The 72,089-nt window shown below is 39.8% G+C and overlaps 1 protein-coding gene and 1 long non-coding RNA gene across 2 annotated transcripts; one reads left to right on the top strand and one right to left on the bottom strand.

Moving 5' to 3' along the window:
* Positions 1-13,839: 13,839 nt before the first annotated feature.
* On the top strand, positions 13,840-17,014 carry LOC131167594 (uncharacterized). Its single transcript, XM_058126390.1, has 2 exons — positions 13,840-13,894; positions 16,452-17,014. The coding sequence occupies exons 1-2, from the start codon at positions 13,840-13,842 to the stop codon at positions 17,012-17,014; spliced, it is 618 nt and encodes a 205-aa protein (XP_057982373.1).
* A 35,733-nt stretch (positions 17,015-52,747) lies between these two features.
* LOC131168082 (uncharacterized) lies at positions 52,748-57,531 on the bottom strand. The gene is made up of 4 exons (XR_009140219.1): positions 57,044-57,531; positions 53,337-53,411; positions 53,080-53,199; positions 52,748-52,995 (listed from the first exon to the last, which is right to left on the bottom strand). It is a non-coding gene; the product is annotated as an uncharacterized LOC131168082 (long non-coding RNA).
* Positions 57,532-72,089: the final 14,558 nt, after the last annotated feature.

Here is a 72,089-nt window from a genome sequence, read left to right as displayed (position 1 = left end):
ATTTCTTACAACTGTAGGAAAGCCAAATACTTAATAAAAAGTCTTACCCTAAATTTGGGATGAAGTCCAAGTTAACCCCACCAACGATCCACTCCAATAGACTTGGAGAGAACTTTCCCAGGAATGTCGTGGTGGCCTCGGATTGTCGAACCGGCAAGAATCTGACCCATAATCTTAAAGAGAAGGAGGAAGGGATGAACAAGAGAGAGAGAGAGAGAGGAGATCTTTGGCGTAATTTGTGCGGAAAAAATCAAGTTTAGGCTATTTATACACCTGCACTCATCGACGAGCCACGTCACTTCATCAACGAGGCCATGAAGGAAGTTCGTCGATGAATGGCTATTCCTCGTCGACAAAATTCAATGCTGGAAATAGCCTCTCGGTAATTTCTTGTTGACAAGACACATGTCCCTGTCGATGATCCCCTCAAGCATGTTTATCAACAACCGTGTTGTGTTCTTCAACGAGACCCCTATTGAAATTCCAATTACAAGTTCCTTTCTTTCTCCTTTTATTATTTAATTAATATAATTCCTTCGAGTTTCTACATTCTCCCCTCCTTATAAAAAATTCCTCCTTGAAATTTACAATCCATATGCTTCACCATCTCCTAAAGATAAACAGTATACTTATCTTATTACTAACCCTCAGTTATGGCAGAGGAATATCGTGGTTACATTCAAAGTTCTAGGATATTACATATATAAAATAAAATTCCCCCAAAACTAAAATATTACTTACTAACTAAACTAATACATACACTGATTAATCTACAAAAGAAACATTACATAACTATTTACACTTTACCTGGTTATAACTGAACCTCTTGGAACAATTGTGGGTATTTCTGCCTTATCGGTTCCTCGAACTCTCAAGAAGCTTCTTCTATTACGTGATTTCTCCACAGGAATTTCACTAGAGAAATATTCTTATTACGTAATTCCTGTTCTTTCCTGTCTAGAATCTGTACTGGTACCTCCTCATAAACTAGTGAATCACTAAGCTCTAATTCACCATAACTAAGTACATAAGAAGGGCCTGGGACATATTTCCTCAACATGGAGACATGGAATACGGTGTGTATTATGACATAGGTGGCAAAGCTAACCTATAGGCAACCGGCCCCACTTTCTCTAGAATTTCAAAGGGGGCAATAAACCTAGGGCTAAGTTTACCTTTCCTCCAAAATCTCATAACCTCTTTTAACATAGCTATTTTCAAAAACACATGAGCACCGATATCAAACTCTAATTTCCTGCAATGGTTATTGGCATAACTCTTCTGTTAGCTCTGAGCTGCACTGATTCTATCTCTGATGAGTCGAACCTCATCATATGCTTGCTGTACTAATTTTGGTCCCACAACTCACCGCTCACCTATCTCGTATCATAAAGTGCCTCAAATGGTGTCATGCCAATGCTGGCCTGATAACTATTATTGTACGTAAACTCCACTAGTGGCATAAACTGAGTCCAACTACCCCAAAAGTCTAGCACGCATGCTTGAAGCATATCTTCTAATATCTGAATCATCCTTTTAGTCTGCCCATCTGACTGAGGATGGAACGTCGTGCTGAAAATGTGAAATTCGAGTCTCGATCTGACACTATAGACACTGGCACTCCGTGAGAATGGACTATCTCCTAAATATAAATCTCTGCTAGGTGGTTAAGGGAGTAGCTGGTCTTAATAGGAAGGAAATGGACGGTCTTAGTCAAATGATCTACAATCAATTCGGTTGCCCGAGCCTAATTTGAATGTGATCATTCGATCGCCCAGGTAGTTGAAATGTTCTCTGACATAGGTTCGAGTGCCCGAGGAAGATACGCTCAAATCAGGTTTGGCTGCTCGAACACAAAGTCAATATTTTGTCTTGTTTGGTCGCCCTAGCCATTTTATACAGCTTCGGTTCAATCGCCCAAACCCTCTCAAAATTCTCAATTAAGTCAATTTTTAGCCAATTTTAATTCCCTTGATATGAAGAGTGATGTTGGGGACTTTGTGTACTAAAAGTAGGTACCTAAGGTCCAACTAAGGTCTGTTATGAGCATACCTACCTACTATGCATGATGCAAATTATTACAAGCCACAGGGTGTATAGTCCATAATAAATATTACATCTCAGAATGAAGAAATGAAATAATAAATACAAATACAACACAAAATTCTTCATTCTTTGGCATGAACATGGCACGCCATCATGTTATGTCTTTTAGTCCGAATACACGTGCACAATGAACCTATATGCAAGCCTTAGTACAACCATCAGTACCAAGAGTATTTGTCATGATCAAAACTGGGAGTAACCTATCAGGTCAACATATATATATATATAGATATATATATATATATACAAATTATTATATAGTATCAGATCCCTAATGGATCGGATCAGATTACAGAGTACGATACCGTAGCTATTATAGTTCATAGTGCAACCACACATCTCAGATAAAGTGTGGAATTTACAAGTAGTCGATTATGCATTGGGAGAGATGAAGACTCCCTGGTAGTCCAGGTTGAGGCAGCCAATCTAACGATAAAGGTTTTCAGTTGACTTATGCTGGTATGCCAGCTAGTGTTAAGCCCAGCCAACGGGCCGCACAACCCTGTTATGAGGGGTTAAATCATGACAAACAGTTATCCATTCAAGGAAGTTTTCATAGTTATATACATATATATAGTAGCTAAAAGTATGAGTAAGTATAAAGTTAATAAACATTTTTATTTTAAGTGACATAAGTGTGAGTTATGATGTATCTTATCTTTATATGTTATCTCAGTTACAGCCTGATTAATAAATATATTGCTCACGTAAACTCATTTGCCACACACTAATAATAACATATTTTGTCTTACTGAGAGTTGTCTCGTCCCAATATTTATAAACATTTCAGGTGATCCAGTTAGACGAGCAGACCAGGCTTGGAGATAGAGGAGACCCTTGTACTGCCCTTTCTGTAGGGTAAGTGATTTTGGGAAATGAATTTTTGAGCAGTTCCTAGGGGATCTAGTGAATGATTTTGGAGAGATGTGTATGTATGTTTGGAAACTACTGAAACTCTGGTAATGTAATTATGGTGATGTAATTTATGTCTTTCGTTGCATAGGTGTTTTGTTTCTATAAACAGGAATTCTCGATGTCCACTTTGGGATCGAGACATTATAGTAGATTTTATAAAGGGATATCAGAGTAATATAATTTTATAGTCTATATATAGAAAAAAAAATGGTATGAATTTTTGGGCCATTATAGTTTAGTTCTAGCATGGTATACCTGATTCTTTGCCAAATAAATGGCACTCTGACTATCACAATGCAGCACCACTCCATCTTGCTGTAATCCTAACTCTTTGACCAAACCGGTAAGCTATAAGGCTTCCTTTCCAGTTTCGGCAATTGTCATATATTCCGCCTTAGTTGTGGACAACGCTACCAAATATTGAACCATGGATCTCCAACATATAGGTCCTCCTATAAGGGTAAATACATAACCCATTGTAGACCTTCTGTTATCCATATCTCTTGCATAGTCAGCATCAACAAACCCCATGACTGAAGGACAACCCTGTTGCTTGCCGAACATAATGCCATATTCCGATGTACCCGTAAGTATCTGAAAATCCATTTGATGGCTTCCCAATGTTGTCTTCCTGGATTAGAGAGAAACTTACTCACCATGCTCACAGCATGTGCCAAATCTGGCCTCATACATACCATGGCATACATTAAACTCCCCACTGTACTAGTGTAGGGGACCTTTGACATGTTCTGAATTTCTTCATCCGAACTTGGGCAATCTATAGTAGACAATTTAAAATGACTTTCTAAAGGTGTACACACGGTTTTGCATCAGCCATGCTAAACATCTCCAATACCTTATGCACATAACCGCCCTGAGATAGCCATAACCTCCCTGCAGTTCTGTTCGGGTGAATCTCAATTCCAAGTATTTTCTTGGCTGAACCAAGATCCTTCATGTCAAAGTCCTTATGCAAAAGTTCCTTTAACTAATTCACCTTAGTTAAATCTTTTGTAGCTATCAACATGTTATCAAGGTACAATAACAAGAAAATAAGAGAACCATCATCAAGTTTATTCACATATACAAAACAATCACACCTTTTGTAGTCAATCTTGATCATGTAGGAATCAAATCTTTTATACGATTGCCTTGGAGACTGTTTTAACCGGTAGAGAGACTTCTTCAATTTACAAACTAAGTTTTCTTTCCCTAGTTCAATGAATCCCTTTTGCTATACCATATAAATTTTTTCCTCCAAGTCACCATGAAAAAACGTCGTTTTCACATCTATTTGTTCCAAATAAAGATCATAATAGGCTACCAACCCCAATACAATCCTAGTAAAAGTATATCGGACCACGGGTGAAAAGATCTCATCATAGCCTATCCCCTTCTTCCGTGAGTATCCTTTTGCCATCAATCGTGCCTTGAATTTCTCTCATTCTTTTTCTAAAATTGCCTCCTTCTTCCTATATACCCATTTGCAACCTGTCGGTCTCTTCTCATCTGAAAACTCCACTAAATCCCATGTTTGATTTTTATGTAGTGATTTCATCTCCTCAGTCATTGCTCCCATCCACCTACCTTTCTTCTGGTCGTGCAGTACCTCTTGAAAATGTAGTTGGATTGTTGCAACTAGTAAGTGAAATTAGAATAGCTTCCTAAGAGGGGGGTGAATTGGATTTGTAAAATTATATTATTTTTGATACTTTGTTTTATATCAACAATCAAAAAAAGTAAACACAAACTCAAGTAAACCACAACCAATCAACAAAAATAATTAATATATTAATTTTTGTATCAATACCCCTGTATCAAAGTGTAAAACACGCTGGATTTATGTAAGCCCTGTGTTATTCCAAACTCACACTTCTTCTTTGTGTTTAGTTTTTAAACAAACTTTCAGATTAATAAGTTTAGGATGATCAACCAACGTAGTTCCTTTCGATTTTCGCAATCAATGTTGATCAAGCCAAAACAAATTGTCCTCCAGTCTATTTAACAACCATACACTCAGAATTTAACAATTTAAAGCATACACATAGGTTGTAAGTATTGCTAAAAAATAAAGAGTAAGGAAGAGAGAAAGACACAAAGATTTTACGAGGTTCAGCTTATACCCAACCTACGTCCTTGCCTTTGGCAAACCACCAAAGGATTCACTAGTTCAGTTTCGTTGACGAGTGGAGCAATGCCGATTACAACCACTCCTTCCTTTAAGCTAGAGTCTGCCTCTCCAAACGATATTTTCTCATTCGGTCCAACGATTCTACAACCTTGAATCATCTATAAACAAGAACCAAGATAGAGAAAATTTTGTGTACAAAAGACACTCTCACAGTAGAGTAGGTTAGTACAACATTCAGCACAAGAATACTTCAAAGTAAATCAAATATAAAAGGATTGAAGCTCAATACTGAATTTAGATTGCCAAATATCTTCCAAGTATTGAAAGATTCAGACTTTGAAGGCTCTACTTCGGAGTTTGAATCAGCAGTAACTCAGTAGTTGAAGTAGGATGAACACAAGAGAGTTTGAGAGCTTTTTGGGAATTTTGATTGCTGAAAAATTTCTTGGTGTAAAAATCTTTGAAGTTTGGGGCTATTTATAGAAATTTAAAAGTAATTCCTTGCCCCTTAAGTTTACTTGAAGTAATCCCCAAGTTTTTCAAAAAATTAGTGCCCAAAAAATCCATTGAAAAAATCTTCTCGTCGGAATTTTTTAAACAAACGTTCAAGTGGCAGTCGCCTACCACGACCTGGCACTCGCCTGTCATAAAAGAAATTTAAAACACAGAACACTAGCAGTCGCCTGCCAAAACCCAGGTCGCTTTGCATGACAACCCAGGCGCCTGGCTGTGCTCAGGCAGTCGCCTGGCACCCTACTACCTCTTTGAAAATTATTCATTTAATTTGGGCAGTCGCCTGGCATGTGGAGGCAGTTGCCTGGCCCTACTATTTTTAAAAAAAAAAAATTATTTTTTTAAACCCTTCTTTTCTTTGATTTGAAAAACATACTTTAGGATTTTACCAAAACTTTATTTCTAAGTTTCTTTTGATTTTATAAGAGCTTCAATTCAGTTTATATTTGAAGTGTACTTGAAGTACTTACATACAAACATCCTTAAAAACATATTCTTTTGATCTTCAAGTAAGTCCTTGTTCTTCTATCATCTTTGAGCTTCTAATCATCTTTATTTCTTGATTTTTTGAACAATACAATACTTTATCATCCTTTTGAGCTTTGAACTTTCCCTAAGCTTTGCCACTATCTTTAAGCTTTGCCTTCTTCCTGAAAAAATTTCTCTTGAAATAAACCATATTAAACATATCATGATTTTTTATCATCAAAATAAGAATTGTAAGTCTTGTTAGGCCAACAGTAAGAAAAGCATAAGATACTAACTCTTCAAACTCATACCTTGGCAGAGGCTTGATAGTGCGTTTGGATCTCCATATAAGAAGATCGTCAACTTACTGGTTTCCCAAGCTAGAGCTCCCTACAACCATAGGACCATGATCATTTACGTTGTCCTAAGCTTCCAACTCCACCTACATAACATGTTCATCACTATCCCAGCTTTCTGGCTTCTGTTTCCGTTCATCACTATCTTGAGTACGTTTCACCATGGCCTTCTCTTCAAAGACTACATCCCTGTTGATCACCACCTTGTTTGCCACTGGATCCCACAGCTTGTACCCCTTTACACCTTTCTAATATCCCAAAAAAAAAAAATTCAATGACGAGACTTCGAGTCAAGCTTAGACCTCTCCTCACTAGACACGTGAACATATGTTGGACACTAGAATACTTTCAATTTGGAGTAGTCTACTACACTTCCAATCCATACCTCTTCTACCACTTTACCCTCTAGTGACGCCCTTGGTGATCAATTTATCAGAAAACAAGTCATATTAACTTCCTCGGCCTAGAATTTTTTTGGTAGCCCTACATTAAGCCTGAGACACCGAGCACTTTTAGTTAGAGTCCGGTTCATCCTTTTAGCCACACCATTTTGTTAAGGTGTCCAACAAATGGTAAAATGTCTCTTAATGCCCTACTACTCAAAAAACTCAATAAACCGAGAATTAGCGTACTCGGTCCCATTATCCGACCTCAAGTATTTGATTCTCCTCCCTGTTTCGTTTTCCACTTCAGCCTTCCAAATCTTGAACTTGGCAAATGTGTCAAACTTATGCCGCATGAAGTATACCCAGACTTTCCATGAGTAATCATTAATAAAACTCATATAGTACACATGTCCACCCTTTGATGCAACTCTAACCGGGCCCCAAACATCGGAATGCACCTAATCAAGAATATTTTTTGTTTTGTGAACAACTAACTTGAATTTTGCTCTATTTTGTGTTCCAAGTACACAATTTTTGCAAAAATTAAGCTAACATGATTTCAAACCCTTCAAAAGTTTCCTCTTGTGTAATTCTTTCATACTATGTTCCCCCATATGCCCAAGACGCATATGCCACAACACAATCTCATCAGATTCAGCATCTACGACTGCAACTCCACCTAAAACTGTATTTCCCTGCAATGTGTAGATATTTCCATCTAACTTTTGCCCTTTCATCACGATCAGATTTCCTTTCCAAACTTTTATAACTCCACCTTCAGACTTGTAATTGAACCATTACAATCCAAAGTGTTAGACCAAGTGGTTAAGGGTCTTTCATTCTAACTGTATTTTGATGACAACAACCCATTAGCAGTTCTTTAATGCTACTAACCTTTTTCTCTAGTCTAGTTTAGTTGCACATAACGGCTTCAAAGCAAGTAAGTTTCAAACTAGCCAAAAGCAATATGTGATATGACCAGAGGTCAGCCACTCAAACCAAAGCACTCATGGACTCTACATAGCATGCACATGTTCTAAAGTTGAGTGTGAGAGTTTGAGAAATTGTTTCTGTAATCCTTTGTATATGGAGTGAATCAATAGAACAAGAAAGAAATGGGCATATCACATACACATCACTAGAACACAAGCACAGTCCCACACACATACAACAAGACAAGTAAAACTGCATAAGATGTCTAAAAACCCTCAAACATGTTTTATTAAACTTAAGACATCTTAAAGTAGACTAGGGATCACTTCTCAAAAAGGATAAGGACCTTTTCACTTTGAACTTAAAGCATTTTTTAAAGTAGTGAAAGAGGCCTTGTCAACGAACACAAGGCTTCGTCGATGAGTACAACATAGACCCTCATCAACGAACACAGGGTACTCGTCGACGAGAATATACCGAGAGTACCTAAAAGTTCATAACACCCCTCGTCGATGATTACAGGGGATTTGGCGACGAGGTCTATGCAAATTTTGTCAACGAACACATGGTTCTCGTTGACGAAAAGAAATCGAGACCTTTCTGAATTTAGAATTAGCAACTCGTTGACGGACATAGGGCTTCGTCTACGAATTCACTGAAGAGCTCGTCGATGAAAGCAAGACCTCATCGATGAATTTCGGGCTGCAGATGTAACGACCTGCTATTTAACTGGGTATTTTTTATATATATACTATGATATTCTACATGCTCTGGTACCAAACTGTAACGACCTGTTTAATAAACTGGTTTTTTTTTTTTTATACTATGATGCTCTACATGCTCTGATACCATACTAGGATAAACCCAACCATAAACCTAAGCAGCAAAAAGTAGAAACTGAATAAACATATCCATATGTAAATATCTACAATACCATACCATACTATACCAGAGTGCTACATGTTTCCCAAAATACCCTTAACCATGTTGGAATATACAAAAACACTCCCAAAACATACTCACTCTCTGACAGGGCACCACTGAAGCCCCTCTATTTGCGAGCCTGATCTGCTCGCCTACCTGGTTCACCTGAAAAATGAGTCAACACTGGGATGAACCAATGCTTAGTAAGACGAAATATGCTATTACTAGTGTGTGGCAAATAAGCTATAATATTATATAAAAATATTTCCATATAAACACGTATAATTGAATATGTAAATACAGTATAAGTAATAAAATTCACCCCCTTTTCATGTTGCTTAACATAACAATATCGTAGGTTACTATTCAAAATACTTCTATTATACATAAGTATGTTCCTTGTTTCTGTAAATCTGTACATACGTAATAGTAACTGAAAACTTTCCCTGTGGATAACTGTGTGTCATGATTTAACCCCTCATGACAGGGTTGTGCGGCCCGTAGGCGGGATTTACCCTGGCTGGCCAACCAAGAATAAATCACTATACTCCATCAGTTTGATCTGCCCACCTCAACCCATATCTGATGGGGAGCCTGTCCACGTCAAGGGCCTAGGTGATCGACTTACTACCACGTATTATCTAAATAGGTGGTTGCACTCATAACATAACATAATATCTGTAGCAACGGTACCGTGCTCTGTTGTATGGTCCAACAGGGTCTGATACTATATAACATATCTCTATATACAACTATTTGATTTACCATGATTCTAAAATAACCATAATAACCATGATATTGCATTAACTGTACTGTGTTTCATACATCATAATACTGGAATTCGTATAATCATGATACTGAGATTCGTATAATCATGGTACTAAAATTCATATAATCATGGTTCTAAAATCCGTAAAATTATGGTACTAAAATTCGTATAATCACAGTACTAAAATCCGTAAAATCATGAAACTAAATTTCGTAAAACATATTCCCGTACTATATTCATATTCTCAAGCCACACCATACTTTAATACATAATTTTCATCATTTAATAAACTGTATAATATTTTAAAAATACCTAGCATAGCATATTTCCCTTACCTAACTACTGGAAAGCCCCAAAATATTTTGGCCTAATCCCCGTAGGATTTCCTAATCAATACCCTGAAACTGAAAACTCACAGTACTAAACTTCAGTATTTCTACGTGTACATCATTTCTTATAACTCTAATAAGATCAAATTTGGCTTAAAAAGCCTTACCTCAACTTAGGGATGATTTCCTACTTCGTTTCACCAACGATCCGCTCTGGCAGACTTGCAGAGAACTTTGTCAGGAGCGTCCTGGTGACTTCAGATCGTCGGTTCGACGACTGTTGGGGCCGGAATCGAAGAGAGAAAGGAGAGGATCTATGGGAGAGAGAGAGAGAAGAGAGTGAGGAGCGTTGAAATGTGAAAAATCGGATTTTTAGTTATTTATAAGGCCAGATTCGTCGACGAGACACGTCACCTCATCGATGAGTCCTTCAATAAATTCGTCGACGAAACCCTGTATTCGTCGAAGAAATTCAGAGTAACCCAAACTGTCTCTCGGTATTTTCTCGTCTATCAAAGCCTGTGTTCGTCGATGAAATCCTGAAGACCTTCATCGACGAAACCTTGTGTTCATCAACGAAGCTTGGCAATTTTCCTGAACTTATGATTATCCCCCAAAATGCAATGTCGTTGACAAAGTCTACTGCCTCCTTCTGTTTTTGTTTCTATTTATCTCCCTTTTATTATTTAAATACTATTATTTTTCAAGTCACTACAGTAGACCTCATTTAATGTGCCAGAATGGCTAGTTTTCACCTTGTCTTATATCAATAAATGCCTAACGGCTCTCCAACACCTAGCTCACTCCTTTAGTGTTTAAAATAGGTCCTTTGCATTTACTTCATGGTAGTTAAGCTGATTAGTTGTTGAAATCATTCATTGTGCATTTACTCTAGCGTTTCATTGTGCAACCACTTGCCCTCTTGCTCTTGATCTTGTTTACACTCCATTGAAAAAGAAAAAATATTGTGAGGATTACATTGTGATATTCAACTCAAGAGGAGCATTTAAGTTTGTATCTACCTCTCTTCAACTACTTGTATTGAAAGGTTCTTTATGAGCCATTGTAAGGTATCTCTAGGTGAGTACCATTGTAAGAGCTCTTCGTGAGCAACTATTTGTATAGGCTTCTTCGCCGAAAGGAGGATCATATAGTGGATTTTGGGAATCCTTGAGTTGGTCCTAAGGCATGGACATAGGCGGGATGCCGAACCACGTTAATATCACTGTGTTAAGCTTCTCTTCTCTCTTCTCTCTTGTGTTACTCATTTATTGCCATTTTCTTTACTTTTATATTGTGATATAATGTACTTGTTCTTGGGGAGAATTTTTTGTTTGTAGAAAATTTGCATATCCGCGAAAAATGTCTATTCACCCCCCTCTAGATGTTTATCCGGGCCAACAAGTGGTATCAGAGCTCCAGTAGCTGATATTCGGAGTAACTCCCACGCGCAAAGATTAAAATGGTGGACATGTTTGCTCAAGGTCAATCCGTGGACCGTCCACCCAAATTCTGCAGAATTAACTATCCAGCATGGAAAGATCGGATGTCAATCTTCATCCAAGCCTGTGACGCCCCGATTTTTGTACAAAATTTTTTTTATACACAATAATAAATAATTTACGCGTCATCGACAACATCCATAAATTGGCCACATCAACAACCCTACTACCTTTCATACAACCCGACCCACATTGGGTACCGGGTAAAAAGCCATTTTATTTATAAAACCTAATAGCAGAATATAATACATGCTTAATAACCAGAATACAATACCCAGAGTGTCAACATACACATATACAAATACATCACCATCCCATACTCAAAAACAACTCAACTCTAGGGGAATTACACCTTCCCTAGTCCAAAACTCACCCTGTATGTCAGGGTCTTAGCTCCCTAAGGTCTCAAAGCTCTATCGCCTGGCCTATCTCTGTTCCCTGAAAAATTTAGATAATTTGGGTGAGACACATCTCAGTAAGAAGGAATAAATTATTTACATTGTGTGGCCATATGAGTTCGGTTATAATACTCTTTACTTTTCAAATCAACATTTCATATGAGAAAAATACACTGATAAATATATTCTCACAATTATATAGATATACAACACAAGCTTTTATAAGCTTTAAAATCATTTCTCAAATTCAATTATTTCCCACACATATTTACCCACAAAGTTCCTAAAAATAGGGAAGATTACCTGCATATATAGGTAGCTTCCCTCTGCCCTAACACGTTACGCAGTCAAGAATGGCCACATCTGATACCTATTAGGGCATTCACCTTACTCAGTAAGCCCTCAGGCAGAGAGTTTCACTTCGCCTTAATTATTTATTTTATAAAACACACACTCTTTCATTTCTCATAATCATTTCCCATTCTAACTCATTACATATCTATGTATACCTAAATTCACATTTATGTACTTTACATAATACAATAGATCACATAATTCCAATTCTCAACACATTCACGATTTCCATACTGAGCATGCCTCCCCAACGACATCAGTAGGAACCTTACAACACAAAATCCATACTGAGCATACCTCCCCAACGGCATCAGTAGGAACCTTACAACACAATTTTCATGCTGAGCATACATCCTCAATGGCATCAGTAGGAACCTCACAACACAATTTCCATACTGAGCATACCTCCCCAACGACATCAGTAGGAACTTCACCACACAATTTTCATACTGAGCATACTTCCCCAACGGCATCAGTAGGGACTTCACACACACAATCTCCCTACTGAGCATACTTCCCCTAACGGCGTTAGTAGGAACTTCACACACACACAATCTCCATATTGAGCATACCTCCCCAACGGCATCAGTAGGAAAGGAATACCACCTACCCACAATTATTATGCGGTATTGGCATATCATCAATCATATATCAGTGTATACGTTTCAGAATTCACGTTCTCATTTTCACATTTCAATATTTCCATATCAATACACATCATTAATCTCACATCAGTATATCTCAATTCATTTCAACATAAAGGTTTTCATCATTTTCTGTGCACATTTCATCATCTCATAATAATATATATCGTGTTTCACATATTTCAACATTTCTCAAAATACTCATATTAGTAATTCACAAAATCTCATTTTTCTGGCAAAATATTTCTACTCACATATAAATACCATATTTCATTATCTTTCACTAATCACATCAATAATTCTCATTTCAATATTTTCTCAGAAAATACTCATCATTATATTTCACATTTTCAACATACATCGTATGCCAAAAAATTTTCATCTATTATTCATAAAATATTAATTTCACACTCCAAAATATCACAATTTAAAAATTACTCAAATGCCACACAATTTATCTAATATTTATATCATAATAACTTTCAGGAAAAATACCATATGCTCATTTTCACTTATTAATTTAAAATGTAACTGTAAAAATGCTACTATAATTTATTCCCCCTTACCTGGCTTACTGAGAGTCTCGTTAACACCCAGATGCTACGCCCTTGGCGCCCGAAACTCAACTCCTGCAATTTACATTTTTCCAAGATTAATTAACTTATTTTCCCAAAATAATACCCATCTAACCTTCCCTGGGCTCCATATACTCTAAATTAACATTTAAACTAACATTTAACACCCCCACTTAATATCCTGAATTATGCATGCGGGTCTCGAAATTACACCCGCGGCACTCACCCAAGCCCTAAATTTCAAAAATCCTACTTCAACCCCAGATGCTCAATATTTTAGCATTTCTAAATTAATACTAATTAATTAAAAATAAGCCCTTAATAACCCCCATATCCCAAATTTGGGGTTTTGCCCATGATGACCCCACGAGAAATCTGTCCCCCTAGACTTGTAAAGAATCATCCCTAGATTCTCGTGGTGGTGTCCGATTGTCAATCGGGCTTATAATTTTCAAGAAATTGAGAAAAAAGCAGAAATTGGCTTACCCCAGGAGATACGCCTGCGCCGCTCCTATCACCAATTCGCTTCGGTAGAAATGACGGCGATGAAAAACAGAGTCCAGCAATATCTTCCGATTCCCGATCAGGCGAGTATTTATCGGGAAAAATGAGGAGAGAGAGAGAGAGAGAGAGAGCAGGTAGGAAGCCTGCACAAAATAATAAAAAAAAAAAAAAAGGGGAGGGGGTATGTAGATGCCTCTTGAAGCTTCAAAGAAGCTTCAGGAGAATGGTATATGACCCGAAGAATAATGGTATTTAAATAATAAAATAAAGGGAAAGGGAAACCGGAAACAGAAGGAGGCAGTCAATGACGTTGCATTTTGGAAAGGATAAATCCCAGGAATTTTTCAGCTCCTCGTCGACAAATACAGGGGACTTGTCAACGAGGGTATAACAGGAGCTCGTTGACGAGGGTTGGAGTTTGTCGATGAACTTTCTACAAGACTCGTCGATGAGAAAATACCGAGGGGATGATTTTGGGGTTTCTGAATTTCATCAACAAAGGGGAGAGTTCATCGACGAATTTTGTATTGACCTCATCGATGAGGTGACCTGACTCGTCGATGAAGGCCACAGTTTAAATAGGCCTAAAGTTCATTTTTGGCCAAAATTTTCTGCGCAGATCTTTTCTCTCTCCTACCCTTCGATTCTTTCTCCTTCTCTCTTTGATTTTGGGCTGAATTTCTGTCTGTTCGACTATTTGAAGCCACCACGACGCTCTTGGGAAAGTTCTCTGCAAGTCTACCGGAGTAGATCGTCGGTGGGGCTGAGTTGGAAACCATCCCAAATCCAAAGTAAGGCTTTCTACTCAGTATTTGGTTATTTGACAGTTGTAGGAAGTGATACACACGTAGAAATACTGAACTTTAGTTCTGGGGAATGTTGTTTCCAGGGTGTTGAGTTAGGAACCCTGCAGGTGCGGGACAAATTTTCTTAGGGATTTTCAGGAATCAGGTAAGGGGATAAACTAAGCTAGTTCTGTTTAGAAAATGTATGTATATATAGCATTTGATTTTAGGAAAGTAAATATGTATATATACATATATATATATATATATATACATAAATAAAATTTATATTTAAGAAAACACTGTTGAAAATGATGGTATAGTGGATATATGAAAAACATGTTCAGTATGGCATGAGTAGAAATTGTTATGAAATACTATTTTCTGGAAATGTGATAATGATACAGATTTTTATAATGGAAAAATTGGCATACGGGCCAAGATTTTTATATCATTTGTCGGCGTACAGGTCATGCTATGTGTATGATTTGCCAGCGTACAGGCCGAGCTATAGATGTGATTTGCCAACATACAGGCTGTGCTATGATATGATTTGTCGGCGTACGGGCCGAGCTATGGATGTGATTTTCCAGCGTACGGGCTGTGCTATGATATTATTTTCTAGCATACGGGCCAAGTTATGGTAAAATGTGTAATACCGGTGTGCAAGCTGATGATTTTCATGATATACATATATATGCAAAATGACATGATTGATTTGATAATTAATAATATGAAATATTAACGTATCGCAGTTTCAGTATATGTTATATGATATCAAAACCTGTTTGGCTTGTTCTAGGCTAGCACTTGCACGGTACCGTTGCTATATGTCCATGGTCTTCATGATCATGATATTTGTGTTAACGCCGCTGTACGGAGTGGTGTGAGATTGGATGGTCGATGTGGTTTTTAAGAAGTGTGTGAGCGCCTTTGGTGTACGGACCAAGTCTGGCAGACCCATCAGACTTACAGACTGTACTTTTGATTTGGCAGTAGTTGGCTAACCATTGTCAGGTCCCGCCTTTTGGCCACACAACCCAGTCATGTGGGGGTAATACATGACAACAGCCAGCTAACCTACTAGGAATTTTTTTGTATTATTATTATTATTATTATATGAGATGGAATATGCTTATGAAATGTAGTATGTTCTGCCATGTTTTGATGATATATATGTTTTCCAGATTGGACAAAGCAGTTACTGAATATGTTCTATATGGTATATGTATAACATGGAATACTCATGTTGCCACACACTGGTATTAGTTTATTTCCCTTACCGAGAGGTGTCTCACCCCAAAATTTTATAAACTTTTTAGGAGCCCCTGATAGGAGAGCGGGTAAAGCCCCGCTGATCTAGTACGGTAGATTTGCCCTTCCAGAAGGGTAAGTATTTTGATAGGGTAAGATGTATTTTGTGGAGATGGCCCTAAGACATATTTTTGGGTTGAGTGTTGTGTATATATGTATACAGTGAATGTAGTAACTCTGGTATTGTGATGTATGGTATAATGAGGTGTTTATGATTTATGTTTCCTACTGCTTAAGCTTCCGTTATGTGTTCTAATGTATCCCTGGTACCCACGAGTCCAAGTGGATTATGATCTGTTGAGATTTGTGATATTGAATTTATTATATTAAAAAAAATGTGGAAAATAAGCAGGTCGTCACAGTATATATATATATATATATATATATAATTAATATTAATAAAAATATATTTTATTAATAAAAATAAAAATAAATTTTAATTATTTTTTTATTTTAAATTTAATTAATTAATTAATATTTTTTTATTTTTTATTTTGGAATCACCCCACTAATCTTGTATAATCATTTTTGGGGTTTTTACATAGCCTATGACTACCGAATATGGAACGTCATCACCGAAGGAGACTACGTCTTCAAAAATGAGGAAGGTGATGACATACCAATTGGGAAACTTCCCGAGACTGATGCAAAGCTAGCACAACTGAACTTCAAGACCAAGAACTTCTTTTATTGTGCTGTGAACGATGAAGAGTACAACCGAATCTGTGGATGCAAAATGGCTAAGGAGATGTGGGAAAAGCTTCAGGTAACTTATGAAGGAACAACCCAGGTAAAGAAATCGAAAATTTATATGTTGGTTAAAGAATATGAAATGTTTAAAATGGAAGAGGGTGAAATAATTACTGCTATGTTTACTCATTTTACACTTATCACAAATGGACTAAAAGCTCTTGGTAAAGAATACTCTATGGAAGATAATGTGCAGAAAGTCCTTTGCACTCTACCTGCATCCTGGCATGCCAAGTCCACAACAATTGAAGAAGCGAAGGACCTATCAAAGGTCACTCTTGACAAGCTGATTGGGTCTCTCATGACCTATGAAATCAAGAAGAAAAATGCTACCACAGAAGCTGAAGCACCCAAGTAGGCTACTGAAATTGCCCTTAAAGCTGGAAAACAAAAAGAACTCGTAGAAGAGGAAGAAAATGATGACGATGATGAAGTCGCTCTCCTCACAAGAAGATTCAGAAATTTTTTGATGAACAAATGAGGTGACAAACAAGAGGAGAAAGGAGAATCAAGCATAAGGTGCTACAATTGCAAAAAGATCGGGCACCGCATGGCCGACTGTCCTCTCTTCAAAAACAAAGGCAACAATCAACAAGGACATAAAAATAAGTTCAAAGTCATGAACGCAACCGAATGGGATGAACTAGATGGAACCTCAACCGACGAAGAAATCGAAGAAGAGGTTGCCAACTTCTGCCTTATGGCGGATGAACAAAGTGAGGTAAATCCTGATGACGAATATCTTCCATATTATGATGAATTAGAAGAAAATTGTAGGAAACTCTACATTGAATTGATAGCTGCTAAAAAGACAAACAAACTTTTAGAAGAAACTCATGCAAGATGCAAGTAAAAACAAATCTGCTCATATGATACCTTAAAAGAAGAAAATGCATCTCTCAATTTAGAAAATGAAAAGCTTAGTAAGGAATGTAAAAATTACAAGGAGTCTTTTCAAAAGGAAATTGGAAGCTTAAAAAAGAAAATTATTGAATTTCTTCAAGAAAACTCAAAATTGAAAAAGAAAGTGGAAGATCAAAATAATACAATTTACAAGTTTACAAATGGTAAAGAAAACTTTGATAAGCATCTTGGAGTCCAAAGATTTGGAATTTTCAAAGAAGAATTAGGATATGGCTTATTGTCATCCGAATCAATAGGTTTTGCAAATCTATGTGCTAAAAGAACTTCTGTGTCAAAGAAAATTCCTGCACCTAAACCAAATCCCTTACATGCTAATAAAATTTGCTTATATTGCTAAAGAAAAGATCATGTACGCTTTACTTGCCCTTTCAGGGGAAATAGAGGAAAGAACATGAAATACAAATTGGTGATTAAGAACACTAACCCCATAGGATCCAAGAAAATGTGGGTACCAAAACAAATCACTTAATGTTGTGTGCAAGTATGCTTAAAGACCAACTCCATAAAGAAACAAATGGTTTCTTGATAGTGGATGCTCAAGACATATTGTGATGACCTGCTTAATTTCCACATATATTTTTTTTATAATATAATAAAACCCATATAATAAATCCAGCAGATCATGATCAACCTGAACCCGTGGGTACCAGGGATATAACAAAAACACATAACAGAAGCCTAAGTAGCAGGAAACATAAAATCATCAATAACTCATAAAGCCATTTATATAACACCAATACCATAGTACTACATCCACTGTATTCATTTATGCACAATACATAGCCCAAAAGAGATCTAGGGTCAATTCCCACAAAATACGTCTGACCCTACCAAAACACTTGCCCTTCGAGAAAGGGCAACTCAGCTGTATCTATCTCAGCGGAGCTTTATCCGCTCTCCTATCAGGGGCTCCTGAAAAGTTCTTGAAGTTTTGGGGTGAGACACCTCTCAATAAGGGAAATAAACTAACACTAGTGTGTGGCAACATGAGCATTTATGTGGTATACATATAATCATAAACATAACCAATAAAACTGTATATATATCATTTATGGGAAGAACATGTATAATCAAAACATGGCAGAACATAATGGTTTCCATAGCATAATTCATCTCATATAAATAATAACACAAAAACAATCCTGGTAGGTTAGTTAGTTGTTGTAATAACACAAAAACAATCCTGGTAGGTTAGTTAGTTGTTGTCAGGTATTACCCCCACATGACTAGGTTGTGTGGCCCGAAGGCAGGACCTGATAATGGTTGGCCGACCACTGCCAAGTCAAGAGTACAATCTGTAAGTTCAATGGGTCTACCAGACCTGGTCTGTACACCAAGGGCACTCACACTTCTTAAACCCCCATCGACCATCCAATCTCACACCACTCCATACAGCGGCGTTAACACAAATATCATGATGAATCATGAACACATAGCATCGGTACCATTCAAGTGCTAGCCTAGACCAAGCCAACCAGGTTCTGATAACATATAGCATATACTGAAACAGTGATACATGGATATTTCATACTATTAATTGTCAAATCAATATCATCATGTCATTTTTCATATATACGTATATCATGAAAATCATCGGCCCATACGCCGGTATTTCATATTCATAGCTCAGCCCGTACACCGGCAAACATATCCATAGCTCGGCCCGTACGCCGGCAAACATATCCATAGCTCGGCCCGTACATCGGCAAATCATATAAAAATCTAGGCCCGTATGCCAATTTTTCATTATAAAAATTCATATCTTTATCATATCCTCAGAAAACAGTATTTCATTATAATTCTACTCATGCCACATGAAATAGGTTTTTCATATATTTTTTACAAACCATCATTTTCAGCAGTATTTCCCAAATATAAACCATATATAAGTATATATATTTTCCTGAAATCTGATGTTGTAATAACATACATACATTTTCATAAAATAACTAGTTTAGTTTATCCCCTAACCTGATTCCTAAAAAGCCCCTGAGAGAAATACTCTTGTACCCACAGGGTTCCCCGCTCAACACCCTGAAAACGATATTTCCCAAAACTAAAGTTTAGTATTTCTACGCGTACTACACTTTCTACAACTGTCAAATAGCCAAATACTGAGTAGAAAGTCTTACCCTAAATCTGAAATGGTTTCCAACTCAACCCCACCAATGATCCACTCCAGCAGATTTGAAGAGAACTCTCCCAGGAGTATCGTGGTGGCTTCAGATCGTCGAATCAGCAAAAATCCGGCCCATAAACTTAGAGAGAAGGAGGATAAACTGAAGGGATGGAGAGAGAGTGAATTCTGCAGCTAAAATAAGCTGTAAATTGCGTTTAACCACTATTTATACTGCAGCCTTCGTCGACAAGTCATGTCACCTCGTCGACGAGGTCATGAAGACAACTCGTCAACGACCTCTCTCCTCGTAGATGAAATTCGGAGGCACCCAAAAACTCTCTTGGTATTTTCTCATCGACGAAGAATACCCTCGTCGATGAGCCCAATCGTCGCATCGTTGACGAACGCATTACCCCTTTTTAATTTCCTTTTCTCCCTTCCTTTTATTATTTGAATATTATAAATTCTCTGGGTCACTACATTCTCCCCTCCTTAAAAAATTTCATCCTCGAAATTTACTGTTCATGTAACTCATCATCCCTTAAAAGAAAAAAGGTCTACTTATTTTATTACTTACCCTCACTTATGCCAGAGGACAACCGTGGTTACATTCCCAGTCCTGGGAGATTACATATACAAAAGAAAATTCTCCCAAAACTAAAATGCCACTTACTAACTAAACTTTTACATGTACCTACAAAAGAAATACTACCTAACTACTTACATTTACTGGTCAAATTCCTTAGAATAAATGCGAATACTTTTGCTTCATTTTCTCCTCGGAATCCCAAGAAGCTTCCTCCACTGTATGATTCCTCCACAAAACTTTTACCAAAGGAATCTTTTTGTTATGTAACTCTTGTACTTTCCTATCCAGAATCTGTACTAGCACCTTCTCATACACAAGTGAATCACTGATCTCCAATTTACCATAACTGATGATATGAGAAGGATCTGTGACATATTTCGTCAACATAGAAATGTGAAATACGTCATGGATTCTAGACAACATTGGTGGCAAAGCTAGCCCATAGGCAACTGGTTCCACTTTATCTAGATTCTCAAATGGACCAATAAACCTAGGGCTAAGTTTACCCTTCTTCCCAAATCACATAACCCCTTTCAACGAAGCTATTTTCAAAAATACATGATTACCAACTTCAAATTCTAAATTCTTGTAGTGATTATCAACATAACTCTTCTGTCGGCTCTGAGCTGCACTAATCCTCTCTCTGATGAGTTGAACCTTATCACATGCTTACTGGACAAGCTCTGGTCTCACAACTCGCTGCTTACCTACTTCATCCCAAAATTAAGGAGAACGGCATCTCCCACCATACAATGCTTCAAATGGTGTCATGCCAATGCTGGTCTGATAACTATTATTGTATGCAAATTCCACTAGCAGCATGAACTGAGTCCAACTACCCCTAAAATCTAATACGTATGCTTAGAGCATATCCTCCAATACCTGTATCGTCTTCTCAATCTGCTCATCTGACTGAGGATGGAATGTTGTGCTAAATGATAATTGAGACCCTAGTGCTTCCTACAGACTCTTCCAAAAATGTGACGTGAAACGCGGGTCTCAATCTGATACAATAGATACTGGTACCCCATGAGAACGAACTATCTCCTGAATGTAAATTTCTGCCAAACGATTAAGGGAGTAGCTTATCTTGATAGGTAAAAAGTGGGTGATCTTAGTCAAACGATCAATAATCACCCAGATGGCATTCTGGCCATGTAATGCCGTCTGCAGTACTGGAACAAAGTCCATGGATATATGATCCCACTTCCACTCTAGGATAAATAATGGCTGTAACTAACCTACCGGCCTCTGGTGCTCAGCTTTTACCTGTTGGCACATCAAACACTGCACACATACTCGACGATCTCTCTTTTCATGCCACTCTACTAGTATGACTCTCACAGATCCTTGTACATCTTCGTACTACTAGGATGAACTGTATACAAAGATCTATGTGCTTCCTCTAAAATAGTATTTCTGATGTCAGCATTGACAGGAACACATAACCTGGAACGTAACCGCAAAGCTCTATCATTTGCAACACTGAATTCTTCCCCCTAACCACTCTACACTTTGTCCATTACCTCTGCTAATTTTGGGTCTTCTTTCTGAGCAACTTTAATTCTTTCCTGCAGGATAGGTTGCACTACTAAACTGGCAATGTGAGCCTAAGAACCACTCTTAACTAATTCGATGCCAAGTCTCTCTAGATCCATCATGATCGGATACTGGATCTCCATAGCCGTCAACACGGATTACCTAAATTTCCTGCTCAACGCATCAGCTACCACATTAGCCTTCCCTAGGTGGTAAATGATGGTACAATCGAAATCCTTAATTAGCTCCAACCATCTTTTCTGCCTCATATTCAATTCCTTTTGTATGAAAAAGTACTTCAAACTCTTGTGGTCGGAAAAAACCTCACACCGCTTGCTATACAGGTAATGCCTCCAAATCTTCAATGCATGTACAACTGCAGCAAACTCAAGATCATGGGTAGGGTAGTTCTTTTCATATTCTTTCAACTACCTAGATGCATACACCACTACCCTACCATGCTGCATTAATACACAGCCAAGTCCCTTTAAGGATGCATCACTGTAAATGACATAACCCTCACCCCCTGATGGGATGACCTATACTAGAGTTGTGACTAATCTTTGCTTCAATTCCTGGAAACTTTACTCATAGTTGTCGTCCCATTCAAATCTGGCATTCTTCGAAGTCAATCGTGTCAGAGGTCTTGATAATGTTGAGAATACCTCAACAAAACAATGGTAATACTCAGCTAACCCCAAGAAACTCCTGATCTCCTAAACGTTCCTCGGTTTAGCCCAATTCACTACTGCCTCGATCTTACTAGGATCTATGGAAATACCACCTTCAAATATAATATGCCTAAGAACATGACCTTCTCAATCCAGAAGTCACATTTACTAAACTTGGCATGTAGAGACCCGAACCCATAAATGAGGAAGTAAATAAGAAACGTTCAGAAAGGGAGTATTTCTACTAGGTTCGTCGATGAAAGCAACCTTCTCGTCGATGAAGTCCCTTAAGTCCTCATTAACGAAATTCAAGGCCTCATCGATGAGGGAATACCGAGAGAGTCAAAAAAATATTCGGAAAGGGCTTGGCGAATGGAGGTAGGGCCTCATCGATGAGCTGTGTGGCAAACTCGTCGACAAAGACGCCACCTCTTCGACGAGTTGGATTTGGTCAAAGGCCCTATAAATATCTATTTTTGGTTGCTTAAAGGCTAAGTTTCTTCCAAAAGCTCTCTCTCTCTCTCTCTCTCTCTCTAACCTGCGTTTTTCCTCTCTCTCTCTCTCTAAGATTCTTTGTCGTTTGATGTTCATTTCTAAAAATGAAGGTTCCTGCAAGGATCAGAAGAGGAAACTCTATAATTCTAGTGGATCAGATCGTCGTTTTGAAAATTTTTGGGTTTTCCCCAAAAATCGAGGTAAGGATCTGATTCCGTTTTTTATTAGGCGGTTGTGTAGTAATCAATATTTTATAGAAGTTATGTTCTGTGGTTTTTAGGTTTGAGGATCCCGAGTTGTCTGTTTGGACCGTTTTGTACGTGATTTCGTTTCGGGTTTAAGGTAAGCGGAATTTGTTTAAAACAATATTTTTGTAAAACCAATTTGCTAAAAAGTTAGTTTATATTGATATGTATGTTTTGACTATTCATTTACTAAATTCCACCGAGTAGAAATGCCGGTTTTACAATTTTACGGTTTTTAGTAAAAAAATACGGGTTTTGGCGTATGGTCTCCAAATGTTTCAAAACTTCTTTATTTGTATTATTATGTATGTAGGAGATGCCTGAATCCCTTATTCTTATTTAAATGGTGTTTATTGTATTCTATACTATATAGCAGATTTTTGTTTAAATTAGTGTGACATGTGGATGAAAATAAATTTGTGAATATTTGATATTATTGATATGGATTATGCAGGCGGAGTTCTAAATTGTTATACTGGAAAATGTTGAAAAACAGGTGCCAGTTATATACTGTGCTAATTATGCAAAAAGGGTAAATCGAGAGAGTGTGTGTCAGTTTAAACTAGATATGGACATATGAGTTTGTGAAAATACTGGAATTGCACAGGTTATCATATTTTGTTATAAATTGTATATATGATTAATGGAAACAGAGCTTGCTACCAAGAAGTTGAAAGAGACTTCAGTAAAAGGGGTAGAAAGATACTCAAGTGTGAAGGTTGAAATATATTCCTAGGGCTCGATTCAATAGCTGGTAAGTACAGTCCAATCACACATGTGAATCAGTGTGAGTACATGAGATAGTCGGCTAGCAGAAGTTTGTAATCACTGGTGAAGAAATAGACCAGGGGAGGCAGTCGGACTATAAAATAGATGCTCGGCATTGTCGGCACGAACAGAACATGTTAGAGTCATCAATGCACAACTTGTGTCACGGGGAAAACAGGCATAATTATGTCACACCAAGCTAATCGTTGTTCTAATATTCATATACATGATTTAAAGGCTTCTATGGAAGAAATTTATGGTATTTACTTTATTATACTTGTTGCAACATAGTATTGAAAATGTTTGTACTATATGTATTGAATTTGATTGAAATATGCATATGCAATCACACTCTGTTGTAATACTTTCCACCTTATTGAGAAGTGTTTCACCCTGTATCTAACCTTATTTTTCAGGTCCATCAAGACGTCGGTCCTAGTAGCTAGAGGGATTCGGGAGATTGTATTTTTGTGTATAATCTACGTAAGTGTCTTGATGATGTATTGAGCTTAGTTGAAATATTTTTGGGGGTTGTAAATATTGGATACATGTTAGTTAAATGTCTGTAATTATAAATTTGATAGGTAAACTCTGGTATAAGTTTAGTTGAAATCCCAATGGATGTTTATTTTTTCTGCGACATTTACATCGAAATTATGTATGATTTATACCCGTATGTCCCTATTTAGGGCGGGTTGTCTATGTATGTTTAGCAAGTATAGGTATTTTGTATTTGTGTTAATGGTACTAGTCCGTATTAAGGGCTGGGGCATTACATGGCGTATAATTTCTTTTCCCGTAGCGTCTGCAGAACTTGCCTCAAGTGTGTCTTATGCTCCTTATAGCTCCTCGAATAGACCAGTATATCATCAATAAAAACAACAACGAATTGATCTAAATATGGATGAAAAATCCTATTCATTAAATTCATAAATATAGCAGGAGCATTCGTCAGACCAAATGACATAACAAGGAACTCATAATGCCCGTACCTGGTCCTGAAGGCCGTCTTCGAAACGTCTTCTGCTTTCACTTTCACTTGATGATAGCAAGATCTAAAGTCAATCTTCGAATACACTCGTGTACCCTAGAACTGATCAAATAAGTCATCTATATGGGGTAGAGGATATTTATTCTTGATCATCACTTTATTCATCTCCCTAAATCTATACACATCCTCATAGACCCGTCCTTCTTCTTCACAAATAGAACAAGAGCTCCCCACGGAGATACATTAGGTCGTATGAAGCCCTTATCAAGCAAATCTTGCAGCTGATTCTTCAATTCTTCCAATTCTACTGGCGCCATTCGGTAAGGTACTTTAGAAATAGGCGTTGTATATGGAAGTAGATCAATAGAAAAATCTACCTCGCGATCAGATGGCAAGCCTAGTAATTTGTCTGGAAAAACATCTGTAAACTCCTTTACTATAGGCGTGCTAGCAAGTTTCAATTCATTCTCTAACACCTCCTTTACAATAGCCACAAACCCCTAGCAACCACTCATCAGTAGTCTCCTCACTTGAATAGCTGAAACTAATTGAGGCGGGGATTGCACTCGCGACCCTACAAACCTAAATTATGTTCTTCCTAGAGGTCTGAATATCACTTCTTGTGAATGACAATCTATGTTGACAAAATTAGCTGCTAGCCAATCCATGTCGAAGATCACATCGAATCCATGTATATCTAGCATTATCAAATCAGCAGACAGAATTTTCCCTTAAATATCAACTAAACAACCCCAGAGCACCCTACTAGACCTCACTGCCGACCTAGTCAGTGTAGCTACTAACAGTTCAGTATTCAACAACTGTATTTCTGCCCCACACAGTCTAACGCACCCCAAAGACACAAACTAGTGTGTGGCTCCTGAATCAAACAATGCAATAACTTTAAAAGAAAGCATACTAACCATACCTGTCACCATGTCACCCGCCGTCTCAGCATCACCCGACATCAGAGTGAACACTCTGGCTGGAGCCGTATTCCTCTACTGACCCCCACTTGGCACCTGATAACCTCCCCGTTATGGTCTGGGAGCAAGAGCTGCATCTGGTGGTGTAGGGCAGTCTTGTACCAAGTGCCCTGTTCTTCCGCAGTGATAGCAGACAACCCCACCTACTCGACACTCTCCCCAGTGTCTCCTACCACACGTCTGACAGATAGGAGGACCCTATACTACCTGAACCTCGCATCCTCCAATCTCCTGCCTCCGTCCTCTTCCATGGTTTTCTCTCATTCATTGCTTCTCTCTAGGACCCTACTGGTAACCCATAGATGCCGATCTTTTCCTCTGTCCCTGCTCCTCTACATCCAAATGCTCACCAACCTCTGCCAAGGCTGCTCTGTCAACTAGCTTAGCAAAATCTTGGATCCGTAGCACCACCACCTGCTTGAATATACTCGTCCTCAAGCCTCTCTCAAACTGCCTTGCCTTTTTCGCCTCATTAGGGACAATATACGAAGCGAAGCGAGAGAGATTGATAAAATGCGCTGCATACTGCTAGACTGATAATTGTCCCTGCTTCAGACTCAAGAACTCTTCCACTTTAGCCTCTCTAACAATGGCTAGAAAATATCTATCAAAGAACAATTCCCTATACCGATACCAAGTCATGGCTATCGGCATAGTCCTCTGCTACTCCAGAAGCCTCATAGCAGTCCACCATCTCTTGGCCTCTCCTGTCTGTCTATAGGTGGTGAAGAGGAACCTCTGTTCTTCAATGCACTGTAACACGGCCAGTACCTTCTCGATCTCCTACATCCAGTTCTCAACAGCTGTAGGATCGACTCCTCCTGAAAAGGTTAGAGGATTCATCTTCGTAAACTTCTCGATAGTGCACCCATGGCCAACTGATAGACCACTCTGCTCCCTAGAGCTCCTAGCGATCTCAGCCATAACCTGCTGAGCCACGCTATGTAATACTGCATCAGAATCAATCCAGCCTGCACTCAAGGGCCCAGCCCCATCACTGCTACTCACATGGGCACTACCTCCTCCTGGATCCATCCTGAAAAATAACAAATGTAACTTAAAAATCCTATCCTTATAAATTACCCACCTAACCTCACCACTTATCTTAACATTCTCAACTTATTCCTAACCCCAGTCCTACATTCTAGGAACATAACCCAACAATAGTTTACTATGGTTTTCCTAAAATCGTCACCCAAGGAAAAACACAGAAACCACCATGAAAGTCCTACATCTAGACTGTAGAAAAAAACCTAAAATCATTTCCTATACTTTGGTATCGTTTCCACTACACTCTAAAGTCTACAGAACCTAGCAACTTAGACTCGGATACTAAACTGTGATGACCTGCTTAATTTCCACATATTTTTTTTTTATAATACAATAAAACCCATATAATAAATCTAGCAGATCATGATCAACCTGAACCCGTGGGTACCAGGGATATAACAAAAACACATAACGAAAACCTAAGTAGCAGGAAACATAAAATCATCAATAACTTATAAAACCATTTATATAACACCAATACCAGAGTACTACATCCACTGTATTCATTTATGCACAATACATAGCCCAAAAGAGATCTAGGGTCAATTCCCACAAAATACGTCTGACCCTACCAAAATGCTTACCCTTCGAGAAAGGGCAACTTAGCTGTATTTATCTCAGCAGAGCTTTATCCGATCTCCTATCAGGGGCTCCTGAAAAGTTCATGAAATTTTGGGGTGAGACACCTCTCAATAAGGGAAATAAACTAACACTAGTGTGTGGCAACATGAGCATTTCTGTGGTATATATATATATATATAATCATAAACATAACCAGTAAAACTGTATATATATCATTTCTGGGAAAAACATGTATAATCAAAACATGGCAGAACATAATGGTTTTCATAGCATAATTCATCTCATATAAATAATAATACAAAAACAATCCTAGTAGGTTAGCTGGCTGTTGTCATGTATTACCCCCACATAACTAGGTTGTGTGGCCCGAAGGTGGGACCTAACAATGGTTGGCTGACCACTACCAAGTCAAGAGTATAGTCTGTAAGTCCGATGGGTCTGCCAGACCTGGTTAGTACACCAGGGGCGCTCACACTTCTTAAAACCACATCGACCATCCAATCTCACACCACTCTATACAGCGGTGTTAACACAAATATCATGATGAATCATGAACATATAGCATCGGTACTGTGCAAGTGCTAGCCTAGACCAAGCCAACCAGGTTCTGATAACATATAGCATATACTGAAACAATGATACATGGATATTTTATACTATTAATTGCCAAATCAATATCATCGTGTTTACATATATACGTATATCATGAAAATCATCGGCCAGTACGCTAGTATTTCATATTCATAGCTCGGCCCGTACGCCGGCAAACATATCCATAGCTCGGCCTGTATGCCAGAAAATTATATAAAAATCTAGGCTCGCACGCCGATTTTTCATTATAAAAATTCATATCTTTATCATATCCCTAGAAAACAGTATTTTATTATAATTCTACTCATGCCACACGAAATAGGTTTTTTGTATATTTAACATACCATCATTTTCAACAGTATTTTCCAAATATAAACCCTATATAAGTATATTTATTTTCCTGAAATCAGATGCTGTAATAACATACATACATTTTCATAAAATAACTAGCTTAGTTTATCCCCTTACTTGATTCCTAAAAAGCACCTAAGAGAAATACTCCTGCACCCGCAGGGTTCCCCGCTCAACACCCTAAAAACGAAATTTCCTAGAACTAAAGTTCAGTATTTCTACGCATACTACGCTTTCTACAACTATCAAATAGCCAAATACTGAGTAGAAAGCCTTACCCTGAATTTGGGATGATTTCTAACTCAGCCCCACCGATGATCCACTCCAGCAGAATTGATGAGAACTCTTCCAAGAGTGTCATGGTGGCTTCAGATCGTCAAACCAACGAAAATCTAGCCCAGAAACTTATAGAGAAGGAGGATAAACTGAAGGGAGGGAGAGAGAGTGAATTCTGCGGCCAAAATAAGTTGTAAATCGCGTTTAACCACTATTTATATTGCGACCTTCGTCGACGAGCCACATCGCCTCGTTGACGAGGTCATAAAGACAACTTGTCGACGAGCTCTCTCCTCGTCGATGAAATTCAGAGGCACCCAAAAACTCTCTCGGTATTTTCTCATCGACGAAGAGTACCCTCGTCGACGAGCCAAATCATCACATTGTCTACGAGCGCATTACCCTCTTTTAATTTCCTTTTCTCCCTTCCTTTTAGTATTTGAATATTATAAATTCTCTGGGTCACTACACATATGACAGGAGATGAAAGAAAATTTCTCTCTCTCATCTACAAAAAGGAAGAATTGGTCACGTTTGGAGACAATGCCAAAGGAAGAATCATTGGTAAAGATAAAATAGGTAATTCATCCTTGGCTAATGAAAATGTTGCTCTTGTAGATACTCTCAAACACAACTTGTTAAGTGTTAGTCAGTTATGTCATTTCAATCCACCCAATGTTTAATAAATGATTTGAATGGAAAAATCATACTTGTAGGAAAACGTGAATCCAACATTTACACAATTGAGTTTGATGACATTAAAACTTGTGATGTTAGATGTTTAACAATTATTAATGAAAATTGCTAGTTATGGCATAGAAGACTAGGTCATGCTAGCATGGATTTACTTCATAGGCTATCATCTAAAGAACTAGTAAATGGCCTACCAAAAGATAATTATGTAAAAGGCAAAGTTTGTCATGCATGTCAATATGGAAAACAAGTTAAATCTTCTTTCGAAACCAAGAAAATGATATCCAACTCAAGACCTTTAGAGTTAATCCATCTTGATTTATTTGGTCCTAATGACATAGCTAGTATTAGTGGAAAACTGTATGCCTTTGTTATAGTTGATGACTTCTCTAGGTTCTTATAGGTAATTTTTCTTGCAAACAAAAGTGACATTTGTAATTCATTCATCCATTTTTGTGGAAAAATCCAAAATGAAAAGGGAATGTCAATTGTTCACATCAGGAGTGATAGAGGAAAAGAATTTAGAAACAAAGAACTAGAAGACTTTTGTAATGAAAATGGCTATTCACACAACTTCTCCACACCAAAAACTCCACAACAAAACAGAGTAGTTGAAAGAAAAAATCGAACACTCCAAGAAATGGCTAGGACAATGCTCAACGAACATAACTTGCCAAAATATTTCTGGGCAGAAGCCATTAGCCCAGCTTGCTATGTTAGTAATCATGTCATCATTAGATCTAAGTTAGGAAAAACCCCATACGAGATATGGAAGGATAGGAAACCTAACATTTCACACTTTAAGGTTTTTGGATGCAAATGTTTCATATTAAATGATAGGGATCATTTAGCAAAATTTGATTCAAAATCTGATGAGGGAATATTTATAAGATATGCCATAATAGCAAAGCATATAGGGTATTCAATAAAAAAACTCAAACTATTCAAGAATCAACCCACATTGTGTTTGATGAAACAGACCCTCACATATCCAAAACAACTGTTGAGATGGAGGAAGATAATCAAGTCATTACCTTTAGAATTGAAAAAGAACTTGAGCAACTTAAGATAAATAATGATTAAGATAGAAACTGTCAAGACACAAACATTAATCATCGAGAATCATCTCCTCAAAATTCTAATGAACCAGAAGAAGAAAATTATGAACTACCTAGGGCTTGGAAATTTGTAAAGAATCACCCAACTGATCTTATCATAGGTAGTCCATCCCAAGGAGTTAGCACTAGATCTCACCTAAGAAGTGGATGTAATCATATTGCTTTCGTATCCCATCTAGAACCAAAAAACTTTAAGGAAGCTGAAAATGATGAAGACTGGATAAATGCCATGCACTAGACCAATTTGAAAGAAACAAAGTATGGCACTTAGTTCCTAAACCCAAAAATACTACAATAATAGGCACAAAATGGGTATTTAGGAATAAGAAAGATGAAGATGGGAATATTATTAGAAATAAAGTTAGATTAGTGGCCCAAGGGTATAGCCAACTGGAGGGTATTGACTACGATGAAACTTATGCTCCTGTGGCAAGACTAGAAGCTATTAGGATGCTACTTGTATTTGCTTGCTAGAAAAACTTTAAATTATTTCAAATGGATGTAAAAAGTGCATTTTTAAATGGATACATAAACAAAGAAGTCTATGTCAAGCAACCTCCAGGATTTGAGAGTCACATACATCCCGAATATGTATACAAACTCTCAAAAGCTCTTTATGGACTTAAGCAAACACCATGAGCATGGTATGAACGCTTAAGCAAATTTCTCCTAGAAGATGGGTTCACAAGAGGCAAGTTTGACACTACATTATTCTTGAAACATGTCAATACCATAATTTTAACCAGGCTACCCCAAGGACACACAACAAAAAAGGAGTTGACTCCAAGCCCTAAATAACCCCAAGTTTTGAAACTAAGGCCCTAACCTTTCGCTCAAGTCCCCTAGATACTAACCCCCGCTCATTTAAAAAAGAGAAAAAAGAAAGAGAAAGGGTGTGAAGTTAAGTCCTGCAAAGGTCTAGTCCACACTTTAAGGCTCGTAAGCCGATTGTTAATCTTTAAAGTTTTGGATTGTCTCTTTTACAATAAGCCTAGGTCTTGTTCTAAGTTTTTAAATTTTGAATTCAAAGTCCCAAAATCTAACTTGGAATCCCGTGATTGAAAAGGGTCGTTTCATTTCAAAACCCGTGTTTTTTTTTAATAGGTCTAGGATCTCAATTGCTAAACCCAGGAGTTCAAATTCTTTATAATAACTCGAGTCTGTTAAACCCAAAATCCAATCTCATCCTTTAAAGCCTGATTTTAATCTTCCAAAAGCTAACTTAGTTAACTGGGAAGTTTTGAATCTCCATGAGTTCGGAATCTTCCAAATTTAGGTTTAACTTTTTTAAAACCTTAATTCATTTAAAAGGGGGTGGTTTCATTTGATGGATAAGGACATATCCTATTTGAGTAGATCAAAATTGGTTGAAATTCAGTCAAAACTAGTCAACCATTTTGTTCAAGTCCAGTCAAGATCAGTCAACCATTTTAGTCAATATCGATCAACCGATCTGACCAACATTGGTTAAGCTCAGTCAAAATTGGTCAATGGAGAGTCGTCAAATTCCTTCAGTCAAAATTTCCCAAATGGAATTGTAGATTTGATATAGAAATGAATGTCCCAGAACTGAAATTGCTAGGAGCATGCACAAAGAATAATAAATACATAATAAAGATTACAAAAATTAAAATGCAAAAAAGAAGGAAACTAGTGCTTAGTCCTTCCATGCTCCAATCCGGGCTTGCCAAGCTGAGAAATCCAAAAAGCCCACCTCTCCTATTCTGACATCTGGATCACCGCAACCAACCTGCACACAAAGAAGTAAAACTCATTGAAATCGGTTAGCTGCAAAAAGGGGAGCATAAAGAGAAAATAAAGAAAGATGCCTTACCCACCATCCTTGTGCTGCCACTTGGAACCATCCCAAAAAGCCCTCCATTCCTCACGTGCCATCTAGAAATCTCTCAAAAGCCCTTCATTCCTTGTCCACCATATGGACCCTCAATATCACCTGCGCACAAGAAATGGAGAGTTGGTTAGCTAGGAATCAAAAACCAAATCAGTCACACGTGTAGGGAAATTATTCCCTGACAAAATTGGTTAGTAACAGAGAAAGGAAATGCAAAAATAAGATTAAATCATAGATACCCCACTCATCAATCAGATACTACCACTTGGAGACATTCAAAATGCCCTCCATTCCCCGGTGGCCACTTAGATTTTCACCTGCGCACAGAATGGAAAATTGGCACGGTTAGTTAGCAGAAAAAGAAAAAATAATAATAAAGGAAATCAGATGAAATCACAAGGAATCATTCCCTGACAGACCATTAGTGGGGAATTGCTCAGGGAATTGGCACCAAAACGCACCCCTGGACTCCCTATAAATAGGGAGTCCCATCACTGTAGTAGGAGAGAAGGCCAAAGAGCGTAAGAACACTCTGCGAAAATTAGAATAGGAAGGAGGGAGTATAGAGAAATGCTGGGGAAATAGAGAAAAATAAGAGAGGAGAGCGTAGAAACACCTTGCAGGAGTGAAAAGCAAGAGAAAGTAAGTAGAGTCACTCTGTAGAATTATAGGAGGATTTGAGTAGTATAGAGAAGTCAGAGTGGAGTGTCATCAAGATTCAGAAAGCACTGCAGCCTACAGAGCAACTAGGGTTATCCTCAGAGCATACCATCCTGACCCGAGTATAGAAGATACCTCGAGGTGTCCTCGCCGTCCCAGTCTAGAATTCAAAACTGAGGATCAAGTTCCCTTAATCGACACCCAGCTAAACACATAAAAGAGAAGGAGAAGACCAGAGGAGCTCGAGTTTAGGTAACTTCCTTTTTCATTTCAAGTCTTGAGATTACCAAGATATACCGTGTGTACCATGTGCAGGTTCTCCCATACCCAAATTATGATTCGCATTCGAATCAGTCTCGAGAAAACACCCACACCCAAATTGAATCAGGATTTGAATCTCATGATCTGAATTGAACTCGTTTAACCCGAAACCCGAAAGTGGTTTGGGTGAACCCGACTCTCAGGCCTAAGAACCCCTTTTCAAAACCATTTTTCTAACTAGCCCAGCTCTTTTAAAAATCTCAACCCGAGGCCCATTTTCCATTTTGTTTAACCAACCACAACCCATTTTAAAAGTCCAACTCCCCAAGCCTTCCTACGTTTTGAATAAACCCCAAGCCCATTTAGCCAAACAAAATACCCTAACCCGTTTTTAAAATAACCCCAAGCCCATTTAGCCAAATAAAATACCTCGGTTCATTTTCAAAATAACCCCCAGGCCCATAAAAATCTCCTAACCTATTCAGACTAAGCCTTCGCTCAAGCCCAAATCTCAGAGCCAACTGCCAACACATGTCAAACCCACACGTGTTCGAGCCCACTTGGGCTCACCTGAGTCTACTCAACCCATTGGGTTGACTCTTACGAGTCAATCCTGATGTGACTCACCCCAACTCTCCAGGTTGAAGACGAGCTAACTCGTCTTCGTACCCACTCCAGAACCAGAACCCATCTTCAACCCTAAACCTGAACTCCTGACCCTTGACTTGAAAACTGAGATCCTGATCTAAGCCTTCCATAAACCCCAAACCAGAACCATCACTGCCAGAACTTATCAACACTTAGATCATGACATTCAAAACACATTAAACATCAAATAAAACAACAAAATAAAAGAGGGGAAAAGAAAAGGAAAGTTATCTTTTGCATGGGGTTTGGCCTTCAGAGTTTGAATGAGCTCTCCCTTGAGAGTCTTTCTCTATCACTCACACCTGAACGCTTCTCGGGGGGCTCACAGTTCACCGTCGACATCTCCGAAGAACTCTTGGGTCATCCACACGTGATTGCGAAAGCTTGGGGAGGATTTTATTGAAAGTTAGGGCTTAGGAGGGGGTGCATTTTCATCTAATAGAAAGCATTTGAGGGCGAAAAAAAAGGAGATGTGAAATTTTGATTGTGGTGATGTGAGTTGGGGAGGCCGCGGAGCATCGTAGACTTCAGGGCATCAGGGAAGTGAGTTAGAGGATGGACGAATGATGTTTGTTGTGATGACCTGCTATTTAGTCAACATTTTTTTTTCCTATCTGTAAATTATAATATCATTTGTCTGAAATATTACTGGTAACATCCCAGGCCTAAAGAGCACTGAGGAAATTCTATCTATCATACATATCTAAGCAGCGGTACACAAAACTGGGAACTGCTATGTGCAATACAATATACCAGAAAACTATAATGCTTTGAAATATATTTACAATACAAAATACCTAGTGATGTCACTATAATCTGAAAACTATCCCAAAACACTATTATCTCAAAATACCTACCCTTCCTACAAGGGTAGCTCAAGTCAACCTCTACCCGCGAGCCTGATCTGCTCGCCTAGCTAGATCTCCTAAAAAATGGTAAATCACTGGGATGAGACAATGCTCGGTAGGTGGAAATATGCTATTACTAGTGGGTGGTGACTGAATTAAATAGTTAAAATACTAAAATAATATTGTAATATGAGAAAACTGATAAATTGTATAGAATATATCTATCTATCATGTAATCTTTAAAATATGACTGTGTATCTGAGTTTACTATCTCAAGGTACTGCTAGTATAATAATATAAATTGTTGCTGTGTGATATATCTGTAGATAGGAACTTCTGCTATACCCTGGGATCTGTATATCATGATATATCCCTTCATGATAGGGTTATGCGGCCCATAGGCTGGACTTTCTCTGATTGGCCCTCTAGGTAAGTCAATCTCTATCATCCGCCAATCTATAATGATCTGTGTAGATCCTGGCCCACTGCAATCACTCCGGGCTATCTCAAACCTCTGTCATCGTCTAACCAGCTACCTTAACCTAGCATGCTAGGGAGACTGCAAATCTCTCCTAGCACTGTTAGACGGAATCGACATGCTATCTGAGTCATGTGGTTGCACGTGTCTGAAACTAGCAACGGTATCGTGCTCTACTGTAAATGTTTATGTCTGTAATTTCCACAGGGATCTGATATCATGTAATACTGTATACATATATAAATATATACACATCTTGCTGCTTTTAACATGATTTCAAAAACAACCATAACACTATAATTTTGATCTGTACTATCTGAGATATCTGACTAAAATATATATATATATATATATATTATCTGTCTGTAACATCTGTGTTTTCTGTCTATACTATCTATAATATCTGAATAAAATATCTGTATATAATATTTGTATACTCTATATATAATATATGTATGCTCTGTATATAATATTATTGTGCTTTGTATATAATATTTGTGTGCTTTGTATATAATATTTGTATACTCTGTATATCTCCTGTAACATCGTGATGCTATCACTGTATAATCTGTCTGAATAAACTGTTTGAGTGTTATGGTTTAGAAATCATGTTTTTCTCTGGAAATACTATAAGTCTCATTCATTTCTAATATTCTAAAATATTTGAATATCTGTATATCTATAATCCTGTAAAATCTATAAACTCAAGCCACACATTTGAGTAAACACAAATCGCACGCTTAATTTCTGTAATTCTACTATAAAGAGAATATTCATAATTCTCTGGAAAAATAATATGGTCTGCATGCTTGTAAATACATATTCATAATATTCTGTATACATATTAAAACTGCTAGCATAGCATATTTCCCTTACCTTAAATCTGAAAAGCCCCTACCAAATTCTGGCCCTATACTCACAAGGTTCCCAACTCAATATCCTGAAAACAATATCCCCCACAACAAAAACATCAGTATTTTCTTACCTATAACATTTCTTATAACTACAAGGAATGCATAATCTGAATAAAATACCGTACCCTAAATTTGGGATGAATTTCAAATTAACTTTCCCCACGATCTACTTCGGCAGACTTGTAGAGAACTTCACCAAGAGCGTCGTAGCGGCCTCAGATCTTCAATCCAGCAAGAAATGGGGCCTGAATCGAAGAGAGAAGAGGAGTGGGTCGTAGGAGAAAAAGAGAGAGAGAGAGAGAGAGAGAGAGAGAGAGAGAGAGAGAGAGAGAGAGAGAGAGAGAAGGGTTTTACACTGAAAATTCTGGTTAAAAATCTGAGTTTCTGCTATTTATAAGGCTGGATTCATCGATGAGACACGTCAACTCATTGACGAGTCCTGTAGAAATTTTTTTGACGAACCTATACCCTCGTCGACGAGTTTCAGTCTATTTTAAACCCTCTCTCGGTATCTTCGCATCAACGAAACCTGTCCGTGTCGACAAGCTCCTCTTATATCCTCGTCAACGAATCCCCTATGTTCGTCGACAAGATGCTGAAAAATTCTTTGGGTTATTACATTTGTAGTTAGGCTTTCCAAAGGAACAGAAGGTAGAAGAAAGAGAAGACTGAAGAACATTTGAAAATAGATGAAAAAATGAAAAAACACAAAAAATAGAGTTTAAGTATCTAAGGCTTCCGAGTCATAGGATCTTACCACGTGGCATCATCACTCCCGTCAGATCACATAAGTCACATTCCAATCCTGGAGCCACGTAATTCACATTTCTCATGAACGCCTCAGATCGAGCCACACCTTCAATCTGTGTGCGCGTAAGCTGTCACCCTTCGATCGAGTTGTCCTTCAATGGTTGTGATTCACCCTCATCTATGGCTCTAACACAATCGACCACCGCCGTCCGATCTCTGTAGCATATCAACGGTCTATATCGTTCGTGTCAGAAGCATTAAGTGATATCAGCCACATGCATTTGTCTCCCTCACCCCCCACGCGACATGTGGCCACGTTTTTCCCCTCCACCATCAATGCCAGGGGTACGTTGTCTCCCATCCGTTCAATCACTAGGGCGTCAAACGGTTCTGATTTGGCCACGTCAAAGACATCAACCCCGCCTACTTATTCACATGACGCGTGGCACTAGCCATTAACACCTGTCAATCTTTCCATGTTAACCATTTGGTCCACCCTCCAAAGGATGGCCAAGATCACAGCCCGCCAAAGAATTTCCGTGACACCTTTCTGGATCTCAACACATGGCGCACATTCTCCCAGGCGCAGCTAGGCATGGTGTGGCCGCCTCTTGGCCGTCTAATCTCTACCTTCAACCAATGTTCCAGATGGTGCCACGTCCCCAATCTCGCTCATGGTCTGCTAGCCATTCAAATTTCGCCATGTGGCACCATGGCCCTGACCATGCCTTAAATTGGTTCTTCCCAGACCGGTCAACGTTTGACCGGTCCTGCCCCTTCCCGAACCGGCTTTTGCCGGTTTATTTTATATCATTTTATTTTGTTTTTATTAAATAACTTCCTTCTAATCCATAAAAATCATAAAAAAATTCATAAGAGACATAAAAATTCAGAAAAATTCTCAGAAAAAATTCAAAAATTTTAAAGCCTTGAAACCTGTTTACATTTGAATTTTTGAAGAAAATCCAAGAAAGTTTCCAAAGTGTTTTCCAAAGTTAGAATTGTTTCCTTAAATTCAAAAATTTCAAAAATATATTTTTAAGTTATATTTTCAAACTCTGACTTTCATGATTTTTGCCTCAAAATTTTGTTTTATTCGGAAGAACATTGGAAAATCCCGAAAAATCATTGGTCTCGACCAAGACATTAAACTAGTTTTTACCTCGTACCGGTCAACGTTTGACCGGCCCATCATTCTCGAGATCGCTTCACCTTGGTTTTCTCCATTTCACTTGTACACTACTATTATATCCAGAAAATCCACAAAAATCACAAAATTCTCAAAAATCCCAAAAATACTCACACTTTGATTTCCATTGATTTTATTTGTGTTATTTTGAAGTTTGGGAAAAATCACAAAAAAAAAATATCACAAAAAATGTTTTCACATTTTGAAAAATCACAAAAAAAAAAAAACAAATTAAGCCCAGAAAATCATTTTCACCCCGAAAAATTTCGAAAAACCTCTCGAAATAGTCTTTTCCTACTTAGAAAAACCTATAGATTTCAAAAACCACGGAAGCGTATTTTGTATCCTATTTTTGATTTTCCTTCCTAGTGATTGCAACCAAGGGCATAAACTCTTCGGAGTACTGGATTGCCCCAGCTATGAGGGAATACCTATATAGTATTTTCATTTTTTTGATTTTTGAAGGGGATTAATTTTGACAAGCTTACTAGATTTATTTTGGGGATAATTTTTTATTAATCAGGTACCGCTCGTAGGAACAAGCGTGTAGGGGGTGCTAATACCTTCCCCTAGCATAACCGTACTCCCAAGCCCGACTCTGGTGACGCAGACCGATTCTACCCTTAACGGGGTAGCAATCAAGTATTCTAACCACACTTCAAAAGGTTAGTGGTGACTCCATCACACATCGTTTTCCACGAAAAATCATATTTTCAAAATACACATCCATTTTTCCCAATTCGCAGCCGCACTCATTTTTTGCCAGAGAGCGATTGTCTCTAGGCCAATTCCGAGACGTCGCGACAATTTGGCAACTCCGCTGGGGATACTTGAGAGTCAAGCCGCTAATTAGTCTAAGATTATCCTAAAATTCAAAATCTAAATAAGCCTTCCTGATTACTCCCTTTCATTTTTACATAGATTGATAACTTGGTTGTATATACACGAATAATTGTGAATGCCCTGCTTGCTTTGGTACGTGAATAAGCATGTGTTTAGTTCTGCTTGTTTTAGTCAAGCATGTGATTAGTGGTACTTCGAAAAAGCATGATGTTTTGCTTCCCTTGCTATTTTATTAGGCATGTGTTTAAATTATGAATAATGGATGGATGCGAGGCAGAAGGTGTAGGTTGAAATGGTTAAACTCACACACTCTCACAGCTCTATACCCATGCTTTCCCTTCCTAGGATTAGAAAGGAGTGTAATAGTGTCATTTTCCATGTGGCATGGCCTATGGGGACCCGCAAACCACTCCGCTCAGTGCAACCTTTGTCTGGACCTCTGTGAGGGAGGATGAAGTTTCAATCTAGGGACCTTTTCCAATAGGGGTTAGAGCTTAACCACACCTAATTGACCATAATCCCTTGCCTAGGGCAAAGCCTCAGAAAACCTTGTACATACTTACCCCGGGGTTGGGACAGAAGCTTCATCCTTCTCCTCATGATCTTGTATGTCTATAACTTGAGCTTTAAAATGTGTTGCATGCTTGCTAACATCCTGAATTTCATACTAGGCATCCCCATTTGCTTGGTTGAGGTTCCGATTAAAATCTGACTCATCCACGGAGAGCACAGTAGTCCATAATGAGGCTGAATCAATAGTGCAGCTATACTTTGAAAGTCAACAAAGGAAGAGGGGTGACAGCGCGAGCAAGGACTCTGTGTTTGAGATACCGTACAGGGTTGACATCAATACTCAATCCAATTCCCTAAAGGAGCTAAGAGATATTTGGAAGGGGTGGACGCCTCAGGGAAATTTTAACATTTTATCAGATATACGGACACATTGGCTTTCTGTTGCATGTTTCCGTAGAATCTCACATGATTGAAGCATTGGTGGAGTTCTGGAATCCGTCATATTGCTACTTTACTCTGGATGGGGTAGACTTGGCTCCCACCATAGAGGAATATATTTCACTGTTGCATCTGGCTAAACTGCCGAAACCCTACAGAACGTATACGCCTACTCAAACATCTGTCATCAAGGATTTCTTTAGGGCCATTGGGGTTAAGGTCCAAAATCTGGGAGACTCAAAGGTCACTTGGGAACACCCGAAAAAGTTAATGAAGGAGGAAAAGGAAGAAGCTCAGCTGCACCTGTTAGCATTAGCCATCTATGGCCTGCTTATCTTTCTGAAGGAACTAGGAACCATCGACCACGCAACCATTGCCTTCATGGCCCAGGTGAGGGAAGGGGTTAACCCAGTCTATGGTATTCTGGACAAAACATTTTGATCTCTTAATAGATGTCGAACCCAGAGGCACACTAGGCTGACTTGTTATGTGCCATTGCTCTATGTTTGGATGATGATTCATTTACCATGCATCTAGGGATACTTTCGCGCTTCTTTCTCAATGATCAGAATACCTTTGGTAGAGTTTGAGGAAGCTCGTTGGGAGGAACACACCAGCAGGACCGAATGGAAATTCAAGCTGCAGAATCTAGTCAACAAGGGGATCGTATGGCAAGCACCGTGGATCGACTAGTCCAAAGTAATATACAGATGCAGAAATCTTCCTTGGGTCCCACTTCTAGGTCTATGGGGTGGGATATCCTACACACCACTTATGTTCCAGGCAAGTAGGTGTAATACCGTACCCATGACCCATGGGTTGGCAGACGCTCAGTTCGCATATGAGGCTGATGATAGCCAAAGGAAGATTCGATAGTTTGTTGTATTTTGGAAGCATGTGCACATAGTCAAAGCCAACAGTCAGAACTCGGGAGCCCAAGAGAGTTATGAACTATGGAGGCGTAATAGGGCGAACCATTGAGTCCTATGTGAGACAAAAGCACTAACGGCCAAGAAACAGCCGAAAGAAACCATGCTTTCGTTTGAAAGAAAGACCTCTAGAGAATAGTTACTAGAACGAGGAAAAAAAGATCCGATAGATCCTCAACCTGAGCCAAGCAAGTGGCCGAAGATTCAGACCTCGCCGTCAAATAAAGCATTGGCAATTTCGAGAAGGGAGAAATAGAGACTTCAAAAGGAACTTGATCAAAGGTTCGACAGCTAAGAGAGTCAAAAACATAAGTTGAAGAAATATCTCGGTACATACAAGACCTAGAAGAGTGGTATGACAAGTAGAGATACCACTTTAACAAAGTTCTTGAAAAGCTGGAGCCTTATGTGACAAAGGTTGACTACTGGGAAGCCCGATATAAAGCACTGAAACAAAAGGTGGACAGCGCGGCACTCACGAAGTCAGAGCCAGCCCCAAAAGATTCAAGTTGCCTTGTTAGGAGCAAACCAAGGAATTAGAATCCGACATCTGTGTAGACTAGTTGGGAATTCTCTGTATTTCTCGCTAAAAATTGTATGAAAAGTTGAAATGAAATGATGAGGACTTTTTCCAAAACTTTGGCTAAAGTGCATACGACTGCATGATTGTACCTTTTCACCCATAATTTCATGCATACTCATAAACATCCATTACATGCATTTGTCCTAAAAGATGCGGGCTTTTCATGAACAGGGGGTGGAAATAGGCCGAACATGACTAAGATCTAACAAAATTGAGGCAAATATGCACCCTTACAACACTTGTGGAAAAGCCAAGGCCATGGCAAAACAATTGGAGAGTCATGTTCTGGGGATCGAGTAGGGGCAAGAAGAACTGAGCAATCAGATGAAGAGGATATTGGACGTACTGCTAAACAAAGGGAAGACATTCCAAGATCAGGATCATGAAGAAGAAACTAATCCTATCCACTTGCCAGGTTTTACGCCGAGTCACAGGCAATCTTCCAGACCGCCGCCATTCACCTCGGAGAAACCACCGCATGGCATGCTGCCTTTTATCTCGGCAGCAATAGGAATGGGGATGCCCTCATCGGCAATGGTGGGTGTAGGGACAAACAAAACTACGATGGAATATTGATGTGATGAGCTGGAAGAATGGCTAAAGGCCATAAAAGGGACTCAAGCCTCCAATGCCACCAGACCCTCAAATTACTGCCTGGTGGCTAATGTAGTCCTTCCACCAAAATTTAAAATGCCAGACTTCAAGAAGTTTGATGGGACCACATACCCTTAGACTCACCTCCGCATATATTGCTAGTCAATGGCCGCCTATGCTGATAATGAGAAGTTGATGATGCACTGCTTCCGAAGCAGTCTTACCGGAACAATGGCTAGATGGTACGTCTAGAAAAATAGGGCCCAGATCCGCACGTGGGGTGACTTGGTAGATGCCTTCGAAGTGCAATATCGCCATATCCTAGAAATGGCTCTAGACAGTATGCCCCTTTTTTAAATGGAGAAAAAGCCAACAGAAACTTTCAAGGAGTACACACACCATTGGAGGGATGCGGCCACTCAAGTAGATCCTTCGGCTGGCGACCGTGAAGCAATATCGATGTTCGTAGGGACTTTAAAAGATCCCTATCGTTCACACCTAGTAGGATCCACCCCCATAACTTCATGGACATTATGGTGGCGGGGGCCAGAGTGGAAGCCGACATCAAAGATGGATAGATAAAGGTTATCAGTGCCGATAGTGGCCCAAGCAAGAAGTGGGTCAAAGGTAGGAAGGAAGAAGAGACCCAAATGATACAGGGATCTATCAAGAGCCGTAGGCAGAGAAGCCGAAGTCAAAGACTTGGGGGAAATTTCTATATGGAACCGGTAGTGAACCAAACGCTGCATGTGGGCCCGAGGCCCCAGTTTGCTACCCCCCGACCATGACCGGAACCAAAAAATAATCAAGTCCGAGAAAGGGATATGCCAAGGAATGCTAGGAGGATTGATCCAATCCCAATGCCCTACATAGATTTTTTTCCTCAGCTGTGTGAGAGGGGGATGGTAACAACCATATCGGCCATTCCGTTCACCAATCCACCCCCTCGATGGTTCGATCCCAACGCCCACTATGCATACCACGCCAACTCTCCAGGTCACTCCATTGACCAGTGCTAGGCTTTCAAATATAAAGTTCAGTCTTTAAAAGATGCGGGGTGGCTGGCCTTTGACAACAAACTGGCAAGCATCCAAGGAAATCCTTTACCAAATCACGAGGGAGACTAGATAGGTATGGTCGGGGTACAACTCAGAGAGGCACAAGAAGCCAACCTGGATCATGTGGCTTTGGATTGGATATATCAGGAGCTCAGGAAGGCAGGCCTAATAGAATCAAAGGCCACCTATCTCGAAGGTGCAAGGTGCGAATGCCAAAGTTCATTGAAAAGGACTGTTTAGGGCTGCAAAACCTTTAGGAGGGTCCTATGCAAAATGTTGGATGACAAGGCTATAAAAGTCGGCTCTATTTAAAAAGATGGGGAAATTTCAGCTATGGGAGATGAGGGATAAGAGCATCCCTTGTGCCCGCACCAACCCTTCAAACCCTTGGCAAAGAAATTCGGCTACGTCCCCAAGGCCCCAACCTATTTAGTTATCTCAATACGTCGGCCGTTCCCGTATCAGAATGACAAGGTGGTACCCTAGAAGTACGATTGCCAAGCCTAGGGCATGGAAGATACAGGCAATATCGTAGGTATAACCTGTAGTGGCCGAGTATACGCCCTGGCACAAGCTGGGAAGTCGGATACAAAACAAATTGGGGAATCAAGCAGCAGCATTAAAAAGCCTGTTCAACCGCAGAAGGCTGGAAAATTTTTTAGGCTTATCAAACATAGCGAGTACAGCGTGGTTGACCAATGGAAAAAGATGCTAGAACATATATTTGTTTTATCTCTACTTTTAAACTCAGAGGCTCATAGAGAAGCACTGCTGAAACTGCTTAATCAGGCGCATATACCTCAAAACATCAGTGTAGAAAAATTCAGCCATGTGATTAGAGGTTTGTCCGCAACCAACTATATTACCTTCAATGATGAAGAAATCCCGTTAGAAGGAAGAGGGCATAACCAGGCACTACACATATCGGTCAAATGCAAGGACCATATGATAGCTCAGGGTACTAGTCGATAACAGGCCGTCCCTTAATGTTTTGCTAATGACCACTCTTCAGAAGTTACCGGTAGACCCTTCACATCTCAAGAAGAATAATCTGGTGGTAAGGGCTTTTGATAGAACCCGTAGGGAGTCCGTAGGGGCAATTGAGATTCCCATATTGATTAGGCTAGTCATTTTTGAAGTCACATTCCAGGTAATGGACATCACACCTTCCTATAGCTGCTTTTTGGGAAGGCCATGGATCCATAACACTGGGGTGGTCACATCTTCACTACTCCAAAGGCTGAAATTTGTTGTAGGGAACCAGTTGGTCTGTGTATATGGAGAAACCGACGTTATGATAACAAAGCCCACTTCCATTCCTTACGTGGAAGCTATGGAAGAGGCATTGGAGGACTCATTCCGAGCCTTCAAGATCATAAATGTCGCAACCATAACAGAAGGATCTCCAATCCCACACCCTCAGATCTTCGCTGCAGTATATATGATGGCATCCAAAATGATCAGGCAGGGGTACCATCCGGAAAAGGGGCTCGAAAAATACCTACAGGGAATCCAAAAGCCATTAATGCTTAAAGAAGCAAAAGACAGATATGGCCTTGGCTACGTACCTATGATAGCAGATCGGAGGAAGAAAGCTGAAGAGAAGAAGATGCAAAGGGTAGAAAGGCTCACCGGTGAGACAAGCTCCAAGGGAGGTCTGGTTGTCCCATCCATCAACCAGACCTTCGTGAAAAGCAGTCAATCCAACTTGGAAGCAAAATTGCAGCAACTAAGCATATCAATGTTAGATGCTAAAGCCCCCTTAGGCACTTCTACAGAGTCGATTCGTCATCTCCAACTAGGAGTACAGCTTCAGAACTGTAGTTCTTTTGATTTTCCAGATATCATCATGAATAAAGAAAATAACAACACCAAGATCCCTCACCAAGTAATTGACATTAACTTTGAAAATCTAATCCATGAAACCGAAGTTGAAGATCAAGAAATAAACTTATCCCCTAAAATGGAAAGAATGTTGAAATCAGATGAAAACCCAACCTTGACCAGTAGTGATCCCATCGTCGTGATTAATTTGGGAATCAAGGAAGAACCCAAGCAGGTGAAAATTGGGGCACTACTAAAGGGTGAGGAAAATAACAAAATGATTCAATTGCTAAGGGAATACTGGGATGTGTTTTCCTGGTCGCTCCAAGACATGCCAGGTCTAGACACAGATTTAGTGACCCGCAAGATCCCACTTCGCCCAGATTTAAAGCCAGTAAAGCAGAAACTGAGGAGAATATGATCGGAGATGTTACTTAAAATAAAAGAGGAGGTGTAGAAATAGTTTTAGGCAGGATTCCTAGAGGTAGCCCAATACCCTGAATGGATGGCCAACGTTGTCCCAATAATCAAGAAGAATGGTAAAGTACAAGTTTGTGTCGACTACCAGGATTTAAATAAAGCAAGCCCTAAGGGCAACTTCCCTCTCTCGCACATTGATGTGCTGGTAGACAACACCGCGGGGCATGCTTTATTTTCATTCATGGATGGTTTTTTTTGGTACAACCAGATCAGGATGGCACCTAAGGACAAGGAGAAGATGACCTTCATCACCTTATGGGAGACTTTATGCTATAGGGTCATGCCATTCGGACTAAAGAACGTCAGAGCCACTTACCAAAGGGCTATGGTAACCCTCTTTCATGACTTAATGCATAAGGAGATTGAGGTTTACATTGATGACATGATCATTAAGTCACAAAATGAGAAGGATCATGCATCAAACTTGGAGAAGTTGTTTAAAAGGCTTCGGAAGTTCCAATTAAAGTTGAACCCCAAGAAATGTACCTTCGGTGCTATGTCCTGGAAACTGTTGGGATTCATAGTAAGTGAGAAGGGGATTAAGGTAGACCCTGATAAAGTCAAGGCCATTCGAGAGATGCCTAGCCCAAAGTCCGAAAAGGAGGTGCGAAGCTTCTTGGGTAGGCTCAACTACATTGCCCGGTTCATATCCCAATTAACCGCCACCTGCAAACCCATCTTCAAGCTGTTAAGAAAGAACAACCCATAAAAGTGGAACGAAGAGTGTCAAGTGGCCTTCGAAAAAATAAAGGAGTACCTCTTGAATCCCCCAGTATTGGTGCCACCAGTGCCCAAAAGGCCATTAATCTTGTACCTAGCGATTTTAGAAAACTCCATGGGTTCCGTGTTAGACCAGCATGATGAGACAGGGAGAAAAGAAAGGGTCATTTATTACCTTAGCAAAAAGTTCACGGATTACGAGTCTAAGTACTCCGACCTGGAAAAAACATGTTGCACTTTGGTATAGACGGTCAGTAGGTTAAGGCAATACATATTGTATTACTCCACCTAGCTGATCTCCAAAATGGACCCAATTAAGTACGTATTTGAAAAGCCAGCGGTAACCGAACGAGTAGCAAGATGGCAGATGTTGGCGAAATATGATATTTCTTATGTCACCAAGAAATCTATCAAGGGTAGTGTCATTGCGGAATACCTGGCTGAAAGGGCCATGGAGGATTACCAACCTATGGAGTTCAAATTCCTAGACCAAGATATTAACTCCATAACCCAATGGGAAGAAGACTCCGATGAATGGATGATGTTGTTTGATAGGGCAGTTAATGTTTGGGGGACATGGAATAGGTGCGGTGCTCATTTCACTAGATGGGAAACATTATCCAGTGGTAGCAAAGCTCACCTTCCTTGCACTAACAACATAGCCGAATACGAAGCATGTATACTGGGTTTGCAGGCCGCTATAGATCAAGGTGTCAAGTGATTAACAGTAAGAGGAGACTCCGCCTTGGTCATCCACCAGCTAATCGGAGAATGGGAAACTCAGGATTCCAAGCTGGTACCGTATCGAGAATACATTCAAAAGATGATAGAAGGGTTTGACAGTATCAGTTTCTCTCACATGCCAAGAGAGAACAATGTGATACCTGATGTGTTGGCTACGCTGGCGGCTTTATTCAAGGTGGAAGAAGGAGTGAAGATCAAAACTATGCAGATCAGAGTATAGCCTGAACCTGCCCATTGTACGATGGTGGAGGAGGCCGACTGAAAACCTTGGTTTTATGATATCAAGACATACATCCAAAAAAAGGAGTATTCCAAAGGGGCAGCCAATAATGATCGGAATACTATTAGAAGATTTTCCATGGGTTTCTTCTTGGACAGCGAAGTTTTGTACAAAAGGAATCATGACATGACTCTCCTACGGTGGAGGCATGTGGAGGCGCGAGAGGCCCAACAAGTCATGTGTGAGGTTCATGAAGGAGTCTGCAGTACCCACGCTGGGGGCCATTCATTAGCACAGAAAATATTTAGGAGCGGGTATTACTGGATGACCACGGAGAGAGATTGCATTGACTACGCTCGAAAGTGCCATAAGTGCCAAGTTTATGGTGTTCGGATACAAATCCCACTGGTCCCGCTTCATGTGCTCTCTGCATCTTGGACCTTTTCAGCCTGGGGCATGGATGTGATCGGGCTGATAAGCCCAAAGGCTAGTAACGGACACCGTTTCATCTTTGTGGCAATTGATTATTTTACTAAATGGGTAGAAGCCGCCTCGTATTCTAGTGTCACACAGAATGTAGTAAGTCGTTTCGTCAAAAGAGAGTTGATCTGCCAGTACGGAATCCCTGAAAGAATAATCACAGATAATGCCAAGAACCTAAACAACGCAGTAATGACCAAGCTATGCAATCAGTTCAAGGTCAAGCACCACAATTCAGTGCCATATAGGCCACAGAAGAATGGGGCGGTGGAAGCAACCAACAAAAACATTAAGAACATCTTGGAGAAGATGGCAGAAACTTATAGAGATTGGCATGACAAGCTTCAATTCGCTCTGATGGCTTATAGGACTACCGCCAGAACCTCCACTGGTACTACCCCTTTCTCTTTGGTGTACAGGATGAAGGCAGTGGTCCCTGTAGAAGTTAAGATCCTGTCTCTGAGAGTCCTGAAAGAAGCAGAGTTGGCTGAGGCAAAATGGGTACAATCCCGGTATGACCAGTTGAACTTGATCAAGGAAAAAAGAATGGCCGCTATTGCCCACAGACAATTGTACCAAAGAAGGATGATAAGAGCGGTCAACCGAAAAGTGTAGCCCCGGCAATTTCAAGAAGGGGACCTAGTGTTGAAGAAGATTTTACCGATCCATGCGGACCCTCGCGGCAAGTGGACGCCAAATTACGAAGGGCCTTATGTGGTGAAAAAGGCATTCTCAGGAGGCTTCTTACTGTTGAAGGATATGGATGGAGCCGACCTATTACATCCTGTCAATTCTGACGCTGTAAAAAAGTATTATGCTTGATTTCCATGTATATCTTCAAAATAAATTAATGAAAGGATTACAGTGTCATTTCATGTTTTCTCTTTTTGCACATGGCTTTGATTGAATGACGGATGGCCATCTTTGGACCACCAGTTTTCCCGTAAAGAACCCAATGTCTCTAAATCATTTGATAAACCTCTTTGAACTTCAAAAATTAAACCATTTTCTTAAACAAAAAAAAAAAAAAAAGTCATTTCCAAAATCAAACCGGGTTGGGGTTTTCAAGGGTCTGACAAATCATGCGAGACAACAGTTCGTTACCGAAGTGATGGCGAGCCATTTCTTTCGCTACCCAAAAGAAGGACCGAATGAACCCCTTGTAAGCCCCTTTGTGCCTAAGAATTCTCAATTTTTGATTACCCGTCAAATTATCACACCCCATAATGGGGTAGTTTTAAAAGAGTTTCAGTCCCTGAATGGAGTTCAAACTGAAATAGAAATGAAGGATCCTCCATAAAAAGGGAAGCAGAAGGAAGAAAATACAGAAAAAGGCAAAAAAGAAAGAAAACAAAAAGGGGGACGTGCTTAAGACATGATCTTTGAACAAGGATTACCCTTCTAAAGATCAGCGAAATTTGAGCCACATGGTACCCTTTTCTCCTCTAACCAGTACCTGGACCCTACATTACAGTCCAAAAAAAAGCCTTGACCAAATCAACACACATTGTTGTCTCAAATGATTTGTCAGACCCAATGATTGAGTCTGAACTACGTTATGACCTGATCCTGAAAAGGTACATATGCAGCTTGTTCAAAAAGGACGAGTTCCGTCAAATGTCACACCCCAAACTGGGGCGGAATTGGTTGCTATTGAATGGGACTTTTGAGCCTTGGTTTCCCCATTCTTCTGAAAACCTAAATTCCTGAGCCTACATTTCATCCCAAGTCTTAAAGACCATCTAGTGATCGAGACGTGAGCAAAGCACCAAGATGAACCTTGAGCAAATGATGGAATTAAGGGCACCACTCAACCTTGCGATACCAAAAGGGTCGGTCTCTTTCTAGTAGAAACTGGGGTAGTTTCCGCGGAAAAAGGGGGGTTAGTCTTCATTAATGTCAATACCTTAAGGACAAGGAACGCTATTGAGAAACTTATCTTTTTCCTGGAACAGATATTGAAAGTAACAAAACAACTATTTTGCACAACTTGACATCTTGATTCAGCACATTAATGACATAAATGCATAATCATTCTCATTATTAGGAGTCCCCTGTTTATTGAAGTCAAAAATCAGGGACCCAATACACTAGGAGAGTGTCCTGGCACCAATGGGGAACCTGAAGCATGTCAAGTATCAGTAATAAAGGAATACTAGGTCGAATTCTGAGTACTCTTTCAAGCTTTGAAAATCACTGGAAGCGTTGGTGATCGAATACCGAGATAGATTTTTGAACACTATCTGAGTTTTGAGGATCATGGAAAGTATCAATAGCCAGACACTGGGGTAGATTTTGAGTACCTTCTAGAATCTGAAGTGCCGACAGCCAGGCACTGGGGCAGATTTTGAGCATCTTTCGGATTTTGAAGAGAGTACCGACAGCCAAAAATTGGGGCAAATTTTCGAGCACCCATTGAATCTAAAACATGGCCAGGATCAGTGGTAAGCAGACACTAGGGCAGATTTTGAATGCTTGTCCAAAAATGATCGGCACCCGTAGTAAGAAAACACTGGGACAAGTTTCAAGACCCGGTTGGAATCTGAAACACAACAAAAAATTAGTGGTCGATGAATGAAACTGGGGCAGTCTCTGGGTTCTGTTAGAGTGAAGTCAGGTACCTTCGTATCAGACTAGAACCGTAAAGTGTGGCCAAAATCCAGGATTGAGTTGTGGACCACAGTCGCATTGGGAGAAGAAAAGTCATGCATCCTCATGCATTTCACACATCCTCATGCATTTCATGCATTTAAGGAAAGGCATTCACATTATAGATAGCGGCGTACAGACATGTCATGTAATAGGCATAATGTGTATATAACAATATGCCCCCCATTCAATTTAGTAACATGCATACATATAGCCACAAAAGCATTTCATCCATATTTATTTTGTGGATTAAGGCTTTCAAATAATTTTTTGGTGTCCCTGGTTGATTCATTCTTGTCTTGACAATGCTTGAAACTGGGACCACCGATCTCGGACACAGGTCGACATACTTTGAGATTGGGGCAGCTGACCCCCAGGAACCAATTAAGGCATTAATGTTCGAACCTCAAATCAGGAAACCTAAAATAGCTAAGGGATCTCGGGATTTAGCTCCTAATTGATCATCCCCAGTGAAATAACTCTGAGCCCTACGCTTGAGAACATTTTCCAAGAGATCTTGGGATTTCATTCCCGATTGATCATCCCCAGTGGAGTAACTTAGAGCCCTACATTTGAGGACATTTTCCAAAGGATCTCGGGTTTTGATCTCGATTGATCGTCCCTAAAGGGATGACTGTGTTTCAAACCTAAAAAAACATTTTTACAAAAATAAAAAAAACCTAGGGGTAGCCTACGCTTGAATGATCATCTATCATTCATGGCATGGCCCAAGTTACCTTTATGAGGTGCGGAAACCCAGATTGAATATTCCGAGGCCTGTACCCTCTTGTGAGGCACAAAAACCCATATTGAATATTCTAAGGCCCATTACCCTCGTAAGGCGCAAAAACCCGAATTGAATATTTCGAGGCCCGTTACCCTCTTGTGAGGCGTAGCAACCCGGATTGAATACTCTGAGGCCTATTACCCTCGTAAGGCATGAAAACCCGGATTGAATATTCTGAGGCCCGTTACCCTCGTGAGGCACGGAAACGCGGATTGAATATTCTGAGGCCCGTTACCCTCATAAGGCATGAAAACCCAAATTGAATATTTCAAGGCACGTCATCCTCCCCTAAGGCTCGGAAACTCGAATTGAATATTTTGAGACCTATTACCCTTTTGTGATGCACTAGCCCGGATTATGCCTCACCCCTTCCTGAGGCGCGGTAAACAGGATAGAATATTGTGAGGCCCATTACCCTCTTGTGATGCACAAGCTCGGATTGAATATTCCAAGGCACGTCATCCTCCCCTGAGGCGCGAAAACCTGGATTGAATATTTCGAGGCTCGTTACCCTCTTGTGACGCACCAGTTCAGATTGAATATTCCGAGGTATGTCACCCCTTCCTGAGGCGCGGTAACTTGGATTGAATATTCCAAAGGCCCATTACCCTCTTTTGATGCAAAGCCAGAATTGAATATCCCGAGGCACATCACCCTCCTTGATGCACAAGTACGGATTGAATATTCTGAGACTTGTCATCTCACCCTAGTGGCAAAAAAAAAGGGGGGTGGCTAAAGTGGTGGCCTGGTTAAAATAAGTGTCTTTTATCTTTGTAGACTTGTTTACTTCAAATAACGTAAGAGAGATCCTACTGTTACATTGAAGTAACAAAGTCTACAAAGAGGGACAGTTGTCGACATCATAATTTTAACCAGGCTACCCCAAGGACACCCAACAAAACTGGAGTTGACTCTAAGCCCTGAATGACCCCGAGTTTCGAAACTAAGGCCCTGACCTTTCGCTCAAGTCCCCCAGATACTAACCCCCGCTTATTTAAAAAAGAGAAAAAAGAAAGAGAAAGGGTGTGAAGTTAAGTCTTGCAAAGGTCCAGTCCACACTTTAAGGCTCGTAAGCCGATTGTTAATCTTTAAAGTTTTAGATTGTCTCTTTTACAATGAGCCTAGGTCTTGTTCTGAGTTTTTAAATTTTGAATTCAAAGTCCCAAAATCTAACTTGGAATTCCATGATTGAAAAGGGTTGTTTCATTTCAAAATTCATGTTTTTTTTTTTAATAGGTCTAGGATCTCAATTGCTAAACCCAGGAGTTCAATACTTTTTAATAACTCGAGTCTGTTAAACCCAAAATCCAATATCATCCTTTAAAGTCTGATTTTAATCTTCTAAAAGCTAACTTAGTTAACTGGGTACTTTTGAATCTCCATGAGTTCGGAATCTTCCAAATTAGGGTTTAAGTTTTTTAAAACCTCAATTCATTTAAAAAGGGGTGGTTTCATTTTATGGATAAGCACATATCCTGTTTGAGTAGATCAAAATTGGTTGAAATTCACTCAAAATTAGTCAACCATTTTGTTCAAGTCCAGTCAAGAACAATCAACCATTTTGGTCAATATCGGTCAACCAATCTGACCAACATTGGTCAAGCTCGGTCAAAATTGGTCAATGGAGAGTCCTCAAATTCCTTCAGTTAAAATTTTCCAAATGGAATTGTAGATTTGATATAGAAATGAATGTCTCAAAACTGAAATTGCATGGAGCATGCACAAAGAATAATAAATACATAATAAAGATTACAAAAATCAAAATGCAAAAAAAAAAAAAAAAAGGAAACTAGTGTTGAATCCTTCCATGCTCCAATCAGGGCCTGGCAAGCTGAGACATCCAAAAAGCCCACCTCTCCTATGCTGACATCTAGATCACCGCAACCAAACTACACACAGAGAAGTAAAACTTATTGAAATCGGCTAGCTGCAAAAAAGGGAGCATAAAGAGAAAATAAAGAACGATGCCTTACCCAGCATCCTTATGCTGCCACTTGGAACCATCCCAAAAAGCCCTCCATTCCTCATCTACCATCTGGAAGCCTCCCAAAAGCCCTCCAATCCTCGTCCACCATATGGACCCTCAATATCACCTGCGCACATGAAAGGGAGAGTTGGTTAGCTGGGGATCAAAAACCAAATCAGTCACACGTGCAGGGAAATTATTCCCTGACAAAAGTGGTTAGCAACAGAGAAAGGAAATGCAAAAATAAGATTAAATCAGAGATACCCCACTCATCAATCAAATACCACTTGGAGGCATTCAAAAAGCCTTCCATTCCCCAGTGGCCACTTCGATTTTCACCTGCGCATAGAGTGGAAAATTGACACGGTTAGTTAGCAAAAAAAGAAAAAATAATAATAAAGGAAATCAGATGAAATCACAAGGAATTATTCCCTGATAGACCATTAGTGGGGAATTGCTCAGGGAATTGGCGCCAAAATGCACTCCTGAACTCCCTATAAATAGGGAGTCCCATCACTGTAGTAGAAGAGAGGGCCAGAGAGGGTAAGAACACTTTGCAAAAATTGGAATAGGAAGGAGGGAGTATAGAGAAATGCTGGGGAAATAGGGAAAAATAAGAGAGGAGAGCATAGAAACACCCTGCGGGAGTGGAGAGTAAGAGAAAGTGAGTAGAGTCACTCTGTAGAATTACGGGGGGGATTTGGGTAGTATAGAGAAGTCAGAGGGGAGTGTCGTCAAGATTCAGAAAGCTCTACATCCTGCAGAGTAACCAGGGTTGCCCTCAGAGCATACCATCCCGACCTGAGTACAGAAGATACCTCAAGGTGTCCTCGTCATCTTAGTCTAGAATTCAGAACCAAGGATTAGGTTCCCCCAATCAACACCTGGCTAAACACAGAAAAGAGAAGGAGAATACTGGAGGAGCTCGAGTTTAGGTAACTTCCTTTTTCATTTCAAGTCCTAAGATTTCCAAGATATACCATGTGTAGGTTCTCCCATACCCAAATTATGATTCAGATTCAAATCAGTCTCGAGAAAACACCCACACCCAAATTGAATCAGGATTTGAATCTCATGATCCGAATTGAACTCGTTTAACCCAAACCCGAAAGTGGTTTGGGTGAACCCGACTCTCAGGCCTAAGAACCCCTTTTCAAAACCATTTTTCTAACTACCCCAGCTCTTTTAAAAATTTCAAACCGAGGCCCATTTTCCATTTTTTTAAACCAACCACAGCTCAGTTCAAAAGTCTAACTCCCCAAGCCTTCCTGTGTTTTGAATAAACCCCAAGCCCATTTGACCAAACAAAATACCCTATCCCATTTTTAAAATAACCCCAGGCCCATTTAGCCAAATAAAATACCTCAGCCCATTTTCAAAATAGCCCCCAGGCCCCTAAAAATCCCCTAACCTATTCAGACCAAGCCTTCACTCGAGCCCAAATCTCAGAGCCAACCGCCAACACGTGTTCGAGCCCACTTGGGCTCACCCAAGTCTACTCAACCCATTGGGTTGACTCTTGCGAATCAATCCTGATGTGACTCACCCCAACTCTCCGAGTCAAAGATGAGCTGACTCTTCTTCATACCCACTCTAGAACCACAACCCATCTTCAACCCTAAACCTGAACTCCTGACCCTTGACTTGAAAACTGAGTGTAACGACCTCAAAATTATATCATTTTTTTTTCATATATATATATATATATATATATTATTTCTTAAATATCCTTGCTATAGACTCTCAAACCTCAGATAGGCACTGAAATATTTATGTAGATAGTGAGCACACTTATGCAGCAGAAAACATAAATCACATAACCACAAATATAATTACAATACCAAAATCCAGTAATTTTCCATATTATATTTACACATACAAGTATCACCTCTCCAAAACTCAAACCCCCCCCCCCCCTGTATCAACTTACCCTAAATACATAGCAACTAAGGGACTCTCTATCCGTAAGCCTGATCTGCTCGCCTAACTGGCTCACTTGAAAAATGTTAAAATATTGGGATGAGTCGACGCTCAGTAAGTGGAAATATGTTATTACTAGTGTGTGGCAACCAAGTTGCATATCAATAATAATAGCATTTGAAACTGTAAAGCTGGAAAATCAATATAAATAAATTTTACATTAATCGTAGCTTAAAAATATAAATGTACTATCTAAACTTTCTATCTTTCATACTGCTAATATCATACTATATACATTAAATGTTGTAAAATTGTATGTATATATATATATATATATATATATATATATAATTGTGCTTTTCCCTGGAAATTTGTATGTTATGATTTGACCCCTCATGACAGGGTTGTGAGGCCAGAAGGCGAGACTTAACTCTGGTTGGCCTATTTGATAAGTCACCGTACTCTACACTACCTCAGTCCGGCCAAACAACATCCATTCCTAAGCACGGAACTGGAACTGCTACCTTCTCAAACTAGCCCCCTTAACCCAACTGGGGAGCGCCATCCTCTCCAAGCATGGTTTGACAGTACCCACACACTATCTCAGATATATGGTTGCACTTTATTATGTATATAGCAACGATATCGTGCTCTGTAGATTGAATCTGTATGTAATATCTCTTTAGGGATCTAATACTATATAAATATATATACTATAATTATCTTTGCTGTTTTAATCATGTTTCCAAAATAACCATAACATTATGATTTTGTACTATAAATATTGTAATATCTGAACAACATGTCTGTAGCATCTTAATGTTATAACTATATATTATGTCTGTATAAATTTTTTGTATAAACTATCTATATATAGCATTAGGAAAACATGACATTCTATAAATACCATATATACTGATCTAAATAAACATCTATGTACATGTATATATATCTGTCTGTGTAAATATTTGAATATATATATATATACTAATATGAATAAAACTGTAGATGTACATATGCTCATATATACTATATAACATGATACTTTGAGGAAAACTGCATAAAATTCTATATCAAATAATATCTACTCAGGCCACACATTCTTTAATATTCTTATTCTATAAAACTGCATAATCACTGGTATACATGCATATAAAATCTCTAATAATATAAGTAAAATCTCCTATCATAGCATATTTCCCTTACTTAGTTTCCGAAAATTCGTTACTAAACTCTGACCCTACACCCGCAGGGTTTTCCACTCAACACCCTGAAAGCAACATCACCCAGAACAAAACATCAGTATTTTCTTACATACAACATTTCATATAGCTACAAGAAAGGCATATTCTGACTAAAATGTCTTACCCTGAAATTGGGATGAAATTCAATCCACTCCCACCAACGATCCGCTCCGATAGACTTGTAAAGAACTTTCCCAAGAGCATCGTGGTGGTCTCAGATTGTCGATCCGGCGAGAAATGGAGCTGGGATCGAAGAGAGAAGGGGAGGGAGATGTTTAGAGAAAGAAAGAGAGATTTTTGCACCAAGCTTCACTGAAAAATCTGGGTTTTGGCATTTATAGAGCCAAATTCATCGACGAGACACGTCATCTCGTCGACGAGTCCTTAAGGAATTTCATCGACGAACCCTACTTTCTCATCGACGAATTTCAAACTACCTAAAAACCCCTCTCAGTATCTTCTCATTGACGAGGCGTGGCTTCGTCGACGAGGCCTCCTTATGAGCTCTTCGACGAACTCCCTGTGTTTGTCGACGAGGCCCTGAGTAACTCTTACGGGTTATTACATCCAAAGTGCGACGACCGCTGCCTCCTTCTGTTTCTATTTTCATTTTCCTCCCTCTTTATTATTTAAATACCATTATTCTTCAGGTCATTACCTGATCTAAGCCTTCCATAAACCCCAAACCAGAACCATCATTGCCAGAACTTATCAACACTTAGATCATGACATTCAAAACACATTAAGCATAAAAAAAAAAAACAACAAAATAAAAGAGAGGAAAAGAAAAGGAAAAATATATTTTACGTGGGGTTTGTCCTTCAGAGTTTGAATGAGCCCTCCCTTAAGAGTCTGCCTCTATCGCTCACACCCGAACGCTTCCCGGGGGGGCTCACAGTTCGCCGTCGGCATCTCCAAAGAACTCCGTGGTCATCCACACGTGATTGCGAAAGCTTGGGGAGGATTTTGTTGAAAGTTAGGGCCTAGCAGGGGGTGCATTTTCATCTAACAGAAAGCATTTGAGTTTGAACAAAAGGAGATGTGAAATTTTGATCGTGGCGAGGTGAGTTGGGGAGGCCGCGGAGCGTCGGAGACTTCAGGGCATCAGGGAAGTGAGTTGGAGGATGGATGAATGATGTCTGTAGTTAGGCTTTCCAAAGGAACAGAAGGTAGAAGAAAGAGAAGACCGGAGAACATTTGAAAATAAATGAAAAAATGAAAAAACACAAAAATTAGAGTTTAAGTATCTGAGGCTTCCGAGTCATGGGATCTTACCATGTGGTGCGTTCACTCCCGTCGAATCACATAAGTCACATGCCAATTTTGGAGCCATGCAATTCACATTTCTCATGAACGCCTAAGATCAAGCCATGTCTTTAATCTGTGCACATGTAAGCTATCACCCTTCGATCGAGTTGTCCTTCAACGGTTGTGATTCACCCTCATCCATGACTCTGACACAATCGACCACCACCATTCGATCTCTGTAGCATATGAACGGCCTATACTATTCCTGTCAGAAGCATTAAGCGTTATCAGCCACATGCATTTGTCTCCCTCACCCGCCACATGACATGTAACCACTATTTTCCCCTCCGCCTTTAATGTCGGGGGTGCGTTGTCTCCCATCCGTTCGATCACTGGGGCATCAAATGGTTCTGATTTGGTTGCATCAAAGACATCAACCCTGCCTGCTTCTTCACATGATGTGTGGCACCAGCCATTAACGTCTGTCAGTATTTCCAAGTCAACCATTCGATACACACTCCAAAGGATGGCCAGGATCACGGCCCGCCAAAGACCTGCCGTGACACCTTTTTGGATCTCAACACGTAGCGCACGTTCTCTTGGGCGCAGCTAGGCATGGTGTGGTCGCCTCTTGGCCATTTGATCTCTACCTTCAACCAACATTCCAGACGGTGCCATGTTCCCAATCTTGCTCACGGTCTGCCAGCCATTCAAATTCCACCATGTGGCACCACGGCCTTGACTAGGCATTAAATCGGTTCTTCCCGAACCGGTCAACATTTGACCGGTCCTGCCCCCTTCCCGAACCAGCTTCTGCCAGTTTATTTTATTTCATTTTATTTCGTTTTTATTAAATAACTTCCTTTTAATCCATAAAAATCATAAAAAAATTCATAAGAGACACATAAAAATTTAGAAAAATTCTCAGAAAAAATTCAAAAATTTTAAAGCTTTGAAACCTGTTTACATTTGAATTTTTGAAGAAAATCCAAGAAAGTTTCCAAAGTGTTTTCCAAAGTTAGAATTGTTTCCTTACATTCAAAAATTTCAAAAATATGTTTTTAAGTCATATTTTCAAACTCTGACTTTCATGATTTTTGCCTCAAAATTTTTTTTTATTCAGAAGAACATTGGAAAACCCCAAAAAATCATTGGTCTCGACCAAGACCTTAAACTGGTTTTTCCCCCGTACCTGTCAACGTTTGACCAGTCCATCATTCCCAGGACCGGTTCACCCCAGTTTTCTCCATTTCTCTTGTACACTACTATTATATCCAGAAAGTCCACAAAAATCATAAAATTCTCAAAAATCCCAAAAATACTTTCACACTTTGATTTCCATTTATTTTATTTGTGTTATTTTGAAGTTCGGGAAAAATCACAAAAAAATCACAAAAAATGTTTTCACATTTTGAAAAATCACAAAAAATATTTTTAAGCCTAGAAAATCATTTTCATCCCAAACAAATTTTGAAAAACCTCTCGGAATAGTATTTTCCTACTTAGAAAAACCAATAGATTTCAAAAACCCCAGAAGCATATTTTGTATCTAGTTTTGATTTTCCTTCTCGATGATTGCAACCAAGGGCATAGACTCTTCGGAGTACTGGATTGCCCCGGTTCTAAGGGAATACCTATATAGAATTTTCGTTCTTTTTTTATTTTTGAAGGGGGGTAATTTTGATAGGCTTATTAGATTTATTTTGGGGATAATTTTTTATTAATTGGGTACCGTTCGTAGGAATGGGCATGTAGGGGGTGCTAATACCTTCCCCTCGCGTAACCGTACTCCCAAGCCCGACTCTGGTGACGCAGACTGATTCTACCCCTAACGGGGTAGCAATCAAGTGTTCTAACCTTACTTCAAAAGGTTAGTGGCGCCTCCATCACACATCGTTTTCCACAAAAAATCACATTTTCAAAATACACATCTATTTTTCCCAGTTCGCAGTCACACCCATTTTTTGCCAAAAAGCGGTTCTCTCTAGGCCGGGTCCAGGACGTCGCGACTAAACATAAAGAAAAAAATATGCTAGTTATACAAATCTATGTAGATGACATCATCTTTGGTGCTACAAATGAGACTTTGTGTCAAGAATTTGCCCAAACCATGCAAAAAAATTTTGAAATGAGTGTGATGGGTGAATTAAACTTCTTCCTAGGGTTACAAATAAAACAAATGAAACACGAAATCTTTATAAATCAAGCCAAATACGTTAGAGACATGCTAAAGAAATTCGGTCTTGAAATGGGAAAATCTAAAGTAACCACTATGAGCATCACAACAAAACTTGACACCGATGAAAAAGGGAAGAATGTAGACCAAAAGCTTTACCGAGGAATGATTTGTAGTTTGTTATATCTCACTTCTAGCAGACCCGACATTATGTTCAGTGTTTGTTTATGTGCTAGATTCCAATCATGTCCCAAAGAATCTCATCTTCATGTCGTCAAAAGAATCTTTTGGTACTTAGCAGGAACACATGACTTAGGACTCTTTTACCCTAAGAATGCTACCTTTGATCTCACCTGCTACTCGGATGCCGACTATAGAGGTTGCAAAACCGATAGAAAAAGCACTAGTGGAACATGCCATTTCCTAGGACACTCACTTGTGTCCTGGTTTTGCAAAAAGCAAACCTCCGTAGCTCCCCTAATCACCGAGGCTAAATACATTGCTGCCGGTAGTTGCTGTGCTCAAGCCTTATACATGAAACAATAGCTTGAGGACTTCCGAATCTTAGTTAAGGGTACTCCAATTCATTGTGACAACACAAGTACCATTAACATCTCAAAAAATCTGTGCCTACACTCTAGAACTAAACACATCTAAATTAGGCACCATTTTATTCGAGATCATGTTCAAAAGGGAGATATTGAGTTGGTTTATGTTCCTACTGAAAATCAACTAGCTGACATCTTGACTAAGCCTCTCAGTGAAGAAAGATTCAATAAAATCTGGCATGCCCTAGGCATGTGTATTCCCTTAGATCTATCTTAGGATCTTCGTATTGTTTCCTCCTAATTCTAAAGCTTAACCTAAGTAAAACTCAATTTTTCTTCCTACCCTCGTCGACGAACACAGGGTATTCGTCATTGAGGAATATATCATTTTCGTCGATGAATATAGGGGTCTCATCACTGAACTTTCCTTAATTTTTTTGATGAACACAAGGTCCTCGTCAACAAAATCTGTCGGGATGCTTCATATTCTCGCTTGCACATCTTACTCATTTTCAAACCCTAGCTCTCACATCTCGATCCCTCTCCTTCCTCTCGACCCTCTGCCGCTCTCTTACCTCCTTCCCTCGACCCACATTGTCCCATGCAACCCAAAAACCTTCCCCCTTCCAAGCCTCCTCCTCTCCTTCACCACCACAAGCACTCTCCAAGCTCCCATCTCCTTGCCACTCCCCTGGTGGTTGTGGCTGCAACCACCACCACTCCCATCTCCAAGCCTCCTTCCCACTCACACGCTTGCCTCCAACCTTCAATGGCTCCCCGACCTAAGCACCAAACCCTTCAAACTGAGGCCAGCGAGGGCTCATCTCATCATCCTACCACTGCTCCTCCTCAGCCGACCCCCGCCAACTCTGATCCTCTCTTCGTCTCTGCAGAGGCTGCCTATCGTTATCAAAATGATATTGTAAAACGACACATCGTTCATGGGAAGATTGTGCCCTACGACTTTCTCCAGCTCCATTTTCCCACTTTGCTCTCTAAGATTAAGGCAGTCAGGTGGGATGCTCTCTTCGACCTAGGAAAGCTTGTCTATGAGGACCTTGTTCGCGAATTCTATGCCAACTTTGTCTCATCGCATCATGGCATTGCCGCCTACTCCACGATCCGCGGCACCCTCATTCAGCTCTCCGAAGTTGCATTCTCCGCTATGCTTGGTTGTAGCCTCTATCCGATCCGAAGCCTCCCCAAAGCCTCCTGGCCCATGCACTTTGAGTGGTTCGACTCGCACACGGTGCTCAAGCTCATTATTGGTAACCCTCGTATTCCTTCCATTGTCCGCCCCAAATCCAAGGACCTCTTGGTTGAATTTAGGGTCCTCCACCATATGATTACGTATAATCTTTGCCTTTGGACTGGCAGACGAGATTGGGTGACTTTGGGCGACATTTTCAGTATGTACTACCTTTGGGTTAGGCATCGTATCTACTTGCCCTCTATAATCGTTCATAATATGGAAGAGAGCCTCAAACGGCAGCAGGGTTGCCTTCCCTATGGTCGTCTCCTCACGACCTTCTTTAATCATTTCAAGCTTATCCAAGCTGGGATACCCTGCATTCGTCCTACGCCCGAAGATACATACACTGAGGCGACCCTTCATCGCATGCATTTCGAAAGGATGACACTACCAACACGTGGGTTAAAGCCACGAGCAGGGTCAGGCCCCGGTTGATGAAGTTGAGGTCGCCATGGAGGAAAATGAAGAGGATGAGGATGCCTCCTCTGACCATATCTTGGAGAGCCTGGATGGCATCCAGCATGCTATGACATAGTCAGACATGTGTAACCGTGCTTTCTTTGACTCTATCGATGCAACACTTGCCCGTCAAGAAGACACCAATCGTGCTCTCTTTGATTCTCTTGATGCGTCCTTAGCCACTCTTTTCGACAGACTTGGTCGCCCGCATGAGTGATCCTCCGTAGCTCTTTTCCCCCAATTTTGATAATGGCAAAGGGGGAGAGATAGATGATATAGATATAGGCCTTTCCCTTTAGATGTTATCGGTTTGGATACTTTTTGGATGTTGTAGTACTATCAGAGATAGGCCATGTTAGCCTTTCGGATGTAGTAGTCCTTGTACTTGCAATTAATGTACTTGGCATGTATTGTAATTGTTGAGGAACATGAATGAACTAATGTTGAATGCAAAGTAATGATATGCTTGAAGAACTAATGTTGAATACAAAGTAATGATATGCTTGAATACTGAACTGTTGAAGTTTCATGCAAGATTAAAAACCATGGAAAATGCCTTACTTATAAACGGCATGCTGCCAAAAATTTAAATAAAATCTCCATTCAAATAATGCATACATTAAGGGGAGGAATTGTTAAATTCTAAACATTTACATTTAGTAAGGGGGAGCATATTTTTCAAAAAGAACACTAATAGATTGCCATCATCAAAAAGGGGGAGAATGTTAGACCAAGTGGTTAAGGGTCTTTCATTCCAATTGTATTTTGATGACAACAACCCATTAGCAGTTCTTTAACGCTACTAACCTTTTTCTCTAGTCCAGTTTGGTTGCACAGAACGACTCCAAAGCAAGAAAGTTTCAAACAAGCCAAAAGCAACATGTGACATGACCAGAGCTCAGCCACTCAAACCAAAGCACTCATGGACTCTACATAGCATGCACATGTTCTAAAGTTAAATGTCAGAGTTTGAGAGATTGTTTCTGTAATCCTTTGTATATGGAGTGACTCAATAGAAAAAACAAGAAATGGGCACATCACATACACATCACTAGAACACAAGCACAGTCCCACACACATACAACAAGACAAGTAAAACTGCATATGATGTCTAAAAACCCTCAAACATGTTTTATTAAACCTAAGACATCTTAAAGTAGATCAAGGATCGCTTCTCAAAAAGGATAAGGACCTTTTCACTTTGAACTTAAAGCATTTTTTAAAGTAGTGAAAGAGGCCTCATTCATGAACACAGGGCTTCGTTGACGAGTACAACACAGACCCTAATCGATAAACATAGGGTACTCGACGACGAGAATATACCGAGAGTACCTAAAAGTTCAGAGCACCCCTCATCGACGAATACAGGGGATTCGGCGATGAGGTCTGTGCAAATTTTGTCGACGAACACAGGGTTTTCGTCGACGAAAAGAAATCGAGACCAGTCTGAATTCAGAACCAGCAACTCGTCGACGAACACAAGGCTTCGTCGAAGAATTTACTAAACAATTCGTCGATGAAGGCGAGACCTCGTCGACGAACGTCGGCCTGCAAACCTCATTTAATGTGCTAGAATGGCTAGTTTTCACCTTGTCTGATATCAATAAATGCCCAATAGCTCTCCAGTGCCCAACTCGCCCCTTTAGTGTTTAAAATAGGTTCTTTGCATTTACTTCATGGTAGTTAAGCTAATTAGTTGTTGAAATCATTAATTGTGCATTTACTCTAGGGTTTCATTGTGCAACCACTTGCCCTCTTGCTCTTGATCTTGTTTACACTCCATTGAAAAATAGGAAATATTGTAAGGAATACATTGTGATATTCAGGTCAAAAGGAGCATTTAAGTTTGTATCTACCTCTATTCAACTACTTGTATTGAAAGGTTCTTTATAAGCCATTATAAGGTATCTCTAGGTGAGTACCATTGTAAAAGCTCTTCGTGAGGCTACTAAATTCGGGCCTCTCTGACCGAAACAAGATAGTATCTACCAAAGAATATATCCCTAAAACGGGCCCAGGTCATCTGCTCTGTTATAGCCCTCTACTCCTCTAACAACCTGGTGGCTACCCACCATCTCTCGGCCTCCCACGCCAACCTTTACATAGCATACAAAACTATATATTCATCAGTGCAGTGAAGTACTATCCAAATCTTCTCTACCTCCTGCACCCAATTCTCCATAACTGCAGGATCAGTCACTCCAGAGAAAGCTAGCAGGTTCATCTTCATAAATTTATCTATGGTACATCCTCGAGCTGAGGATGGACCCCCTAACTCTCTAGAACTCCGTGCTATCTCAACCATGACCTGCTGAGCCACACTACGTAGCACAGCATCTGAATCCCCACCAGCTGCGCCAGAAGGACCAGCTCCATCATCCCTACTGGCGTGAGTGCTATTGCCTCCTAAGCCCATCCTGCAAACACATAGAACACCATTTCAAAATTCTATCTTCCTACAGACCCAACTTATTTAACTAAAACTCCAAATCCTCTATTAACTATCCCTCCTAATTCTAACCCCAAAATCCACTCCTGCAACCCAAACACATGACTCGTCAACAGTTTACTATGGTTTTCCTGAAATTGCCACCCCAAGAAAAATACAAAAATAATCACGAAATCCTGTATCCAGATCACAAAATAAAACCTTAAATCTTTCTCCTATGTTCTGGTATTGTTTTCTGCTGCACTCTAAAGTCTATAGAACCTAGCAACCTAGGCTTTGATACCAAAATTGTAACATCCTCAAAATTTTCACCATTTTTTTTTATAATAAATTATTCCAACACCTGCATGTAATGGGCATCCCTATGCAGCGGAAAAACATAAATCACATAACCATACATACATGAATATACAATAATAAAATTTAGTATTTCCAACCACAGTTTTATAATACATCTTTCTCCCCACTGCCCATTACACAAAAATACAAACCCTACGCAAAACTTACCTTAAAACATCTGTATCATCTGAGCTTTCTATCATTCATACTGCTATAACATACTATATACAATGAAAACTATAAAACTTTATACGTATATATATATATATATATATAACTGTGTTCTTTCCCCGGGACTCTGTATGTCATGATTTAACCCCTCATGACAGGGTTGTGCGGCCCATAGGCGGGACTTAACCTGGTCGGCCCTCCAGGTAAGTCATCATACTCTACACTACCTCAACTCGGCCAAACCGTATCCACTCCTAAGCGCAAGACTGGCTGCTACCTCATCTAACCGGCCCCCTCTACCCAGTGTACTGAGGAGCTGCATCCTCTACGAGCACGGTCAGATGGTACCTACACACTATCTGAGATATGTGGTTGCACTCTATCTATATATAGCAACGGTACCGTGCTCTGTAAACTGTATCTATCTGTAATAACTCCATAGGGATCTGATACTATATAAGTACATCTATATATATTTATACCTTTGTTGTTTTCATTATGTTCCCAAAATAACCATACGCTATAATTCTATACTGTAAAATCTAAGTAACTGTAGCATCTCGATGCTATAACTGTATAATATGTCTTTATAAATTGTGTGTTATGGTATTCAGGAAAACATAACTTTATGTGAAACTATGACATAATGAACTGAATAAAAATATATATAAATCCACATCAGATAAATATCTACTCAGGCCACACAACATTAAAACACTCATTCTATAGAAACTGCATATTAATTGGTATATATATATCTATTAAAACTCTGTTAATATTCTTAAAACCCTAGCATAGCATATTTCTCTTACCTTAACTTTGAAAAGTCCCAATCAAATTCTAGCTCTATACCCGCAGGGTTCCTAACTCAACATCCTGAAAAGACAATCCCCCAGAACAAAATATCAGTATTTTCTTACCTACAACATTTCTTATAACTGAGGGAAAGGCAAATACTGAATAAAATGCCTTACCCTGAGATTGGGATGAAATCCAACCCAACTTTTCCAACGATAAGCTCCGGCAAACTTGCAAAAAACTTTACTTGAAGCATCGTGATAGCCTCAGATCTTCAATCCGACGAGAAATAGGCCCGAAAACAAAGAGAGAAGTGAGAGAGTGATGTAAAAAAAAGAGAGAGAGAGAGAGAGAGAGAGAGAGAGAGAGAGAGAGAGAGAGAGAGAGAGAGAGAGGGGGAGAGAGAGAGCAGCGTGAAAATGTGATAAAAATCCAACTTTTCACTACTTATAGGGCCAGATTCGTCGATGAGACACGTCACCTTGTCGACAAGTCCTTCATTAAATTTGTTGGCGAAACCCTGTATTCGTCGACGAAATTCAGAGCAGACCATTCTTCGCTCGATAGTTTCTCGTCGATTGTCGACAAGTCCTTCATTAAATTCGTTGACGAAACCCTGTATTCGTCGACGAAATTCAGAGCAGACCATTCTTCGCTCAATAGTTTCTCGTCAATGAAATCCTGTATTCGTCGAGGAATTTACTTATGTACTCATCGACGAACCCTGTATTCGTCAATGAGTCCTGGCAATTTCTTAAAATTATTATTATCCCCAAAATGCAATGTCGTCGATAAATGCAGAGCGTTCGTCAACGAAGTCTACTGCCTCCTTCTATTCCTATTTCCATTTTCCTCTCTCTTTACTATTTAAATATCAGTATTTCTCGGGTCGTTACATTCTCCCCTCCTTATAAAATTTCGTCCTCGAAATTTACTATCTGTATCTCCATCTATACACTCCATCATTCCGTAAAGGAAAATGGTCTACTTATTTTATTACCTGCCCTCACTTGTGGCGGAGGAATAGCGTGGTTACATTTACGTCCTAGGAGATTACATATATAAACTAAAACTATCTACTATCTAAAATCAATACATGTACCTGCAAGAAAAACTTATCTAACTATTATACTTTACTTGAGTACCTTTATACCTCTTGGAACAACTGCAGGTATTTCTGTCTGATCTGCTCCTCGAGCTCCTAAGAAGCTTCCTCTATAGCGTGATTCCTCCACAAAACTTCAACTAACTGTATTTCTTTAGTACATAAAATTTGCATCTTTCTATCCAGAATCTGTACTGGTACTTCTTCATTTGCCAATGAATTCTTAAGCTCTATCCCTACATAGCTAATGATGTGGGATGGGTCTGGGACATATTTCCACAACATGACAACATGAAACACGTCATGAATACGAGCCAAAACTGGCGGCAAAGCTAGCCTGTAGGCAACTAACCCTATTCTCTCAAGTATCTCAAAAGGTCCAATAAACCTAGGACTCAACTTGCCCTTCTTTCCATACCTCATAACTCCTTTCAGAGGAGCTATCTCCAAAAATATCAATCTCTCACATCGAATTCCAACTCTCGGCGGTGAGTGTCTACATAGCTTTTTTGCCGACTCTATGCTGTACTGATTCTTTCTCTAATTAATCGGACTTTGTCGGACACCTATTGTATTATCTCGGGCCCCAAAACTCGCCTTTCACCCACTTCATCCCAAAAGAGAGGAGAACGACATTTTCTACCATACAGTGCCTCGTATGGAGCCATGCCGACACTAGCCTGGTAGCTATTATTATAAGCAAATTCAACTAACGGCATAAACTGAATCCAATTGCCTCCAAAATCAAGCACACAAGCACAAAGCATATCCTCTAATGTCTGAATCGTCCTGTCATTCTGACCATCTGTCTGGGGATGAAAAGCAGTGCTAAAAGCTAACTGCGTATCCATAGCCTCCTGAAAACTTTTCCAGAATCGTGAAGTAAACCGAGGATCTCAGTCCGAGACAATGGATACTGGTACTCCATGAACACGAACTATCTCCTGAACATATATCTCTGCCAATCTATCCATGGAATAACCGATTTTAATAGGTATGAAATGTTCAGTTTTCGTCAAACGGTCAACAATCACCCAAATCGCATTTAATCCCTATCATACTGGTGGCAATCTCGTAGCGAAATCCATCGAAACGTGGTCCTACTTCCACTCTGGGATAAAAAATGGCTATAACTGTCCTGCTGGTCTCTGGTACTCATCTTTAACCTGTTGACACGTCAAGCATTGCTGAACAAATTCAGCAATATCCCTTTTCATTCCACTCCACTAGAAATACTCTCATAGGTCCCTGTACATTTTAGTACTGCTGGGATGGACCGTGTATAAGGATCTGTGAGCCTCCTCCAGTATAGTCCTCCTGATCTCAGTATCTGCAGGAACACATAGCCTAGTACGGAATCACAGAGCTCCATCAACTGATATGCCGAACTCCTCACCCTGACCATCACGTACTCTAGCCATCACTGTTGTCAATTCTGCATCATCACCCTAAGCTGCCTTAATCCTCTCGTAAAGTGTAGGCTGAACCACTAGGCTGGCAATAACTGTCTGAGGACTCTCCTCCACCAATTCTATACTGAGCCTCTCCAAATCCACCAGAATCGAGTGCTGAATCTCCATAGTTGCTAGTACGGATCCCCATGATTTCCTGCTCAGAGCATCTGCCACTACATTTGCTTTTCCTGGGTGGTAACTAATTGTGCAATCATAGTCTTTAATAAGTTCTAGCCACCTTCTTTGTCTCATATTCAATTCTTTCTAAGTAAATAAATATTTCAAACTCTTATGATCCGTGAAAATCTCGCACTTTCCACCATATAAATAATGCCTCCAAATCTTGAGAGCATACACTACTGCAGCAAGCTCTAAATCATGGACATGATAATTCTTCTCATATTCTTTAAGTTGTCTAGATGCATAAGCAATGACCCTTCCGTGCTGCATCAACACGCATCCATGACCCTTCAAAGAGGCATCACTGTATATTACAAAATCGTCCTCCCCTCATGGAACAGCCAGTACTGGAGCTGAAACTAACCACTGCTTTAATTCTTGGAAACTCTGCTTACAGTCATCAGTCCATTCAAATTTTACATTTTTCATCGTAAGTCGTGTTAATGAACCTGATAGCCTGGAGAAACCATCCAGAAAGCGTCGGTAATAACCTACTAACCCCAGAAAACTCCTAACTTCCTAAACATTTCCCGGCCTCTCCCAATTCACCACCGCCTCTATTTTACTCAGACCAACTGATACACCTGCTTCTGAGATCACGTGGCCAAGAAATGAGACCTATTTTAACCAGAACTCACATTTCTTAAATTTTGCATATAATTTCCTTTCCCTTAATACCTGTAACACCAGTCTGAAATGATGCTCGTGATCCTCAAAACTCCTCGAGTAGACCAGTATATCATCAATGAACACAACCACAAACTGGTCCAAATACTGGTGGAACACCAATTCATCAGATCCATGAAAACTGCTGGTGCATTAGTCAACCCAAATGGCATCACCAAGAACTCGTAATACCCATATCTAGTACGGAAAGCGGTCTTCAAAATTTCTTCTGCTTTGACTTTCACCTTATGGTAGCCTGACCGCAGATCAATCTTAGAATAAACCTAGGTCCCCTGGAACTGATCAAATAAATCATCGATCCTAGGGAGAGGATATTTATTCTTGACTGTCAATTTATTTATCTCCCTATAATCGATGCACAATCTCATGGTTCCATCTTTCTTTTTCACGAACAGAACTGGCGTACCCCAAGGCGACACACTGGGCCTGATAAAACCCTTATCTAGTAATTCATGTAGCTAATCTTTCAGTTCTTTCAACTCGACTAGTGCCATACGGTATAGTGCTTTAGATACTAGTGCAGATCCCGGCAACAAGTCTATAGTGAACTCAATCTCATGATCTGGTGGCAAACCAGGCAATTCTTCTGGGAATACATCTAGGAATTCCCGCACTACTAGTATGTCAGCTTGTCCCAATTCTTCTTCTTTTGGAAATTCTTTTATGTATGCGACATACCCCTAGCAACCACCCTGTAACAATCTCCTCACCTGAATAGCCGACACTAGCTGTGGTGAGGCACGTACACGTGAACCCGCGAATCTAAATTCTGACTCGCCCGGGGGTCTAAAAATCACCTCCTTCAGATGACAATCAATACTTGCGTGATAAGTTGCTAACCAATCCATGCCCAGTATCACATCAAACCCCTGCATATCTAGGACCACAACATCAGCTAACAGCGCTCTCTCCTGAATACTTACTAGAAAATTTCAAAGTACCCTCCTGCATCTAACCACAGATCCCATCGGCGTACCCACAGACAGTTCTACATCTAGTAGCTGAGTCTCTACCCCAATTATTCTGACATACCCCGCCGATATAAAGGAATAAGTGGCACCTGTATCAAACAAAACAACAATTGTATATGGTAAAGTAGTAAAGGTACCTGTGGCCACGTCTCCAGCCATTTCAGCGTCTCCCAGTGTCAATGCATAGACCCTCGCCAGCGCAGTGTTTCTATGCTGACCTTCGCAGGGCAGCTGGTATCCTCCCTGAAATGGCCTAGGAGCCAATACATAACCCGGTGTCATCTGACAAGATCGATCCATATGATCGAGTCTCCCGCAGCGGTAGCAAACATTCTTCCCAAATCGACATTCACCCTGGTGTCTCCATCCATATCTGGTACAAGTGGCGGGAGGCTGACTGCCCTGAAATCCAACCTGCTCTACTATTTGTCTCTGAACCCCGCCAGACCTACCTCCCCTCCAAGGGCCTCGGCTGGGACCTCCTGAAAGCTCGAGGGTGCGGTCCTCTTCTTCTCACTTTGTGCCTCAATCTCTTTCGGTAGACTCTCCTCTATTATAATGGCCCTATCAACCAACTCTGTAAAATTTTGGATCCTCAATACCGCCACCTACCTGTAGATATCTCGCCTCAAATTTCTCTCGAACATTCTGGCCTTCTTCACTTCATCGGGGACGATATATGGGCAGAAATGCGAGAGCTTAATAAATCTTGCCACATACTGCTGGACTGTCATCGACCCCTAGGATAGGCTACGGAACTCCTGAATTCGGGCCTCTTTGACAGAAACAGGATAGCATCTATCAAAGAATATATCCCTGAAACAGGCCCAGGTCATCTGCACTGGTATAGCCCTCTGCTCCTCTAACAACCTAGTGGCTGCCCACCATCTCTCGGCCTCCCCCGCCAGCCTATACGTAGCATACAAAACTCTCTGCTCATTGGTGCAGTGAAGTACTGTTAAAATCTTCTCTACCTCCTGCACCCAGTTCTCCGCAACTGTAGGATCAGTCGCTCTAAAGAAAGCTGGCGAATTCATCTTCATAAATTTCTCTATGGTACATCCCCGAGCTGAGGATGGACCCCCCAACTCTCTAGAACTCCGTGCTATCTCAACCATGACCTGCTGAGCCACACTATGTAGCATAGCATCTGAATCACCACTAGTTGCGCCAGAAGGACCAGCTTCATCATCCCTACTGGCGTGAGCGCTATTGCCTCCTGGGTCCATCCTGCAAACACATAGAACACCGTTTCAAAATTCTATCTTCCAATAGAACCAACTTATTTAACTAAAACTCCAAATCCTCTATTAACTATCTCGATGCTATAACTGTATAATCTGTCTTTATAAACTGTGTGTTATGGTATTCAAGAAAACATAACATTCTGTGAAAGTATGATATATTGAACTGAATAAAAATCTATATAAATCCACATAAGATAAATATCTACTCAGGCCACACAACATTAAAACACTCATTCTATAGAAACTGCATATTAATTGGTATATATATATATATATATATGAAAACTCTGTTAATATTCTTAAAACCCTAGCATAGCATATTTTCCTTACCTTAACTTTGAAAAACTCTTATCAAATTCTAGCTCTATACCCACAGGGTTCCTAACTCAACATCCTGAAAACACAATCCCCAAAAACAAAATATCAGTATTTTCTTACCTACAACATTTCTTATAACTGAGGGAAAGGCAAATACTGAATAAAATACCTTACCTTGAGATTAGGACGAAATCCAACCCAACTTTTCCAATGATCAGCTCCTGCAAACTTGCAAAGAACTTTGTTAGGAGCGTCATGGTAGCCTCAGATCTTCGATCCAGCGAGAAACATGCCCGAAAATGAAGAAAGAAGTGAGAGATGGATGTAGAGAGAGAGAGAGAGAGGAGAGAGAGAGCGGCGTGAAAATGTGATAAAATCCAACTTTTCACTACTTATAGGGCCAGATTCATCGACGAGACACATCACCTCGTCGACGAGTCCTTAATTAAAT

Source organism: Malania oleifera, chromosome 11 (genome assembly GCF_029873635.1).
Source record: "Malania oleifera isolate guangnan ecotype guangnan chromosome 11, ASM2987363v1, whole genome shotgun sequence".
NCBI lineage: Eukaryota > Viridiplantae > Streptophyta > Magnoliopsida > Santalales > Ximeniaceae > Malania > Malania oleifera.
The sequence above is the reverse complement of the archived record's forward strand: the minus strand, read 5'-3'. Positions and strand labels throughout refer to the sequence as shown.

Excerpts from the sequence above, each read along its gene's own strand:
- LOC131167594 (XM_058126390.1), top strand. The coding sequence starts at position 13,840 with ATGACGGCGATGAAAAACAGAGTCCAGCAATATCTTCCGATTCCCGAT. Across the intron at positions 13,895-16,451 it reads TCCGATTCCCGATCAGGCGA|CCTATGACTACCGAATATGG; the intron begins GTATTTATCGGG and ends GTTTTTACATAG.